This window comes from Mchenga conophoros, linkage group LG14 (assembly GCF_057382185.1).
Source record: "Mchenga conophoros isolate Kocher_MC1m ecotype Shallow Benthic linkage group LG14, M_conophoros_male_GT1.1, whole genome shotgun sequence".
In the NCBI taxonomy this organism is placed as follows: domain Eukaryota; kingdom Metazoa; phylum Chordata; class Actinopteri; order Cichliformes; family Cichlidae; genus Mchenga; species Mchenga conophoros.
In genome coordinates this window covers 31,260,684-31,324,473 of record NC_140539.1, presented here as the reverse complement: position 1 = coordinate 31,324,473, position 63,790 = coordinate 31,260,684, and the positions used below count along the sequence as shown (strand labels likewise).

The window sequence follows — 63,790 nt, the reverse complement described above, 5'->3', positions numbered from 1 at the left end:
TCCGAGACCGTGCTGCCTCAGGAGGATTCATCCAGACTCTTCTGCTGACTGGCTTTTCATCCCCTCATTGAGTAGAATCTACGAGCGTGAAGGTTCAAACCCCGAGTATTTGCGTCCTTTAACTTGAGCCTCTGCTAAAAATGATGCTTCCACCCCGCTGAACATGGCGCTTTTTAATGCCCGATCATTGACTAATAAATTGTTCGTTCTTAACGAGTTTATATCTTCTAAAAAACTGGACTTCTTATTTCTGACTGAGACCTGGCAGTGGGACTTGGACTATTCGTCCCTCATTGAACTGTGCCCAAACGGCTATTCCGTCATTAACCAGCCTCGGGGATCTGGTCGTGGAGGAGGTCTTGCTGTGGCATTTAATGGGCCATTTCTCCTGCCGCTCAGTGAAAGTTGGACACTTACTTTCATTTGAACTACAGCTGATTAAACTCGGAAGTAAGGATCCTTTTTATTGTGCTGTGGTGTATCGTCCACCTGGCCCAAATAGCTTGTTTTTATCAGAGGTCAGCGACTTCCTGTCCTCTACTATGAGGTTGTCCAGACTGCTTTTAGTTGGGGATTTTAGCATGCATGTTGATGATGACTCCGACCTCTTTGCCAGAGGTTTTATCAACATTATGGATACTTTTCATTTTACCCAGTATGTGTCAGGCCCCACACATAACAAAGGACACACACTGGACCTTGTTTTTACTTTGGGTTTGAATATTGATTCTATTTGTTCTGAGGACATTTTTTATCTCTGATCATCACTGTATTCTTTTTAACATGTCTTTTCACGAGCCTTTGTCTCCTGTCCACCGGACAATTATCTTGCGCATCATAAATTCCTCCACAGCGGAGAATTTCTCAGATGCTTTTAATTTAACTCTATCCCCACAAAACGGCGTTGATTTCTTAACAGATCTATTTAATCACCATTGTTTTTCGATCATAGATGAAATCTGTCCAGTTAAAATGAGACCAGTTTCTGTTTCCAAGTCCTTACCCTGGCTAAATGACAATATGTCACGATCCTGGGTCTTATGACCCAGTGTTTTGAGTTTTAGTTCATTTTGATGTTTTAGTTTATGTAAGCCCTTCAGGTTCCTAAGTTCATTTGTTATCATGCTTAAGTGTTTCTAGTTATTATTTCCCCCTCGTGCTTCCACCATGTTAAGTCTCCCCTGCTTTTCATGTATTTCATGTCTGTGGCTTATGTTGTCAAGTTCAGGTTGTCATGTCTATATCTCACTCTGTTTCCTGTTTTATTGTGAAGAGGTCTGGCGTTTCTGTGTTCATCGTGTTCAGTTTTACTCTCCCACTGTGACGTCATTATGTTCATGTGTGCCAGCTGTTTCCCCAGGTGTTGCCACTTCCCCTAATCACCTCCTGTGTATTTAAGTCCTCTGTTTTCAGTGTGTGATTGTCAGGTCGTCTGTTGTCCATGCCATGCCATGCTTCCAAGTTTCTTGTCTAGGTTTTTCTTATTGTTTGTTTAGATTCCCCAGTTTAGGTTTGTGTTAATTTTGCTTCAGTTTGCCTTGCCCTTTTGTTTGTACCTTTTCTACCAGCCATATTAAACGGCTCACCTTTTGTTAACATTCAAGTTTTGTTCCCTGTTCCTTGTAGTCTGCATTTTGGGTCCTTTTTTCAATTCATACAGTCTGCCCTCGCCAGACTGTGACACAATATCCGCTCCATAAAACGTGATTGTCATAAAGCTGAGCGCTTGTGGAAGAAAATTCATTTAAATGTTCATCTCCTGTACTTAAAGGATCTTTTAGCCTCTTTTAACAGTGCAATTAGAGATGCGAGGGCTGCTTATTTTTCTCATCTTGTCGCAAAGAGCAGAGGTAATCCTAAGGTGTTATTTCACACTATTTCTGATATTATTACTCCTGCTCCACCTGCTGCCATTATTACTTCTAATGAAGACTGTGAAACATTTCTTTCTTTCTTTCTAGAAAAAATTAGTAATGTAAGGAAAAAAATGTCCCCATCAGCATCTGCATTGTCAATTCCTACGCCACCTCGGCCTGTCATTTTAGAAAGCTTTTTATCCCCCTCACTATCAGAGCTGGTAAAAATAGTTAATGCAACGAAAGCATCCTCCTGTTCACTCTAAATTTTACCTGTAACGTTATTCAAAAATGTCTTCCACTCTATTGGTCCCTGTGTGCACACCATAGTTATCATCTCACTGGGGTCTGGTGAAGTCCCTGCTTATTTTAAAACTGCTGCTATACACCCCCTGTTAAAAAAAACCCACGCAGGACCCATTTCTCACTAGCAATTATAGTGATACAGTTAATTGCTAAGATATTAGAGAAGGTTGTGGCTAAGCAGCTTACAGCAGTTTTAGACAAACATAATATATTTGACAAATTTCAGTCTGGCTTTCATAGAGCTCATTCTACTGAGACATCCCTTCTTAGAGTTTCCAGTGACATTCTGATGCAAAATGATGCAGGAAAATGTTCTGTACTCCTAATGTTGGACCTCACGTCAGCCTTTGACACCGTTGACCATTACATTTTGCTTGAAAGACAAAAGTACTGGGTTGGAGTATCTGGGTCTGCCTTAGAGCGGTTCTCCTCATATCTCTATGAATAGGGATGGGTATTGATAAGATTTTCACGATTCCGATTCCATTTTCGATTCTGTTAAACGATTCAATTCTTTATCGATTCTCTTATCGATTCTTTTTAAAAAAGGAGAACACTAAGGTCGATTAGCTTAGAACTTTGTGTATATCTTTTCTTTGAACAAGATAGAAATTTAGGAGTAACATGGCCTTACAAACCCAACAGTGAGATCTTAAGAGATCCAGCCTACAGCTCTTCAATGGGTCACAGGGCCCCCGGGAAAAAAATTGTAAATGTAAAATAATAAAAATAAATATTCATCTGTAGCAATAACAAAGTATAACATAAATTATTCTGTAGCAATTACACAAGAATATCCAGTAATGTCCCTGCCTACAATTAAACACATTCACTTACCGAAAATCGGGGGCATCTGCTGTGGCAAATGGGTGCAAGCCTTTTACCACAAACTTAGTCACTGCTCAGTGACACTCGTCTATCCTGGCCTGAAAGGAGACGCTACCGGTAGACTGCAGCGAGAACTGCCAGCATCTGAGCCAGCCAGACTCTGTCTCGCTCATCGTAGTCACTTAAATGCAGCACACAGTAATGGTAGATTTTGTAATGAGGCAGATTGCGCTAACATAATATGCACTGTTAGTTGATTATTTACCTGCCGCATTAACAGGAGAGGACGTGCAAACGTTACCGCTGCTGCTGGGTTGAGATTCACAAGTCCGGAGCAGAATTAAAAACACGACATTCATTTAAGGTTATCACGCGTTTTGTGAGCAAATGCTTTTGCATATTCGTAGTGTTTCCTCCCTTAAATGAAATATCTACTTTGCAAGTATTGCAAGTTGCCCTGTTGTCATCCGTTCTCGTAAAGTATAATCAAACTTTTGAGCGTTTGAGCCGCCATGTTTCCTGCCAGGTAAATGACGCTCCGCAACGTGGTGACGTCATTAGGGGCAACTGGAATCGATAAGGGAATCGTTTGCAAAAATGGCAAACAATTCCAAGGAATTGAAACAGTGGGAACCGGTTCTCAACAAGAACCAGTTTTCGATACCCATCCCTATCTATGACTGATACTTTTCTGTGGCGGTCTCTAAGTTCAGATCATCTTCCACGTCCCTGTCCTATGGTGTGCCACAAGGTTCTGTGCTGGGGCCCTTTTGTTTTTAATATATCTACTTCCTCTCCAGCATACTTTAAGCCCCTTTGAGGACATTCGCTACCATTGTTACGCAGACGACATCCAGCTATATATTTCTTTTAAACCTGAAGATGTTTCTAAGATGCAGATTCTAAATGAGGGCTTAGAATCCATCAAAGGTTGAATGGCTGACAACTTCCTCCAACTTAATGAAGAAAAGACTGAAGTCCTTGTATGTGCTCCAGACAGACATGTACCTAACATAATGAATGCTCTTGGTCCTCTTTCAACATTTGTAAAATCATCTATCAGGAACCTAGGGGTAACCTTTGATTCTGCTCTTACCCTGGATGTTCACATCAAATCTCTGGTTCGGTCCTGCTTCTATCATTTAAGAAACATTTCTAAATTGAGCCCTTTAGTATCTCATACTGAACTGGAGATTGTTATTCATGCATTCATTTCACCACGATTGGACTACTGTAATTCACTGTTTACACGTATAACAAAAACTCCCTGGAGTGTCTGCAGATTGTCCAAAATGCTGCAGCAAGGCTTCTGACAAAAACATCTAAGTACTCTCATGTAACATCATTGCTTATACAGCTGCACTGGCTCCCTGTTGAATTCAGAGTCCATTTTAAGATACTGGTTCTGACATTTAAAGCTCTTCAAGGACAAGCACCAGCCTACATCATTGAACTTTTACAGCCCTATGTCCCTAGTAGGTCCCTGAGGTCTTGTGATCAGGGCCTACTTGTTATTCAGCATACAAGGCTGAAAACCAAGGGAGACAGAGCTTTTGCCACTGTGGCCGCCAGACTGTGGAACTCTCTTCCTCAGAACTTAAGATCTGCGGACTCAGTGATCACTTTTAAAAAACAACTAAAAACACATCTTTTTAGAATTGCATTTTGTTAACTTTTGTCTGTTTTTGTTTTATACCTTGTGAAGCACTTTGTGATTTTTTATGTAGAAATGTGCCATATAAATAAGATTTTACTTACTTACTTACATACAAAGAAAAACCCAACAATCAAATGAGCCCCTATGAGCAAGCATACCACTGACAGTGGGAAGAAAAAACTCCCTTTAAACAGGAAGAAACCTCTGGCAAAACTAGGGTCATCTTCAGTGATGTATCCTGGGGTCATCAGGTGTTTCGGGTCTCACAACATCATACACCCTCGCCCAGGCGACCCAGAGATGCCCAGAGATTAATAACAAGTACGATCTAATGCAGAGCGGTCTATTAACATATAGTGAGTGAGAAAGGTGAGTGAAAAGGAAAAACTCAATGCATCATGGGAATCCCCCAGCAGCCTATGCCTATTGCAGCATAACTAAGGGAGGGTTCAGGGTCACCTGGTCCAGCCCTAACTATATGATTTAGCAAAAAAGGAAAGTTTTAAGCCTAATCTTAAAAGTAGAAATACTGTCTATCTCTCAAATCCAAACTGGAAGCTGGTTCAATAGAAGAGGGGCCTGAAAACTGAAGGCTCTCCCTCCCATTCTACTTTTAAATACTCTAGGAACAACAAGTAAGCCTGCAGTGCGAGAGCGAAGTGATCTAATGGGGTGATATGGTACTAGCCCCTATACTCTTGCTGCAGCATTTTGGATTAATTGAAGGCTTTTCAGGTAGTTTTTAGGACTTCCTGGTAACAATGAATTACAGTAGTCCAGCCTAGAAGTAATAAATGCATGAACTAGTTTTTCAGCATCACTCTGAGACAGGATGTTTTAAATTTTTGGGCCATTCAATCCTTAAACAACCGTTGCAAGAGCTTGTTCTACATAGCCAGCAAAAAGTCGTACTCGTTTCCAGTGGGTGTTAGAGTCTGCCAGGGTTGCTCTTTGTCATCGATTCTGTTCAGAATTTTTATGGACAAAATTTCTAGGTATAACTGAGTGGATTAAGGATTCCACTTGAGTGGTGTCAGAATCTTACCTCTGCTTTCGCAGATGATGTGGTTCTGTTGGCTTCATCAGGTGATGGCCTCCAGCTTGCACTGAAATGGTTCGCAGCCAAATGTGAAACAGTGGAAATGAGAATCAGCACCTGCAAATCTGAGGCCATGGTCCTCAGCCGGAAAAGCTTGAAGTGCCCACTCTGGGTCAGAGACAAGTTCCTGTCCCAAGTGGAGGAGTTTAAGTGTCTCTGGGTCTCGTTCAGAAGTGCTGGGAGAAAGGAGCAGGAGATCAAAAAGCGGATTGGTGGTGCAGCTGCACTGATGCAGTGATGAAGATGATGTACTGGTCCGTTGTAGTGAAGAGAGAGTCGAGTGTAAAAATCGAAGCTCTCAATGTCCTAGTCGATCCACGCCTCTACCCTCACCTATGGTTGCAAGCTGTGGGTAGTGACAGAAAGAACGAGACCGTGGATACAAGCGGCAGAAATTAGCTTCCTTCGGAGGGTGGCTGGCTTCTCCCTTAGAAATAGGGTGAGGAGTTCAGTCATTTGGGAGGGGCTCAGAGTAGAGCTGCTACTCTTCCACATTGACAGGAACAAGTTGAGGTGGTTTGGCATTTCACAAGGATGCCTCCTGGGCACCTCCTGGGTGAGGTGTTCTGGGCATTTCCCACCGGGGGGAGGCCCTGGGGCAGACCCAGGACATACTGGAGAGATTATATCTCTCGGCTGGCCTGGGAACACCCTTGTGTTCCCCCTGACAAGCCGGATGAAGTGGTCGGGGAGAGGGAGGTCTGGACTTCTCTGCTTAGGCTCCTGCTCCCTCAAACCGGCCAAGGATAAGCAGAAGTGGATGGATGGATAGATAGTTCAAGCCAATATATATCTGAATTGCCCACTAATTGCAATCTAGTCAGATTTTTCAGTTCATCAGCTGCACATCTTATAACTATTTCCAGAATTAGATCAAAGTGTGCTAATGATGCTTTCAGTTATTGTGGTCCCATTCCTTGAAACAAGAGGCCCCTACATGGATTCAAAAACAGACTCAAAATCTTTTTATTCACACAGGCTTATACTTTGTAGGTGTTGTTGTTTTGTTTTGTTTCATTTCGCAGTTTTTCTAGCTTCAAGGCATCGTAAAACTACATGTTTTCTATGTTTTTGTCTTCTGTGAAAAGCACATAGAGTTAACATGTTATGAAATGTGTCAAAGTTTGAGAATGAGTATGGACAATTTTTGTTATCCCAGACAAGAATGATAAATATATGATGTTTGATTAGTTTCAGTTTGGAACTTAAGGCAACAAGAGACCTACCTTTCAAACCATTTTCAAAAGAACTACAATGGTGTGAAAAAGTCTTTATTTTTTTGTTTGTCACGCTTAAATGTTTCAGATCATCAAACAAATTTAAATATTAAACAAAAACAAAGGTAAACATAAAAAACATAAAATGAAGTTTCTAAATGAAGGTATTTATCAATAAGGCAAAAAAATAAAATCTTAACCACATGACCCTGTGTGAAAAAGTGATTACACCTACTAACTGGTTGGGAAACCCTTAGCAGCAACAACTGCAATCAAACATTTGCGATAACTGGTTATGAGTCTTTTACAGCACTGTAGAAGAATTTTGGCCTACTCATCTGCGCAGATTTCTAGAGGGTTAGAGAGGGTTTTCAAGCATAAAACATTGTCATGCCACACAATCTCAATAGAATTCAGGTCAGGATGTTTTCCCCCCTGATAATAAACGCCTTGGTTTAGAAACTGCATTTTGTGTTAACTTGTGTTTTCTTTGTCTAATATTTAAAGGTTTTGGTGAGATGAAGAATTTAAGTGTGACAAACCTTTAAAAATGAACGATCATCATATTACTCATATAAGGATTAATGCAGTTTAAGTGCGGAGAAGCGAAAAATTCAGTTTTAAAAAGATGCAAAAAAATTGATATCAGAAGAAGACTTGATAAAGTTATCACATTAAGACATGTCAGCAGTTAATGTTTCTCTGTTTCATTCTGTAAGTTAATTTGAGTATCAAAAACCTTTCTAAAAATATTATTAAACTAAACATTTGACATAAAAACACATTTTAAAATGATATATATTAATAAAGACCCAAATATTTCATTTGACAACTTACATATAATGCAATGAATGCAATTGCAATTAATAACTTATGAGCATCGTTATCAGTTGTTAGTATTCCTAAATAAAATTCTTAAATAAAATAAAATAATACAAAAAACATATTTGTTTTGTTGAAGCAGGAAAATATTAACAATTTATTTGCATTCAGTTTTTAATCCAGTGCTCACTTTTCCTTTTTTAAATCTCCGCATCAAAACATTTTTTATTTCTTTAGTCTTGAAACAGTATATGATTGGATTAACAGCAGCAGGTATGAGGCTGTACATCATTGTAATAATAATCCGAATAACAAGATTAAAATTGAATCCCACACCAGTAGCAATATAAACAAAGCATCTTGGCACATAGAAAAGGCTGGTAATAAAGAGCTGAGGGGCACAAGTGGACAGCACTTTGTGACGTCTCTCAGTTTGAGACATCCTCAGAACAGCTATGATGACAGAAAAATAGGATAAAATTATGAATGTTAAAGGAACCAGGAGAGTGAACATTGCATTAGCAAGTGCAACACTGTACACATAGTCCCGCTCATCACTACAACTCAGCCTTGTTATTGATATGAGATCACAGTAACACTGCATGATAATATTCTGGTCACAGTAAGGTAAAGTTAAGGTAAGAAGCACAATTCCCAGCAAACGTATAAATGTTAAAACCCAGCACATGGTGCAAGCAATAGCCACTGCTTTGTTTGTAAATAAAATGGGATATTTGAATGGAAACCATATGGCAACAAAACGATCCAAAGCCATCATCAGCAAGTTTAAAGACTGAATAGCTCCCAAAGAATGAACAAAATACATCTGTGTAAAACAAGCTCCAAAAGAAGTGATCATGTCATTCCACCAGTATCTGGCAATGATTTTTGGAAGAGTCACCACGCCAAAGCAGATGTCTGTCATTGCAAGGTTAGAAAAGATTACGTATATTGGTTTGTGCAGAGTCCGCTCAAAAATGATAACAGCTATAGTGAAACCATTTCCAATTACAATAGCAAGGAAAACAAGAAGAAGAAGAACAGACACTGGACCATAATATTCAGGAGGAAGTCCAGGAAATCCAATAATAATGAACTCTTTTATAGTGGTAATATTGGTGTATTTCATTGATTATCATTTATGCATACACAAAGAAATAATCATAAACCAAAGGTAAAATTAAACAAACCACATTTTAGTCCTATGACAAAAATGATACAAATGTTTGGATTAGATACTCTATTATAATAATGATTAATTCGCTCTATTCATATCATCAATACACCTCAGCTCTAAATATGCAAGAACATAACCCACTTTCCAAAACAGTGTTGATGGTTTTATATTGTAAATGTTTCCAACAGAGTCTGAACTAATGATGTGTGGGGTAAATAACACTCAGAGGAAACAGCTCCCATGTGCACTCAAACTTTTGAAGTGACTCGTTGCTTCTACTGTATAATGAAATGATTTGCACTGAAGATTGTCAGAGCTTCACTGTGCAAAACTAAAGAAAAAGTTTATTTAATCCAACAAATCACAGAAGAAATAACTTGATGTGTAGCTCTAAGTTTTATTAGAGACATGTTTGTCACATGTTGTCTTTGATCTGAATGAAGATTACTACTCTTGGGAAACACACGCACACACGATCATAGCATCATTGACATCACCCTTAAAGCCTGAATTATTCATTTCTTTTAGAACTGTAATTTTATTTCTGTTAAAAATTTGGGGAATTATTAGGTTCTTTTTTCTTTATGATTAAATGTTCTCACAAATCGTCTGTGAAGGTTCTCAGTCATCCAGGTCATCGTAGTCAAAGGAGCTTGCAAAGAAAAGCGTCTGGACTTCTTTAAGTTGCTTGAAGACGTTTCACCTCTCATCCGAGAAGCTTCTTCAGTTCTAAGGTCAAATGGTGGAGACTCCCAGATATAAACCTAGTGGGAGTAACCCCCCACAGAGGGACAAAAGGACCCCCTGATGATCCTCTAATCGCCTGAGCCAAGGTGTGAAACTGGGTGTGGGTCCCAATCAGCCAGAGTTTCGGGTGTGTTCATTGTGAAACCTGGCCCCACCTTATCATGCGAATTCCTGAGGTCAGATGGCCCAGGATGTGAGTGGGCGTTAAGGCCTTAACGCCCACTCACACCTTGGCTCAGGCGATTAGAGGATCGCCTGAGCCTGAGCTTTTCTTTGCAAGCTCCTTTGACTTCTCACAAATCATGTCTGCAGTCAAAAGCTGTGTGTTGTCTGGTTAACAGCCCTTTGTGTTCACTGCTTGCTTTGTAGTGATGGGTCGTTCGCGAACGAAATAGCTCTTAGAGCCGACTCTTTGACGTGAACGACGCGAGCTGGCTCCTCATCGCGAGCCGTACGTGGGGTTTTTTTTTTCTTTCTTTCTCTCACCCTCTCTCTCGCACTTTTTTCCCACTTCACTCTGCACGCGAGCCTTGTGCTTTACGCTGCAAAGGGGGGGGGGGGGGGGGGGGGACGGGCAGTTACACTCAGTAGCACAGGAACAGAGCCAGAGGGAGAGAGAGAGAAAGAGAGCCAGGGACAACAACATCACATTAGAAAGGTATAGTAATCATCCACAACTATTTTTGGTTGCAAATGATAAAAGATTCTGAAAGTTTATTCATGCGGGCCCATATGACAGAGAATATGCATGTTCTTTTTGTTTTCATATTATAATTTATATTTAATTGTGTTGTGGTTTGCATTGTTTTGTGTTGTTTTCACTTTAAATTTGTAAAAGGAAAAAGCTGAAAATTTAAATAGTTAAAAGTTGAAATGTGAATAGTTGATTTTTGTATTATATGATTTATTTATTACATTTTATGTGGAGTGAATAAATAAAAGTATATTTACGGTGGCGCCTAGAGACAAAGCACATACAAACTTCAAATCACATACGAACTCTGAAGCATGTACAAACTCCAAAACACGTAAAAAAAAAAACGTACAAACTCCAAAACAAGTAAAAACATGTAAAAACTCAGAAGCACATAAAAACTCAAAACACGTACAAAATACAACAGAAGTGCTTCAGGATGCTGGGCGCAGTGTTGAGCTTTTGTTATCTTGTGGCTACACAAGCCAGCAAGTACCAACAACCGGATTTGGTGTGTGGTAGTAACAGGTAAATGAACTTTTTTTTAAATTATTTGAATATATATGAGTGCCTGTGTAATACACAAACAATACACACATGCTTTCAATTGTGTCATTTAAGTGATCTAGTAGCTCTGCTTTGGAAGTTCAGTTCATGCTAGAAATGTGTTTTGGAGTTTGTACGTGTTTTGTCTCTAGGAGCCACCGCATGTATTTATATATAAACATATATAAATAAAACCACTTTTTTTTACGTTAGTAATTCCTTTTGTGCATAATTTCATATTATTGTTAATAATAAATTAATTAAAGCAAGAAAACAACCTGAAGAGCCTGTTCGGAGCCGAAAGAGCCAGCTCTTTTTAGTGAGCTGAACCGAAAGAGCCGGATCTCTAAAAAGAGCTGGAAATCCCATCACTATTGCTTTGGATTCAGTTTGACTTTTGCTTGTGGACTCTTTGCTGGACTTTGCATCAGACAAAATAAATGCTCACTTTGTGTTACTCAGTCTGTTTGCACTTGGATTGTAACTGTGCAAAGCGTGATTTCATGACACAGCAAGTAGAAATCCAGTAGATGTCTACCAAGAGCTGTTAGTTAAAAACTTTACACATCCCTTCATGGTATGGAGTGTGTTTGTTGTTGTTGATTTTTTGGTTTGCTTGTGTAGTGGCAATTCCTTTTGTTTGACAGACCAAACATCCCACAATTAAAAGTCCACAAGCCACTGCAGCACTGAGATAATATTTCGTACGCAGGCAAAAGAAGTCCACTGTCCAAACTTGAAAGTTGCGTTTTTATGGTTTATTTTATCCAGTTTGGCAAGCAATAACAAGATCCATTTTTTGTTACTTCCTGCTGCTTCTCCTGCTCTGGTAAAAAACCATAGGCCCACCCCAGTGCATGCTGGTCCTATACCAGTCTCTTTATTTATAGAAACAAAATGGCCCTACAGCTCTTACTGACTAATTTAACAAAGTAACATTAAACAAACAAAACATTGAAACAAATATTAACTTACAAATAAACTTGTAAATAAACCCCAAAATATAAGTAAACTAACAACAAACTTTAACTAATTTCAAAATAATAAAAATAAAGAACAGATAGCTCCAACAGCTTGTTTGCTTTAACACATTGCACAGAAACTACACTAGTAGAAGAAAAAGAGAAAAGGTGTCAGGCTTTAAAAAATAGATGAACAATATCCAAAAAGCCATAAGAAATACAAAAAAAAAAACCCAGCATGGGCCATGGACAGGATCTGAGAGGTCCATCTGATCCCTCAGCTTATTTTGCTACCTGTTAGCGTACCTGGGTCGTTGACCCAGTGTTTTGAGTTTTGCATTATCATTTACCTTTGATTTTGCCATTATTTATCATTTCTAGTCTTTTGGTTTCTATGTTAGAGTTCTCTGTCTTCTGGTGTCTGTCTCTGTGTTCCATGGTTGCTCTGTCTCCCCTGTGAGCTGTATCCCCTTGTCACGTCAACATCTATGTGTTAACCATCCTGTTTAACCCTGAAAGTCTGTCTCTCATGTCAGTGTTTCTAGTGTTGCTGTCCCTGTCTCGTTAGGTCTGATTTGTCCCAGCTGTGTTTCCCATCTGTCTCCCACTGCCTCCTCTGTGTATTTAAACCCCGTGTCTTCCTTTGCCTGTGTTGCTGTCTCCCTCATCCGATGCTGTGTGTTTCTGCTAGTTTAAGCTTTGTTATAATTTCCAGTATAGTTAGTTTTCTGTTCCTTTTGCAATCCAGCAATAAAAGATGAGTTTTGAGTTTACATTTGCCTCTGTGAGTCTGCATTTTGGGGTCCACCGTGCCTGTCCACACACAGTACATGATACTACTGTTCATCGAAGCCTCATGAGAAACTGTTACAAAGCTTCTTGTAGACAATGAGCTATGTATAAAGGTGTGAGGGCAGTCAAACCAAGAAAGCACAGGCAATGTACACCTGTTATACTCATGTGTTTTCCTGAAGTCTCATTTTTTATGAAATTATTTATTTTGGATTTAAAAAAAATGTATTATTAACCTTAGAACACTATTGCTAAAAATAGTAACACCATCACTAACGCCGGGTGATTTTTACCCAATACAATATATACCCAACAAAAAGTACTTGTCATTAAAATATATGACAACACATGACAAATTAGAGTGGTTTTCTTTTATTTTCAGCTGTGCCATATCTAACAAAATGGGGAAAAAAGTTTCATGGGGGACCCTAAAAAATGCTCCAAAATTTCTGGAAAATTAGTAGTTGGAAAACAAAACAAATCCTAAACAAAAATATAATGATGCTGGAAACTTGGTTTTGGTTCACCCATTCCTGGGATATTTGAGTCTTCCCTGGTAAAGGCACAGTCTCCTTGACACGCGAACAGCTGCAGGAGAGAGAAACAAAAAATAGCATTTTGTGAGTGGGTAAAAATGACCAGTTGACTAAAATTTTTTTTTTTACCATATGAATTCTTTTGGAAATCACCACTTGTTGATATTTATTCATAACCACTGCACTAAATAAGGATACCATGCAAATTCCAGGACCACTCTTACTTACCTATTCCTTACATGCAGTCAGTACACACAGGGTAGTAATGGCGTGGACACATCGGTCGACGGCAGACATGGCACCTGTATCGCGTCTTCCTGTCCAAGCCTGTGGGGCAGTGTTACGAGTTCAAATTGGGGATGGACACAAGAGAAAAACCACAATAACAACACTGGTCCGGCCGGGTTGAGTCAAACGATGATTTTAATGCACACACGCGTGGGAGATGGACACTGTATGCAGACAGCCTCAGATCTCAAAATGGTGGAGCATTACTCAAACTCTTATAGCCTCTGGTGCCTCCACCTTATCATAAAAAGCCTAAACATTCACACTCAAAAGCCTAAACACTCACATGCTTTTCTCTCACACGACGCCTAAGCTACGACCTTGGCTCCCTGTTTATCTGCTCCTGCTGAGATGGGGCAGAAAACTCCAGTATACTCTCTCTTCTAATCAGACAAACAAGGCGATGACTTTCTGCGAACAGTATTTCTTATAACTCAGCAGTATAATGCATCATAAAACAATATCATTCATTCACAATAAATCAGCAGTCTACTTTAATGCAAATCAGTTTAACTAATGCAATAGTTGTCAGCTTCTTCTAATTCAGGAGAATAATGCAAACTAAAACTACATAATAATTCACAATCTTTAATTAGGGGTATAACATGGCATAAAATAATATTATAATCTAACAGCAGTCAGCACACCTCACTAAGGGACCACTGCTTTCTGCTGCCACTGGTCCTGCCTCACCTTCAAGAGTGCCAGGGGTAGGGATGTCGAGCACGCTACAGATCAGGACTCTGAGTTGACGTGACAGATTTGAAGAGGGGAACCTCTGCTCTGCCCATGGTTTGATGAGTGCCAATGCCAAAGCCTCCTCTGCATTTGGTTTTCACCTGTCTTCATTGCATTCTCATTGTGAATGATCCATGAGTTTATCACACCAGCATTGATCATGCCATAGAACAAAGGGGCCATCTCTTGGTTTTTCTTCCATAACCATAGTGAGCGCACATCTGGTCAAAAGTATCGACACCTCCCTTTGTTTTGTTGTAAAATTCAATCACTTCGGGCTTACGAGTGGGTCTTATGCTTGGTTGTGTATGCATGGATGACAGGAGCAGTACAACCTTCTTTTTTGAAGCTTTGTCAGGGAGGAAGGACACCAAGGTTAGTTCTTTGGTAAAAAGAAATGCACTGGAGCCTGGCACGTGATTTTCTTTAACTTTCATCACTTGTGGGATCTCCCTTTTGTTTGCTTTTATTGTTCCCACTAAGGTCATGCCACAGTTCTGCAGCAGATCAATCGCCAGTGGCACAGAAGTGAACCAATTATCAGTGGTCACATTCCTGTTTGTATGGTGATATTGTTTGGTCAGCTCCTTGGTGAAATGCTGGCCAAGACTTTGTCCATCCTGTCGTTGTGTTACAAGTTTCCCCAGGTATGGTATTCCTGTCAGCAGGTACTTGCTTTGGGAATCATTGGCAAGGACAAGCTTGATACCATATTTGGCAGGTTTGTTGGGGATGCACATTCTAAATGGACACCTCCCTCTAAATCCAAGCAACTGTTCATCTACAGTTATGTTTTGACTGGGCACATATAAGTTTTTACAGTTGTCAATGAATATTTGCCATATATTTCTAATGGGAGCAAATTTATCCATGGCCTGTCTTTCTTGCCGTGTGTCAGGGTCATCAAATCGGAGACAGCTAAGGAGGAATGAAAAGCGGCCCTCAGACATAGCAGCACGGTACACAGGTGCAGCAGTAGCAGGGTTCCACATTTCTTTAGTAGACAAATGGTTGTCCATCTGGCAACCACTAAAGATACAAATCCCTAGCATTGCACGCACCTCTGCTGGGGTTGTTCTCTGGAAAGTACCTGTTATCTTCCGATACTTCACAACTTCAGCATCAATACGGATGTTCGTCCATGTCACAATTTCGTCGATGATTTGCTCCTCAAAAAATAATGTGAAACACTTCTCAGGGGTGTCAGCATTTGATGCTTCTGGTGTTGGTCCTGGTGTAAAAGCAGGCATCGTGCAGCTGTCCTGGTAGCTGCCAATGTCTGAGGCCGAGAACTCCCCTGGAAACCAGAAGTACTCCTGTAAGACTTGTTTTGGAGTCTCACAATATAGGCCATGTCATCATTCACATGGCGGTGTCCTCTCCCCCTGTGACCCACATCAGGCGTGGCAGGGACCGCATCAGGCGTGGCAAGAACCACATCAGGTGTGGCAGGGGAAGTAAGATGGGCAGTAACCCTAGAGGCAAAAGGTCCTGAGGTGGGAATTTGCCTGGTGGTCAGTCTACTTGAATCACGATGTCGCATTTTTTTTCTCCGATGACTTGAAGTGCTAGGCTCAAAGCCATCACTATCACTGTCATCATCACCCGGTTTTGGAATGTAGTCCACGTCACTTTCGCTGTCATACATCTCTTCTGCTTCCACATGATCAACATCTTCATCACTGCTTTCCCTGAATAGAATCTCTTCTATTTCTTTTTGGGTGAAGTACTTCAGTGGTTTCCTTTTTGGCATTTTTTTCCCTAGAGGACTGCTAGAACTTCACCAGCTAGCTATCTTGCTAGGTATTTGCTGAAAGAAATAATGTGCACAGTTATCTAGCTAGCTTTTAGATAAAAAAAAAGAAAAGAAAAAGAAATCTAATCAGCTAACAATTGCCAAGTTAAACAAACCTTACCTATGTGTTACTCACTAGCTGGGATGCCAGAAACACTAAACCTGCAACAGGGTGACAGCTGTAGTTGAAGAGGGACAGTAAATATGGTGAGCCTGAATGTTGTCACCCTTGAAATGCGGCAAGCTCGCCTGATTTTATACACTAACACTATCACCGGGTGAAATCCACCCAAAACCTACTTTATCCTCTATCACTATTGCCGGGTGAAATTCACCCAAACACATGCCTGTAGGAAAAAGCGGGATTTGGGGTAGGGAAACACCCACGCCTTCAAAGACAATGCTGAAACTACCCAGAGACCCACCACACTCAGACAAACGCAACATATTGAAAATTATGTAAATACATTTGCTCGGGTGAAAATCACCCGGCGATAGTGTTCTAGGGTTAAAAATGATAAACCCTGTCCAGCATGTTACTTAAAGAATATGGAATCATAACAGAGACGCTGTACACATATGTCTGTATTTAATTCTTTGTATGTCTACCTAAATACACAGTGACACATCATAAACATATACAGCAATAGTTTGATCAGTTTCAACAATATACTGAGTCTATGTCTATAACATCACATACTATTTTATAATCATTACATCTTTATAATGAAAGCAAAAATTTAATTAGATTTTGCACATCTTAAAAATTAGATGACAGGATACTAATGAAGGCTTGACTTGAAAAACAAAACAAAGACAAGTTAAAAAATGTGTCTTGCCTACATGCAAATGTGTAACTGTGGTTACGGGTTCAAGGCAACAGCTTCAACAAAAACCATCCTGATATGTCTAATTACTAATATGTACTAAAGTAGGAATATGTATGTATTTTCAATGATAGCAAAATTTGATTGATTTCATACAACCTATGTTTAATATTGTGGGTAAACAGCATACTTTTACACTTTTACAGATTTTGAGCATTACACCTTAAAAGAGAAGTAACATTTTTCAGTACAATTCGCCATAATTATGTACAAAATATATGTACATAAAATAACATTGTGAAAAGCGAGTAGTCTACTTTCATAAAAGTGTATGAGAAAGAGATATCCTGATTTTGGCTTATCGACTTATTTCTCAGAGTTACATATTAAAGGGCAAGCTTTATCTCTAATTCAATTTTAGTTTTCTTCAGCCTCTTCATCAGCATGTGTTTAATGTCGCGAGTCTTGAAACAGTATATGACTGGATTAACAGCAGCAGGAAAAAGACTGTACAGCAATATCAACCCAATGCGGACATCTAAACTGAAAGAAAATCCAAAAGCATTAGCCACATAAACAAAACATCTGGGTAGATAAAAAAGACATGCGATAAATATTTGTGAAGTACAAGTGGATAAGGTTCTTTTGCGCCCTGCAGAACTGGACATTTTCATAATAACCACAATAATAGAAATGTAGGAAAACAAAATGAATGCAAGAGGAAGCAAAAGACAAAACATAGCTAAACAGAGTGAAGTGACTACAACAATTCTAACATCGTCTCCACAAGCCTGGCTTACTATGGATATGTGGTCACAGTAGCACTGAACAATGATGTTTGATTTACAGAAAGGTAAAGTTAGGGCATGGAGTACAACAGCTATCATCAAAGGCAGAGGTATGAACCAAGCAAACCCACACAACACAGATATGACACTGTTTGTAATTAGAACAGGGTAACGAAGAGGAATACATATTGCAACAAATCGATCAAGAGCCATTACCAGCAAGATGAAAGATGTTACTGATCCCAAATAATGAACAAAGAACATTTGCGTAAAACAGCCATAAAATGAAATAACACTATTGTCAAACCAATATTTTGACATGATTTTTGGCAGTGTCACAGTGCCAAATGTCAAGTCATTCAGGGCCAGGTGACAAAAGACCAGATATGTTGGCTTTTGCAGGGACTTTTCATAGGCAACAAATGATAAAATGAAAATGTTCCCCAATGCAATTGCTAGGTAAACAAAAAAAAGAAAAGTTGATATGGGTCCATAATACTGTGGTGAAAGTCCAGGAAATCCAAGGATGAAGAAGCTTTTCATCCTTGTTACATTGGTGATCATAATTTCAGTAACAAATTTGATTAGAGCTTTGAAATATTGATATGAGAATATACTACTAACATGCACTATAACATTTATACATTAATCATTTTTCAGAAATCATTAAAAAAAACCTATTTAAAAGGTGGTCTTAGAAAAAAGCAATTAATTAGATGATCTCTGTTACATACTTTGAGTATGGCTTTTGCTTCTGATTGCAGCTCTATATTCAAAAGAGTGTCGGGGTGGTAGGCAGCATCCATCTTTTATGAGGTCTGACCTGTTGTATCCTCAATGGACACCCTTCAGCACATCCTTCTCTCTTCCTGCTAAGCTAGCTTGTAATAAATTATTCTTGGTCAAAAAGTGCTGTTCCCTGAAGATTTGGCAGTGCATTGGCTGCAAAATTCCATGCCAATAACTGAAGTCTGGAGAAACGAGTACTAAACAAGAGTGTACATAAGTAAAGTAAGTCAGTAAAATTTTATTTATATAGCACCTTTCAAGATAAAATCACAAAGTGCTTCACCAAAGCTAAAACATAAAAACAAAAATCAGCCAAAGGCAAGTTTAAAAAGATGAGTTTTTAGCTGTTTTTTAAAAGAGGTGAGTGAGTCCACAGATCTCAAACTCAATAGGAGAGAGTTCCAAAGTCTGGGGGCCATAGTTACAAAAGCTCTGTCACCTTTTGTTTTCAGCCTCGTGTGCTGGACAACAAGCAAGCCCTCATCACATGACCTCAGGGGCCTGCTGGGGATGTAAGGATGTAAAAGATCACTGACGTATTTTGGTGCTTGTCCATGCAGAGTCCTGAATGTCAAAATCATAATCTTAAAGTGGACTCTGAATTTTATGGGGAGCCAGTGCAGCTGGATCAGCAGGGGTGTGGCATGGGAGTACTTGATAGACTTGGTCAAAGCCTTGCGGCAGCATTCTGAACATCCTGCTGATGTTCCAAGGAGGTATTACATAAACAGGTGAACAAGGAATTACAAGAGTCCAAATGAGAGGAAACAAATGCATGAATGATCATTTTCAGTTCAAAGCATGAAACAATAGGACTCAGCTTCGCAATGCTTCTTAAATGGTAAAAACAGGAGCGGACCAGAGATTTAACATGAGCGTCCAATGTCAGAGCTGGGTCAAAAGTAACACCAAGATTCCTAATAGAAGATTTTGCAAATAAACCAAGAGAGCCTAAAGATAGAAAGACGATGATTATTAAAAAGGTTTTATAATAAATCAACATTGTTATAGGAATGTAAAAATAAATTAACAACATCAGAAAATCAAAAAATCACCTTCCATGGCTCTAAAACATTGGAAGCATCAGTGCCTATCAGTAGCTCCACCTCTGCATCAATGTCGTGAAGTTTAACAGGTTTAAGATGAGGCCACTGATCAATGTTGCCTTGCTGGGGAATATTGACTGTAGAAACTGGCATGGTCTTTTGAGTCAAAACATCTGGCAGCGGCATGAAATCATTTGCTTCCAAACCAGACAGAACTTGTGCACTAACAATCCTATCTTGACTCATTATTCTCAAAAGGATATTGGTCTTTTTACCTTTTAGATTCAGTCTTTTTGCCAGGGTTTCTGTACAGAATGTACCTGAACTTCAAGGATCCAGGATTTCTTTTGTTTGACAGACCAAACATCCCACAATTAAAAGTCCACAAGCCACTGCTGCACTGAGATAATATTTCGTACGCAGGCAAAAGAAGTCCACTGTCCAAACTTGAAAGTTGCGTTTTTATGATTTATTTTATCCAGTTTGGCAAGCAATAACAAGATCCATTTTTGTTACTTCCTGCTGCTTCTCCTGCTCTGGTAAAAAAAAAAATACATAGGCCCACCCCAGTGCATGCTGGTCCTATACCTGTCTCTTTATTTATAGAAACAAAATGGCCCTAGAGCTCTTAGTGTCCAGTCCAGCATGTTACTTAAAGAATATGGAATCATAACAGAGACGCTGTACACATATGTCTGTATTTAATTCTTTGTATGCCTACCTAAATACACAGTGACACATCATAAACATATACACCAATAGTTTGATCAGTTTCAACAATATGCTGAGTCTATGTCTGTAACATCACATACTATTTTATAATCATTACATCTTTATAATGAAAGAAAAAATTTAATTAGATTTTGCACATCTTAAAAATTAGATGACAGGATACTAATGAAGGCTTGACTTGAAAAACAAAACAAAGACAAGTTAAAAAATGTGTCTTGCCTACATGCAAATGTGTAACTGTGGTTACGGGTTCAAGGCAACAGCTTCAACAAAAACCATCCTGATATGTCTAATTACTAATATGTACTAAAGTAGGAATATGTATGTATTTTCAATGATAGCAAAATTTGATTGATTTCATACAACCTATGTTTAATATTGTGGGTAAACAGCATACTTTTACACTTTTACAGATTTTGAGCATTACACCTTACAAGAGAAGTAACATTTTTCAGTACAATTTGCCATAATATGTATGAAATATACACATAAATTAAAAAAAAAACAAGAGTGGAATCCATGTTTGGGAGGAAAAATACTGAAAAGGGGCTACATTGTGAAAATCATCACGTCTTTACTCTCATAAGTGTCTGAGAAAGAGATATCCTGCTTCTGACTTATCGATTCACTTTTCAGAGTTACATATTAAGGTGAAAGCTTTATCTCTAATTCAATTTTAGTTTTCTTCAGCCTCTTCATCAGCATGTGTTTAATGTCGCGAGTCTTGAAACAGTATATGACTGGATTAACAGCAGCAGGAAAAAGACTGTACAGCAATATCAACCCAATGCGGACATCTAAACTGAAAGAAAATCCAACAGCATAAGTCACATAAACAAAACATCTGGGTAGATAAAAAAGACATGTGATAAATATTTGTGAAGTACAAGTGGATAAGGTTCTTTTGCACCCTGCAGAACTGGACATTTTCATAATAACCACAATAATAGAAATGTAGGAAAACAAAATGAATGCAAGAGGAAGCAAAAGACAAAACATGGCTAAACAGAGTGAAGTGACTACAAAAATTCTAACATCGTCTCCACAAGCCTGGCTTATTATGGATATGTTGTCACAGTAGCACTGAACAATGATGTTTGATTTGCAGAAAGGTAAAGTTAGGGCACGGAGTACAACAGCTATCATCAAAGGCAGAGGTATGAACCAAGCAAACCCACACAACACAGATATGACACTGTTTGTAATTAGAACAGGGTAACGAAGAGGAATACATATTGCAACAAATCGATCAAGAGCCATTACCAGCAAGATGAAAGATGTTACTGATCCCAAATAATGAACAAAGAACATTTGCGTAAAACAGCCATAAAATGAAATAACACTATTGTCAAACCAATATTTTGACATGATTTTTGGCAGTGTCACAGTGCCAAATGTCAAGTCATTCAGGGCCAGGTGACAAAAGACCAGATATGTTGGCTTTTGCAGGGACTTTTCATAGGCAACAAATGATAAAATGAAAATGTTCCCCAATGCAATTGCTAGGTAAACAAAAAAAAGAAAAGTTGATATGGGTCCATAATACTGTGGTGAAAGTCCAGGAAATCCAAGGATGAAGAAGCTTTTCATCCTTGTTACATTGGTGATCATAATTTCAGTAACAAATTTGATTAGAGCTTTGAAATATTGATATGAGAATATACTACTAACATGCACTATAACATTTATACATTAATCATTTTCCAGAAATCATTAAAAAAAGCTATTTAAAAGGTGGTCTTAGAAAAAAGCAATTAATTAGATGATCTCTGTTACATACTTTGAGTATGGCTTTTGCTTCTGATTGCAGCTCTATATTCAAAAGAGTGTCTGGGTGGTAGGCAGCATCCATCTTTTATGAGGTCTGACCTGTTGTATCCTCAATGGACACCCTTTAGCACACCCTTCTCTCTTCCTGCTAAGCTAGCTTGTGATAAATTATTCTTGGTCAAAAAGGGCTGTTCCCTGAAGATTTGGCAGTGCATTGGCTGCAAAATTCCATGCCAATAACTGAAGTCTGGAGAAACGAGTACTAAACAAGAGTGTACATAAGTAAAGTAAGTCAGTAAAATTTTATTTATATAGCACCTTTCAAGATAAAATCACAAAGTGCTTCACCAAAGCTAAAACATAAAAACAAAAATCAGCCAAAGGCAAGTTTAAAAAGATGAGTTTTTAGCTGTTTTTTAAAAGAGGTGAGTGAGTCCACAGATCTCAAACTCAATAGGAGAGAGTTCCAAAGTCTGGGGGCCATAGTTACAAAAGCTCTGTCACCTTTTGTTTTCAGCCTCGTGTGCTGGACAACAAGCAAGCCCTCATCACATGACCTCAGGGGCCTGCTGGGGATGTAAGGATGTAAAAGATCACTGACGTATTTTGGTGCTTGTCCATGCAGAGTCCTGAATGTCAAAATCATAATCTTAAAGTGGACTCTGAATTTTATGGGGAGCCAGTGCAGCTGGATCAGCAGGGGTATGGCATGGGAGTACTTGATAGACTTGGTCAAAGCCTTGCGGCAGCATTCTGAACATCCTGCTGATGTTCCAAGGAGGTATTACATAAACAGGTGAACAAGGAATTACAATAGTCCAAATGAGAGGAAACAAATGCATGAATGATCATTTCCAGTTCAAAGCATGAAACAATAGGACTCAGCTTCACAATGTTTCTTAAATGGTAAAAACAGGAGCGGACCAGAGATTTAACATGAGCGTCCAATGTCAGAGCTGGGTCAAAAGTAACACCAAGATTCCTAATAGAAGATTTTGCAAATAAACCAAGAGAGCCTAAAGATAGAAAGACGATGATTATTAAAAAGGTTTTTTAATAAATCAACATTGTTATAGGAATGTAAAAATAAATTAAAAACATCAGAAAATTTAGCAGCAGTAGAGGAATTTAAGATGCAAGAGCTAACCACATGTCAAATAGGAGAGAGAGACAGATGGAAAGACAGGAAAAAACAATACAACAATGTCCAAAATAAAAATGTCCTCAGAACTAATAAAATCACTGGTTAATCCTTGTCAGGGTTTCTGGGTCGTTGACCCAGTATTTTCAGTTCATGTTCACTGTTTATCTACTGCCTGTTCCACTTCCTGTTTTATTGTGTTAGCCTTGGTCTGTGTGCATTATGTTCAGTCCTCTTCCCATTTATCATTAGTTCATTATGTTCCGCTGTGTACTCACTGGTCTCTCATTATCATCATTATCATCAGTCTGTGTATTTAAGCCCTCTGTTTCTACTCGTTCACTGTCGTGTCATTGATGTTGATGTTATGTTGTCCTTCCCGTGTGTTCCCTCAGTTCAGTCAGCCATTCAGTTGTCCAGCCAGTCAGTGTCCGTTCACCCTCTGTTCATCCACTCCTTAAAATAAACCTTCACCAGTCTTCACCTACCTGCGAGTCCTGCATTTGGGTTCCTTCTTCCTCACCTCCACACAACACCTGACAATCCTAAGGTAAAAACAAGGTCCAGTGTGTGTCCTTTGGTGTGTGTAGGGCCAGACACATTCTGTGTAAAATGAAAATAATCCATGACGCCAAGGAAACTTCTGGCAAAGAGGTCAGAGTCATCCTCAATGTGTATATTAAAATCCCTGACTATAACCAGTTTGGACAGCTTCAAAGTGGAGGATAAAAAGTCAATGAACTCCTTTAAAAATTGACCATTTATGCCAGGTGAGCACTACAGTGTCCTCTCTCGAGAGCGGGAGAGGGATAGGCCCTGACCGTCGACACTCCCGGCCCCTGGGCCAGGGACAGGGAGGTGTCAGAAGAGGTGGGTCCAGGTGCTGCCTACATGTCCAGCAGCAACCACGGAGCTTGTCTGGGGTCCACCCATGTGGCATGTGACAGTGACGCAGCAATCACGGCCGTGAATCTAAAAGAAGTCCTGGTTTTCATTGACGATCTCATTGTTTTTGCACCAACTCTTGAGGAACATGAAGCTCGCCTGATGAAAGTTCTCACCAGACTCAAAGATTTTGGCTTGAAGCTTTCACTTGAGAAATGCGTGTTCTTCCAGACATCTGTGAAGTATCTGGGCCATGTAGTGTCCCAGGCTGGTGTTGAAACTGATCCGGACAAGATTTCCACACTCACTTCTTGGCCAGTGCCAAAAAACTTGAAGGAATTAAGATCTTTCCTTGGTTTTGCTGGGTACTACAGACGTTTTGTCCAGGGATATTCAGCCATTGTCAAGCCGTTGCATGATCTCACTGCTGGTTATCCACCTTCCCAGAGGAAACTGAGACAAACTGTAAAGCCAGAGAATTACCTCAACCCCAAAGAGCCATTTGGAGGACGATGGACGCAAATGTGTCAACAAGCTTTTGAGTCCATTATTGACAAACTCACTTCTGCCCCAGTTCTGGCATTTGCTGATCCCAGAAAACCATACACACTCCACACTGATGCCAGTGCCACAGATCTTGGTGCGGTGCTGTATCAAGAGCAGGATGGAAAAAACAGAGTCGTAGCATATGCCAGCAGAGGTCTTTCCCGGAGTGAGTCAAAGTATCCCGCCCACAAATTGGAGTTTCTTGCTTTGAAATGGGCGGTGACTGAAAAATTCCACGACTATCTTTATGGTGCTCAGTTTACAGTTGTGACAGACAGCAACCCATTAACATACCTCTTATCATCAGCAAAACTTGACGCTACCGGTTACAGATGGCTTTCAGCGTTGTCCACTTTCACCTTCAAATTAATCTACAGAGCAGGAAAGCAGAACGCGGATGCTGATGGTTTGTCTCGCCGACCTCATGGTGAACTGTCTGATGATCCTCTGTCACAGAAAGAACGTGAGCGAATCTGGAGATTTGCATGGCAACATCTCAATGAACCAGATCATGTCTCTATTGACCAGCATACCATCAAAGCAGTTTGTGACCGTCATCTGGTGTACAGTTCAAGCACTGATCCTGATCTTGCTCTGGTGTTATCCATGTCTGTCAATGTCAACAGTCTGCCTGACAGTTTCACGGACGACATCCAGTTCACCTCCATGGTACTCCCCCAAATCTCAACAGCTGACCTTGCAGCCAAACAACGCCTTGACCCTGTCATCCGGCATGTCATAGCTCAGGTTGAGCGAGGAGAGTCCCCACCGCCATTCCTGAGGGAAGAACTTCCCGATTTACCTCTATTACTGCGAGAAGTAAATAAACTGGAGCTCCATAACACCCTTCTCGTCAGGAAGAGACAAGTGGGAAGTGACTTCACATACCAGCTAGTGCTACCTGAGTAATATCGACCAGTTGTACTACACCACCTACATGATCAAATGGGTCACATGGGAATTGACAGAACGCTGGACTTGGTCCGTTCCCGGTTTTATTGGCCTAAGATGACGAGTGATGTGGTCAATAAAATAAGACACTGCGAAAGATGCGTGAGACGCAAATCTCCATCTGAACGAGCCACACCTCTGGTCAATATCAAAACCTCTCATCCCATGGAACTGGTGTGTATGGATTTTCTCTCTGTGGAACCAGATCGTGGAGTCAAAGTCATAACTGACCATTTCACAAAATATGCCATTGCTGTGCCAACACCAAACCAGAAAGCCAGGACTGTTGCCAAATGTTTATGGGACAACTTTCTTGTGCATTATGGTATCCCAGAACGCTTGCACAGTGACCAAGGCCCTGACTTTGAATCCAGAATCATCCGAGAGCTTTGTGAAATGGCTGGGATCCACAAAATAAGAATGGTAAATGGCCTGTATTTGTATAGCGCTTTTCTAGTCCCTAAGGACCCCAAAGCGCTTTACACAACCTGTCATCCACCCATTCACACACACATTCACACACTGGTGATGGCAAGCTACAATGTAGCCACAGCCACCCTGGGGCGCACTGACAGAGGCGAGGCTGCCGGACACTGGCGCCACCGGGCCCTCTGACCACCACCAGTAGGCAACGGGTGAAGTGTCTTGCCCAAGGACACAACGACCAAGACTGTCCAAGCCGGGGCTCGAACCGGCAACCTTCCGATTACAAGGCAAACTCCCAACTCTTGAGCCACGATCGAAGAACCACTCCATACCATCCAAGAAGCAATCCTGTTGAACGGTTTAACCGAACATTACTGGATATGCTAGGAACACTCACAGCTCAACAGAAATCCCATTGGAAAGATTTTGTAAAACCCCTGGTGCATGCATACAATTGCACAAGAAATGATGTTACAGGTTTTTCACCATATGAGCTTATGTTTGGCCGCCAACCTCGCTTACCGGTCGACTTGGCCTTTGGACTACCCCTTGCCAAAGAAGGATCAACATCCCACACACAATATGTGGAAAAACTAAAGTCCCACCTAGAAGAAAGTTACAAGCTGGCCATCGAAAGCTCAGAAAAGGTGATGAAACGTAACACAAACAGATTTGATAAAAATGTCACTGCATCACAGCTGAATGTTGGAGACAGAGTTCTTGTGAGGAACGTGTGGCTAAGAGGCAAACACAAGCTTGCAGATAAATGGGAGTCATCTGTGTACATTGTAGTGAAGAAAGCCGGCACTCTTCCTGTGTATACAGTTCGACCCGAAGGCCAAGACAAGCCCCTGAGAACTTTACATCGAGACCTCCTACTGTCCTGTGGGTATTTACCACCTGAAAAGGAAAGGCTTACTAAGCAGAAGAGAAAAATGCCTGTCTTACCCATGTCTCCTGTATGTGCTGATGCTGATGACAATGACGAAGAGGAACTCGTCTCATACCTACCTATTCCTTTCTCTGCTGAACCAGTCACCTTCACAACAACCATTGACTTACCCAATACTGCGCAACCTGTTCCACTTATCAACCAGCCAGATGTCCCTGTAGTATTGGCTACAGAGGAAGAGAATGCTATTCTCTCAGAGGAACCTGTACCTATTGAAGAGGAACAAGTTATTGCTAACGGAACCTTGGAAGCTGGCTTTGAGCCAGTTGACCTTGCAGAAACTTCACACGATGAAGAAAGTCTGTCTTGTGATTCAGAAGCATCCAGAAATAACTTGTCACAACACTCACCTACTGAATCATAGCCTCTCAGTCCTGAGGCAGAACCACCCTTGAGGCATTCAACCCGCACCAGGAATCCTCCTGATCGGCTGCAATACATCAAGCCTGGTAAGCCTCTGTTAAAGAGCGTTCAGACCTTTCTCCATGGGTTAAGTTCTGTCTTCTCCTTCGCTCTTCAAGATGATGAAGAAGAGGAGACAATGCCTTCACACCTCAGCCAACCAGTCATTCGCTGCCAGCCTAGTCCATGTACGAGGACGTCCATGAGATTAGGGGGGGAGAGTGTAACCACAGTAACTTCTGACCCCACTTCCGCCAGTCCCTTTATTGTGGCGGGAATGAACCCTGTATAAGTTCCGGGTCAATCAGCTGCATGTCCCTGCTCCTCTGGCTGCTGTTGTCCCTGTGGTTGGCGTACTTGTCAGATATCGACAAATTTTACACTAGACCAGTTGACAGCGTGCAATAACCCGGCCGATTCATTCATCTTTACACTACCTCACAATCGACTCAACGGTGAGTTATTTGTTTGTTTTGTTTTGTCACAATTAATGAAAATGCGGAGCCGCGATCGCACATCCGAAATCGCCGGTAAGCTAATGCTAGGCTAGCAACAGTAAGTGCAATTACTAGTTTTATTTATTGAATATTGTTGTTTTTGTTTATTCCATTATGGCCGAATGTTGACTTAATGTATCTAGAGTTAACGAGTGATTAAAGTTTTGTAGTTTTGTCCGTTTTGGATGTTTTTTGTTACTTTTCTGATGAAATGCCAAAATGGCCTATGAGATTTTGCATGGAGTTAAATTCCATTGAGATTATTGAATCTGTTGTGCAACACCTGTGATTAAATGAGTTTTGTAAATATATGTGAGTAACTTTGGATAATATTTATTAGCTTTATTGCTGATATACTTTGATGGGACCCATGAGAATGTTTTTCTATAATAGTATTTTGAATGAAATTCATTATAAGAGATGATGGTTTGTTGATTGTTGTATGAAACGTGGCATTACTTGTCTTTGTTATTTATGGATTTATGTATTTATTTTGTCACAGCAGTAGAAAGAACTCTGCAACTGAGTTTTGAACAAACTGCAGCATGTCCAGGGCTTTAATAGGCAGACAAAACTGGACAGCTTTGCAGGAGTCCATGCTGGAGGTATAAGGCTGGAGTCTCAAGATGTTATTTAGATGAGAGTGGACAGTTGTAGAGAGAGATATTTAATATGAAATGCGAATTAATTCAGTGGTTATAATGGCTGTAGGATGTGATAGTGAGTGTTTGATTGTCTGTCTCTCTGTTATCCCTGTGATGGAGCGATGCCCTCTGCAGGGGTTGCTGCTATTTGCCTAGCGTCCCTGCAATGGTAAATTTGATGTGGTTAAAAAAATGTTAATAGAGCCCAAGTTCATGTTCTTATTCTGATTGAGGATTGATTTAAGACTTTCCCATAATGAAAGTGATACAAGTGCTAATAGAAGACAAACAATTCACAGCAGAAAAAGTCTGTGGAGGTGTCTGAAATTTATGGTGCTTTGGAATTAAAAACAAAGTCAGAATAACATTTACTAATCTATAATATGCCAATTTGCTTATCAGATAAAGAGAGACATGTATGATGCAAAGCTCTTTTCCTCAAATAACATATATGAACACTATATACTTTCCTTAAAGTTGCTTCAGGAATTTGTTTTGTTTTATTTTGTTTGTTTTTTCTGAAAGGGTTGAATTATGAATTCCTGACTGAGAGAGGTAATGCTGCACTAATGAATTAGACTAACTATTCACTTTAGCTAAAGTTATTAAGTTAGCTAAAGAGTTGGGATGCTGTAAGACATAAATAAAGCTAAACTACAAAGGTTTGGACACTGTTTTGCATGTTTCCCTACTGTAGGGGTCTCTGCAAGCATACAGGGCTCTAAGAGGGTACAAGATGACAACTTTGGAATTCTACTAGAAACAGTCGAGCATATTTGTTTGTCAAAGCTGAATCCAGGGCGTATTTAGCTAAAAGCTACAATAAGCATAAAAGTTACTGTATGGCTATCATTTGTTAACATGACGCTCGTTCTTATACATGTAATACATTTATTACCAACCTGAGAGTTTATCCGCTGGTCATTCGACATGACTTCTGAAGTCTTAATTCAGCTCAAGATGCTGTAGATTCCCATCAGTGACACTTTCGGTCCGCTAGTAAAACGTAGTTCTATTAATCTGCGCTCTGGTTCCGGTTCATACTCTTGAACCGGAACCGGATGCAAGTCACAGAGAACGGAATTTTGGAAATGAAATTGAATTGTAGAACTGAAACTGAATGGTGAGAAGTGAATCTGAAATTATTCGAGAACTAAATTTTTAAAGGATAAAATACAGTTTCAAAGCAAATGAATTCATTTTCAAACTATAAAATTGAAGTTCAATTTAGTGATGATAATTTTCAAACCAATAAATTGAATTTCAAATTAGGCTAATTCAAATTTAGTTTTTAAAAGCTTTTATTCAAGCTACAATTCAGATTCAGTCCGAATAATTCAAATTTAACTTATTCAAATTCAGTTTCTGATGGCACAGATTTCTGCCCATATAAATGACCGTCTTTCAGATGCTGTAGTTACCTCCACAGAGTCACCACCAGACTGGTGTTTGAAACTCCTTACGCAATTTCAAACACTTCAATTCAAGATTCCAAGAACACTGTGTTGATTTCTACTCTCAGAAGTCCTCACTTTATCTCAACTGTAGGTGTAAAAGGGATGGTGCTAAAGGGGGAATTTTAAATTTAATTGAAATTAAAATTTGAAATCATACACACATACATATATTAGCAAAATTTCTTATAAATGATGATTAAGCTGCATCATTATTTAAAACATAAAACATAAAAATATCGCAGTAAATAATAGAAATGATGCATTTTCCCCCTCTAATTTATTCAGTTGCATACCTGTTTAAAATGATTTAACAGACACTACAATTAATCCCTTCTATAATTACATTCCAATACAATTTCTCCTTAAAAAAATTATAAACAAAGTGAAGCATCCCAAAAACAGAAAAAGTAAAACATACACCTTAATATTATACAGCAAAGCTCTTGTTATTGTGGGGTTTTTAAATTAAAAAGCAAAACTAAAGAACTAAATGTTAAACAGCCAATTTGATTAACATAGAACTACTTTGTGCTCTGAGATTATTTTCTAGATTCAGTAGAAGCAATAAATAATTTAAGTCACATGCCAGGAAGTGTCGACTCTGTACCCTGCGAGAGATACCACTGAAAATCAACTATATAAAACTTTTCTATACACTAACCAAGCAAAAGACTCCTTAATGAAATACAAGAATCACTTTGGCTCCCCATTAGAATAGGATAATTTAAAGCATGTTAAGGTGATGTTTTTAACGAGTTACTAATAGCTGCAACCTGAGCTTTTTCTGGAACGATTCTTCTGCAGAATTGTTTCAACAAGCTTTCTCTCATGTCTTTTGCTCTTAAGCAGTATATGAGTGGATTGATCATTGGTGGGGCAAGGCTGTACAGCATGATGATCACCATTCGCACATCAGCACTAAATGTAATGCCAACATTTTGGGCTAAATATACAAAACATCTGGGTAAATAATAAAGGGAGATTATAATCAGCTGAGTACTACAAGTGGACAATGATTTCAGGCGGCCTTGCACATTTGCTATCTTATACACTGCTATAAGAATAGAGCAGTATGAGAAAATGATAAATGCCAGAGGCCCCAGTAGTGTAACCATTGCTGCTGTAAAGGCAAGAGTGGCATAAGGGGTCCTGTCAGTGCACGCCAGGACTGTTATACCAATATGGTCACAGAAACAGTGAGTGATTATATTTGAGGCACAGTAAGGAAGAGGATATGCTCTAATAACCATCATTAGAGGGAATGCCTTGGAAATAATCCAGGCAGTAATACTGAGAATTAAAATATTAGATTTTGTAAGAACAAGTGAATATCTGAAAGGATAGCAAATAGCCAAATATCTATCTAAAGCCATCTGAAAGAGAATAAACGAATTGACTGAACCAAGATAGTGAACAAAGTACATTTGGATAAAACAGGCAGTAAATGAAATGCTTCCTGATCGAAACCAATATCTGCTTATGATCTTAGGTAAAGTGGTTGTGCTAAAGAGAATATCACATACAGTCAGATTTAAAATGATATAATACATTGGCTTATGGAGGCTGCGGTTGGTTGCAAATAAAAAAATAACTTTAGCATTTGCTATCAGAGTTATCAAATATACAAAAAACAATACAGCTGAGACAAGACCATAGTATTCTTGATGAAGGCCAGCGAATCCAGTAAGGATGAACTCAGTCACACTGCTATGATTTCTCTCAGGCATGACAGAGCAGAAATTTCCTGAGAACACTGGAAAACCCACAATGTTAAGATAAATGGTAACATTTAAATTTATAATACCTTGAAATCATTGTGCTTTAAAGTAATTTTTGGTACTTTGTGCATATTGTTAAGAATATTTTAGTAAGTTTTAGTTCTCATTTGTTTTTCCTTTAGGTCTGGGAATTTATGTTACAACTAAACATGTTCCTGACTGCATAACATACATGACATAATCTTTTTTATGGGATGAATAACACATAACATAACATAATAATGACTCAGACTTCCTTTCGCTCACTTTACACTTACCTTTCTCATACACCGTGGCAGCATAATCTGCTGAGTTGCCCGCTGGTTCTCTTTTTAAAAAACTTCTCGCAGTATGTTTTTGTGATGAAGGTGTGCTATAGGCCATTGTTATATTCTCTGTGGATCAGTCAGTGCTCAATATACAGTCAATCAGACCCAGATTAATGATTTTTTTTTTCTAGGAAACAAAAAAGATCTTCAACAATAAGTCAGAAGATTAGGAAAAAGAATAGTTGTGTATTTGCTGAAGATTGTATGACTCGATCATATTATATAAAGTGCAGTTTTTGTTTGAGCTGGATTTAAGTTAAAGCACCTTCTTTGTTTTTTAAAGATCCTTGCTGAGGACCAGTGAGGCCCCAGTTTGTCAAACTAGAGATTCATGAAATTGTCCTGCATTTTGGAAAATTAAAAGTTAAAATCTTATTTTATGACATCTTAAAGTTTGTGGGTTTTTTATTGATTCTTTTGCCCATGGAACAGTCTTTATTTTTCAGAAAGAGATGGGTTTTCTGACTATTATTGTAGGGTCTTTACCTTACAGTATAGGGTGCCATGGGGGGTCAGTTGTGATTTAGTATTATATAATTCAAATGGAATTGAATTGAACTTAAAATCAACTGTACAACGGCTGATTATGCTCAACTCGCTACTTGAGCAAAATGGGTAAGGATAAGTAACAAAGTGCAATGGTCATATTACTTGTTGTGATTTATAATAGGAAAAAAAAAAGACACAGACAGTCTAAGGAGGAAAACTTTACCCTACCGCTTATTAGCTCTGAAGCTAATGGATTATAAATCCCACAGGAGTAAACAACTGCACCTTAATGAAACCCCAATGTGCACCTAAATTGATACTGTGGTAGAAGTGCTGAAACCCCTTTGTGTTTAATGATGCTCTCTAATCACACATCTTAGATTGCTTCACAACATAAGGCCCAAGGTCATAAGCACATAACATGCACAAAATTGTAAGCCCGCGTAAGGGGCGCGAAACACACAATAATGTGTCTTCTTGTGTTCTTTCATTTAATACGATTAAAATTTATTGTAATTGCTTAGAAGATGAGTAGGCCCCGCAACAAAAATGATGAGGTTTTTTGCCCTAACACTGTTTCAAATTTTTTTAAATAAAGCTGAAAAACAGCAACACCTCTCAGTAAAAATGGTCTTTAAGAAACCTGCTGTTTAATATTTTGTGCTTTAATATTTTTTTTGACTTGAAAAAGGGTAAGAAAGCCAATTTTTTCTTTTTTGTGTGTGTGTGTGTGTGTGTGTGTGTGTGTGTGTGTGTGTGTGTGTGTGTGTGTGTGGTCTCGGTTCATTTGTTTTTGGCACTTTACAGCATTCATATTTCAACTTTTCTGTTGAACTTAACTAAAAGGTGAGCTAATGTTTATAGTTCTTAGATACTTTCAAATGCTAAACTTAAAAATAACCACGGCTGTTCAGGTGAAAACAACATTGCATAAGAGTGTTTTGAGAATAGAATACGGTGAGGAGCAAAGACAAATATAGAAGACACACACTTTAATTACACACATGAGACCACTGTTGCCATAAGATGGTAATTAGCTCCCTTGTGTAGCTCATTTGTGTTGTTGCTTCTGAGTATCTGTAGACTGAGGCAACATGTTTCTTTGCCCCAAAGACAAAACTTTTTTGATTGTTAACCAGCAGCTGAACACAACAACAGTTAATTGTATATTACACCTATAGCATTCACATAACCTAAAAAATGAGAAACCTAAAGAAAGTTTTCTTACTAAAAGTATCATATCAGTGATATATAATATCATTAGAGTGGACTAGATAACAGTGATCGACTTTTGAAAGTGATGTGCTGTTGTGATTTGCTGCTATATAAATAAAATGTGCCATTTATGATGGCAAGGTATTACATGTTACTGTAATCACATTATATTTTTCAGTAATGCAGTAATTTTAGATGTTACTGTACTACATTAAACAAATACATTAGAGTTACAATCATGTCATTATGTATTGCTGCAAAGGTTCTTTGGTTCTTTGGCTGCTAACACAACTTTGGCTGCACAGACGGCATGCTAACATAAAGCTAGCCAAAAACCAACAGTGAAGTTAAAGTTGAGTGCATGCTGACCACAGCCCAGCAGTCAGATTCTGAACTTCAACAGGTAGAACCGGTAATGATAAGTAGTCAGGCCTGCAAAATTGTAGCCTCAATTTGTACCTGTTTTTGTTTCTACAGTCTATCCCTTTAAGGTCTCTTTGGGATAGTTTTCAGCTTTGTTTTGCCTTGTATTGCCTTTTATGCTCATGTATAAAAAAGAAAGAGCCAGTGTGTTTTTGACTGACCACTGGAGAAGCTCAAAGAAAAGTGACTATTGCTTTGAGCACGTGAAAAATCCGCTGCTGTTTATAAGTGGATATGATATTTAATTCTCAAATTCTTTTACTTTGTCTGATAAAGTAAATGGCCTGATTGCGAATATCCTTGGGCCATCTGTTGTAAATCCTTTTGTGTACTGCCTTAGGACAAAAGAAATAAAAAATAAAATCTATATGATATTCAAAAAATTAACTCTTAACTGGTAACTTTTTTTTCTTCTTATCAGAATTGTAAAGCACTGAGTCCCAAACAGTTGAGAATCAACAAATCATTAAATGCATTAATCATTTTAAACAGTCGACATCTGCAGAGTATGTACAGTGAATATACTGAGCAAAGGACATTGGTGGAGTTACTAGGCAGGAGGAAAAGATGACAGCCTCAAAGCAGGTTCATGGATGAAGTGAACAAGGACAGGCATATGGTTAGTGTGACAGAGGAGAAGGACCTAAAATGCAGGACTCGCGGAAGCGAAAGTGAATTAAGAAAAACCGGCTTTATTGCAGTGGTGACTGAACAGAAAACTAACTATACCGGAAAATAACTAAACTGGCATGCAGGTAAACAGAACACACAGGGAGGTAAGAGGGAGAACAGACGTTAACAATGTGACACCGAGTAGGGGAAGACACAGGCTGTGTCCCAATTCAGGGTCTGCACGCTTGAAGTACGCATTTTAAGTGCGGTTACGTCACCTCCACGCGACGATAGCTGTCCCAATTTGAAGTGTATTTCAAATGCATACTCCAAATGCGCCGTCGATTTCCCCAAATAGCGTGGTCCGGTGCACGCTTCGTGGTCCCATATATCCCACAATGCATAGCGCGGCGGTGGGTGTGGATAATTTTGCCGCAAAATACGGCAGAAGGGAGCGGCCGAAGAGGGTTTTTTTTTTCTTTTCAAAACTTTATTGAAATTATAAAGCGAACAGTCAGTCATTCCAGTTCAGTTTGTACAGTAGACATACAAGGCAAATAAGAGTAACAATATACAGTACAATGAAATAAGAAGGATAAATAAATAAAGGATACAAAAGAAAAAAAGAAAAAAAGGGGGGAAATGTGACAGACTTCATAACAACTTTGTACTTGAAAGTTGTGACAGCTCATTTGTTAAACATTTCTGAATGAATTTCAATCAATGATAAACCTTTTTTTATTGGAAGTTAATTTAAGAGAGTTTAAGTAATATTCAACTTCAATCAAAAACAAATTAAATGATGGGGTTGAGTTTTGAAATTGACATTTATGTATGTGGAATTTTCCTAATAAGATGGAGCGGCCAAAGAGTGAACTGACAAAAGTACTGAATATGACGTCACTTATTTATGTGCGAATGTTTAATAATTAAAGTCAGTCATATATCCACAAACACAACAAGCTGAAAGTCAGTGATTTTATATATATATATATATATATATATATATATATATATATATATATATATATATATATATATATATATATATATATATATATATATATATATATATATATATATATATATATATATATATATATATATATATATATATATATATATATATATATATATATATGTATATATATATATATGTATATATGTGTTAAAAAAAAAAAAAAAACACCCAGCACGCCCCTGCGGGCGGTTTATCCTTCAAGCTCGGGTCCTCTACCAGAGGCCTGGGAGCTTGAGGGTCCTGCGCAGTATCTTAGCTGTTCCCAGGACTGCGCTCTTCTGGACAGAGATCTCCGATGTTGTTCCCGGGATCTGCTGGAGCCACTCGCCTAGCTTGGGAGTCACCGCACCTAGTGCTCCGATTACCACGGGGACCACCGTTACCTTCACCCTCCACATCCTCTCAAGCTCTTCCCTGAGCCCTTGGTATTTCTCCAGCTTCTCGTGTTCCTTCTTCCTGATATTGCTGTCATTTGGAACCGCTACATCGATCACTACGGCCGTCTTCTTCTGTTTGTCTACCACCACTATGTCCGGTTGGTTAGCCACCACCATTTTGTCCGTCTGTATCTGGAAGTCCCACAGGATCTTAGCTCGGTCATTCTCCACCACCCTTGGGGGCATCTCCCATTTTGACCTCGGGACTTCCAGGTTATACTCGGCACAGATGTTCCTGTACACTATGCCGGCCACTTGGTTATGGCGTTCCATGTATGCCTTGCCTGCTAGCATCTTGCACCCTGCTGTTATGTGCTGGATTGTCTCTGGGGCATCTTTACACAGCCTACACCTGGGGTCTTGCCTGGTGTGATAGACCCCAGCCTCTATGGATCTTGTGCTCAGAGCTTGTTCCTGTGCTGCCATGATTAGTGCCTCTGTGCTGTCTTTCAGTCCAGCTTTGTCCAGCCACTGGTAGGATTTCTGGATATCAGCCACCTCCTCTATCTGCCGGTGGTACATACCGTGCAGGGGCCTGTCCTTCCATGATGGTTCCTCGTCTCCCTCCTCTTTCTTGGGTTTCTGCTGCCTGAAGTATTCACTGAGCACTCGGTCAGTTGGGGCCATCTTCCCAATGTATTCTTGGATGTTCGTTGTCTCATCCTGGACTGTGGTGCTGACACTCACCAGTCCCCGGCCCCCTTCCTTCCGCTTAGCGTACAGCCTCAGGGTGCTGGACTTGGGGTGAAACCCTCCATGCATGGTAAGGAGCTTTCTTGTCTTTATGTCAGTGGCTTCTATCTCCTCCTTTGGCCAGCCTATTACCCCAGCAGGGTACCTGATCACGGGCAGGGCATACGTGTTGATGGCCCGGATCTTGTTCTTACCATTCAGCTGACTCCTCAGGACTTTCCTGACCCTCTGCAGGTACTTGGTGGTTGCAGCTTTTCTAGCGGCCTCTTCATGGTTCCCATTCGCCTGTGGGATCCCCAGGTACTTGTAACTGTCCTCTATGTCTGCAATGTTGCCTTCTGGTAGTTCAATCCCCTCAGTTCTGACTACCTTCCCTCTCTTTGTTACCATCCGACTACACTTCTCCAGTCCGAACGACATTCCAATGTCATTGCTGTATAGCCTGGTAGTGTGGATCAGTGAATCGATGTCTCGTTCACTCTTGGCATACAGCTTGATGTCATCCATGTACAGGAGGTGGCTGACAACTGCTCCGTTCCGTAGTCGGTATCCGTAGCCAGTCTTGTTAATGATCTCACTGAGGGGGTTCAGGCCTATGCAGAACAGCAGTGGGGACAGAGCATCTCCTATGGGCTATGGGCTTGGAGTTGGCCTCTAGTGTTGTACGCCACATCCCCATTGAGTTCCTGATGAAGGCTCTTAGGGTCCCATTGATCTTGTACAATTCTAGGCATTCCAGTATCCAGCTGTGGGGCACTGAGTCATAGGCCTTCTTGTAATCAATCCAGGCAGTGCACAGGTTGGTCAGTCTGGTCTTGCAGTCTCGGCTGATTGTTCTGTCTACCAGTAGCTGGTGTTTTGCACCTCTGGCATTCTTGCCAATTCCTTTCTGTGTCCCGCTCATGTATTGACCCATGTGCCTGTTCATCTTAGCCGATATGATGCCTGAAAGGAGCTTCCATGTAGTACTGAGGCAGGTTATTGGTCGGTAGTTGGAGGGGACCGGTCCCTTCTTGGGGTCCTTGGGGATCAGGACCGTCCGGCCTTCAGTTAGCCATTCCGGGTGTCTCTCGTTAACTAGCAGCTGGTTCATTTGTGCTGCCAAACGCTCGTGGAGTGCAGTCAGCTTCTTCAGCCAGTAGGCGTGAACCATGTCGGGCCCTGGTGCTGTCCAACTCTTCATACTGGAGACCCTTTCTTGGATATCTGCCACTGTGATGGTTACTGGACCCTGTTCAGAGAGGTCGCTGTGGTCTGCCCTCAGATCCTCTAGCCACTGAGCATTGCCGTTATGGGTTGCATCCTTCTCCCATATGCTCTTCCAGTATTGCTCCGTCTCCAGCCTTGGTGGTGCTGTTCTCTTATTGTTCCCTTGCCACTGAGAGTACACCTTTGCTGGTTCTGTGGAGAACAGCTGGTTTATTCTCCTGCCTTCTATCTCTCTGGTGTACCTCCTCAAGCGGCTGGCCAAGGCTGTGAGTCTTTGCTTGGCAGTTTCCAAGGCCTCAGGTATGGACAGCTTGCTGTATTTCTTAGGCACCTTATTTGTCGCACCTTTCTGCAACTCCGTTAGTTGGCTAACCTCCCTCCGTGCTACTTTGATCTTGCCCTCTAGCCTCCTTCTCCATGGAGGGTACTGCCCCTTGTCGCTGTTCAACTTGTAGCCAAGCATCTCACTGATCACTGCTGCCGTATTGTAGATCAGCTTGTTAGTGTCGGTAATCGTGGTTGTAGGTATTGTCCGTAGTGCTGCATTAACATCATCTAGCAGACCTTCTGAGGGAACTTCACGTAATCTTGGTAACCGGCTACGGGGGATCCAGGTTTCAAGCTTGGCCATGATCCTATTTTTCAGGTCAGTTCCTCTCGCACTCAACGATCCTTCTCCTATCGCACTTGGGGCTATGTACCCAATCTCGGGTGGGGGTGATGATATCGCCCCCCCTGACCTGGCGTCCTGACTCCTCCTTGCCGTAGCATTTGTGTTGTACCTCGTCAATCTCTAGCTGTGAGAGCAGTGATTGGGAGTTATTGCCCTTTCCCACTATGAGCTACTCGGCTTTACTTGACGCGGCTCGACTAAAAACTGAGTAGGTGCTAGTGGAAAGGGGCTATTAGTGCAGTGTAGAGATGTCTTAGTATCATTTCCAGTTATAATGAACACAGTCCTCCGTATGTAAGGAACACTAAGTCAGAAAAAAGCTGAATCCCTTTTTCAGCACATTTGATTCATCATCAACCCCTCTCCCATGTTTGTCCCCACTGTTGCACCTACAGCTACTGCCATCATAACATGGCGCCCCTGGGGAGCGCCCCAGCTCTACTCCCACCTCAGCTCCTCTTTGCACTTCCACTACATTCCCAGTGTGCTGCCCCTCCCCCTCAACCATGACTTTCAATAGAGATTGAAAATGTGACGTCACTCAGGGGTAAAACCGCAAAGAATTCTGGGAACTCGTGGCAAGAGGTACTAGCGCACGCAGGCTTTCAGTTGAAATCAGTTATACAGCGATAAAAAGAAACACAAAAAATGGCAAGAAGCTGTTGCATTATTAACTGAAATAGCCGGTCGCATGACAGCCACAGGAAGCCGACGGGTAAAGAGATCGGTTGTTATCGGATTACGTCGTTGAAGAGAAATTGTTCGAGCCATGTTTCCGAAGTAACAAAGAGGCGACTTGATTGCAGCCATTCAAAGATCAAATATAACGTCCCAGAACACTCCAGCTCACAGGTTAGTCTGCTCCAAGCATTCCCACAAAGGTCAGTCTGCTGTTGTAGTTAATGCGTCATTTTTCTTAACATAATTAGTGATATAGGTTACAAGCAAGTCTGGCGCTGAACAGAAATTGTCGCGCTATGCTCCTTTGTTTATTGTGCATAAATAGTGAATTGTCCTGACACAATATTGTGTTTCGCTTCTGTTATTACCATGGTACATTGACAAAAACATATACTTTTATTCACAGGATAAAACAGTTGTTTTGTATCACTAATTGCCCAGTGCAATTACAGCATACAATATTATTGTCACTGCTACATTTCTGTAATGCGTACCAGAAATTATTTCCACTACTAATTAATTACCATTGAGCTCAAAGGTCCTATTAATAAACGGTTAACGAATGTGTATTTATGAAGACGATTTGTGAGACTGGTAAACTTATGATATGTAAGGGTCTGACCCTTTCACTGGTTTGATTTTTTTCCTCGTATCTTTGACTTTTCATCAAGTCTGTCTTTGTACGGACCGGCATTGTTCTCCTTCGTTTTGTACATACCTTTTTGGGGGGCAAAGAAAAAGCAAGAATTTATTGGAACCGAAGAATGAATGTTTTGCGGTGCTGCAAATGCTTGCATTTGATGCGGTACTTGGATTGTTTTGCCACGAGTTCACGGCATGCAATGCGCGAAAGTCACGTGGTCTGTCAATCTCTATACACAGTTGCTCCCAGTTCCAACATGCAACCCGCAATAAACGAGGTAAAGTGTAAACTCAGGAGGATCAAAACAAGGATAGCAACAGATCCAGATGGCATCAGCTCTGAGGGGAATGGACATCAAGATCGTGAACGCAAATAAGTACCTGAATGTTCATCTGACCAATAAACTTGACTGGATTAACAACACAAATGCCATTTACAATGAAAAAAACTGAGCAGGCTGTATGTGCTATGGAGTCTTGGGCCATTTTTTAGTGCATGGTGAGCTTCAGAGTTGGCAAAAGTACAGACAATCTGTACTTAAGTAAAAGTACAGATACTATTGTTAAAAAATCCTAAAAAGTCGAAGTACTGATTCAACTTCTTTATTTAATTAAAAAAAAGTACAGGCACTGAAATCTACTCAAAGTAAGAAAGTAAAAAAGTATCTCTTTGGAGGATGTCTATGCTGTCCTCGCCCTGAGTCTCTTGGTTTCACCAGCTAGACAGCGAGATAACGATGCTCCAATAACCAGACTTATTTTCCTTTTTGCGCTGATTTATTGAAGAATGGCCTCTGACCATTGTCTTCTCTTTGACCATCGTAAAACTGAAAGTACAAAATACTGTATTAGCTAACTAACATTGTAAACTAGCTTGTTACACTCTTACTGCAAGCTAACAAGATAAAACTTTCAAATGTACAAATTATCGTACCATTTTTACACAAAACAAAAGATAATAATTATTTTATCGACACTCATACTTACAGACATATCTTGTCTAAGTCAACAACATTTTAAGGTCCGTATCAGCTTAGAACAATAACATTATGGTATCACTTTCCGCCATCTTTTATTTCTTCTTCACGTTCTCATTTTTTTCCTTTCCCAAAGTAACCGAACCCATATTACAAAGCAGCCACTAGAGGGAGCTCTAGGGCAGTTTATAACTATAATATCCAATTTAAGTTATAAAAGGCAGAACAATGTCTCTATTTTTATGCAATGAATCTGAAGAAAATGAAGGAAAATAAAACATATTTCCTGTTCCCTACATTGTAGAGAGTGGCTTTTCAGTAGTATACAGGCTGTTCTCTGTGGTTTTTGCTCCTCTTCAGTAGCACTAGTAAGATGCTCAAGTACCGTTGTGCCAAAAAAAACAAACCAAAACACAACAACGAAAAAATGGCCCACACGTTAACCCCTAACTTTGGTTTGAAAGGGTGGTATTTAGAATACAGTTACTTTGTTGAAATAAAGGGATTACACGGCGGTCTTTTCCTGTTTCATATGTTAGGCTATGCCGTCTCTATTTTTAATTTCAAACAAAACACACATTAAGAGGCTCAAATGCCTGTTTCTCAATCTCGCTTCTCATAATGACATGAAGAAACATTTTTTAAATGATTTAATATGAAGGCAATAGAGTGTTACAGGCATTGCCCTAAAGAATGTACCCTCAAGGGCAGTGTAGTCCGTGCTGCAGGGAGAATGGACTGCCATACCCGTTATGTGTCTGTGAGAGCAAGGGAGGTTGAAAAGGGAGAGTGGAAAAGTACGACTTGTCACCGACCAGAAACGGGAGCTGGAAGCATGTAAATATAATAATAACCACTGCAGCCAAAAAGAGTGCCTGACGAACCCAGTTGAAAGGAAAGCTATTAAGACTCGACTGTACACTGTGTTCCTGTTTTGCTCTGAAACAATAAATTCCGCTGGAGCAGCCTTTAAATGCCTCTCTCTGTCTCTCGCTAGCAAAGTTGACCCAGACAACAAAGTAAAGCTAGTTTTTGGCTACGAGCCTGACACGGAACCCAACGTACTAGCCAAAGGTCCCTTTACTACGGTTCGGAGCTGCGGGCCTGTTTTATATACGCGCGGAATAGTTTTCTATATGAGATGACTGCAAAAAGTGCAGCCTTGCGTAATGTCCACCCTACTGTTACTCATTTTATATTAAGGTTTTAAAATCTAGTTGCTATTGGTATGGCGAGTAGCCTTCAGTAATAGTACTAAATCACACAGCAATAGGACATTCATTGGTTGTAAAAAAGCATGATAATATATTAAGTAATCCAAAGTATTCAGAATACGTTACTCTCATTGAGTAACAGAACGGAATACATTACAAAATACATTTTGGGTAATGTATTCTGTAATCTATAGTGGAATAGATTTTAAAAGTAACCTTCCCAACACTGTTTACAGCAGGGATCAGCTGTTAGCCCTCAGGGCCTCCGCTGAGCAAGCCAACATTCCCTGCGAGGTGAGGAGGAAGAGACGCGGTACTCGGGCTGGGATCGGGTGTCGCAGTAAAGTTAGGAGGTACTGGCCAGCAATTCCATCTATTATTATGGGGAATGTGAGATCTCTCCCCAACAAAGTAGACGAGCTGGCGGCTCTTACCCGAATTCAGAGGAGCTACAGGGAGTGCAGCCTGATGTGCTTCACAGAGTCGTGGTTAACTGCGCTAACTCCGGACTCACACGTAACCATTAGGGGTGCAACAATATATTCATATCGATATTGAACCGTTCGATACAGTGCTTTCGGTTCGGTACGCATATGTATTGAACAATACAAAATGTTTAATTTATTTTATCAACTTTTCTTCTGACGATGCTGACTGTGTTGAGAGCTCAGTATTCGACTACTCCGCCTAGGCTGCACTGTCGAGTGCAGATCCACTGAGCGCAGCGCAAGCTAGCGAGACAGAAGTTGAGCTCGTTGCAACATGGCAACTTCCTCAACGCTACCCAAAATTGAACCTCCCCCACACTCATTCAGATCTGGCGTTTGGAACTATTTTGGTTTTCTTGTGAAGCATGACCCTGATGGTAAGTGTGTCATGGACAAAAGTAAAACCGTATGTCGGATGTGCCACGCAATGCTCAATTGGTGGGAACTAGTGCGTTAGCGCAGTTAGCTCGTTAACGTGTTGACGCCGTCCAGCCCCACGCACGGGGCGATCCGCAGTAACTCGTTAAAGGAGATTTGCGGCGTTAAGGCGTTAATGATATTTTAACGAGATTAACGCTGATAGCACTAGTGGGAACACAACGAATATGACTACACATTTACGCCGACATCATCCTAGTGCAAACACAAGTGGAAGCAGACAAAAACAACAAGCACGCATGATACAAACTTTACCCCAGTCATTTAGACAGCCGTTAGCGCAGCCATTGACATGTCGAAGAGGTTAACACGTGAGGAGCGGATCGAAATTGTGTTGATATCTGGTGAACGCAGTAACTGGATCATTGCAGCAGATTCCAATGCAAGACACCCTACGAGACCACTCATCTCCCATGCAAACTGCTTGCTAAGTTTCGTGAAACTGGTTCAGTGTTGTGGATGCAAGAAAACTGTCACTAATGAAGAAACATCAGTGGCTGTCCTAGCTTCATTCAGCAAGAGCCCTCAGCGTAGCACTCGCCGCATGTCACTGGAGAGTGGCATTAGTTGAACATCCCTTCGGCAGATATTAGCTACTCATAAATTGCACCCTTACAAACTCCAGCTACTCCAGCATCTCAACGAGGATGACCCAGATCGGCGCACAGAATTTGCAGAATGGGCACAACAAAAATTGGAACAGGACCCTCAATTAATGCAGAAGATTTTGTTCAGTGATGAGGCAAACTTTTATGTGAATGGTGAAGTTAACAATCAAAACCATCGCTATTGGTCTGACACTAACCCACATTGGATGGAGCCCTCCAAGACTGTTGGAACAACAAAAGTGATGGTTTGGTGTGGTATATGGGGTACAACGATAGTGGGTCCATTCTTCATCAATGGTAACCTCAAGGCCACTGGATATTTGAAATTGCTACATGATGATGTGTTTCCTCTTTATGCACTGAAGCTGGCACGTTCCCTGAGTTTTTCCAGCAGGATGGTGCACCACCACATTATTGGTGCCAGGTCCGAGCATTCCTAGATGAACAGTTTCCTGGAAAGTGGATTGGTCATCGTGGGCCAGTTGAATGGCCCCCAAGGTCTCCCGATCTGACCCCCTTAGACTTTTATCTTTGGGGTCATCTGAAGGCAATTGTCTATGGTGTGAAGATACGAGATGTGCAGCACCTGAAACTATGGATACTGGATGCCTGTGCTAGCATTTCTTCTGCGGTGTTGCTATCAGTGTGTGAAGAGTGGGAGAAGAGGGTTACATTGACAATCCAACACAAAGGGCAGCACACTGAACACATTTTATAAATGGTCAGAAACTTGTAAATAACTCATGAAAGAATAAAGTTATGTTGAAACCAAGCACACCATTGTTTTTCTTGTGACATTACCAATAAGTTTGATGTGTCACATGACCCTCTTCCTATTGAAAAAACAAAAGTTGTATCTAAGATGGCTGACTTCTAAATGGCCCACCCTGTACATGACCCTCTTCCTATTGAAAAAACAAAAGTTGTATCTAAGATGGCTGACTTCTAAATGGCCCACCCTGTATTCTATATCATCTTTTTGCAATATCTGATGCAATATAGACTAATTTGACTGGAAGAGGGAGCTCTCCAATCAAAACTTACTGTTCTTCCAAAGCCTTAAGATGAGAAGTTTAAATGTTGCCCAGTAAAAGCAAAGGTGTTTGACTGAGCTCAGAGGTGTCTGTGAAGTCTGATAAAGAAGATTTACCACGTATTTTATCCAGATTTGCTTTCCTTTTTTCCCTTCTTCTTCTTAAACCTCCAAACAGAATATGTCTTTACAGAATGCTTCAATCAATGTAACACACTTTATTATAGGTGGTTTTGACACACTCAGTAGACCTATTGCTGTTGGTGTGGTTATATTAATAGTCTATCTTCTTGCTGTTCTTGCCAATATGATAAATATCATGTTTATTATTTCTGACAAGAGATTACATAAACCAATGTATCTTCTGATTTGCAACCTTGCTGTTGTTGATATAATGTACACCTCCAGTTGCAGTCCAACAATGATTGGGGTTCTACTCGCAGGTGTTAATACTATATCCTATGTGGAGTGTTTAATTCAAATGTGTGTTCGCGCTTTGGGAACATCAATGGAGTCATTTGTTTTAGCAGTTATGGCATTGGATAGATTCATTGCAATAATTTATCCTTTCCAGTATCAAAGTTATTTAACAAACACACGTGTTCTTGTTCTTACATTTATCGTGTGGTTCGTTGCCTGGTGTTTTGTGTTTTATATGCCTGCAACTGTTGTCCTCCTCCCACACTGCAGCTCCAGGCTCAGGTACACTTTCTGTGACTTTGCTGCTGTATTAAGAACAACCTGTGTTAACCCAGAAAAATATTTCAATGAAGTTGCCATTGTCTCATTTTTTATTTTCTTTTTCACTTTCATTTTCATTTGTCTTTCATATTGTGGAATATTACTTTTTGTAAAATTATCTTCAAATAATGAAAAAAAGAAAATGGGGAGCACTCTTGTGAGTCACTTAATTTGTGTATTTGTTCATTACTGTCCTGCATTTGTTCGCATTATCTTCACCAGGTTTGGTGTGGAATTGACTCTTGAGGAACGCCAAGGTTTAGTAATTGGTGCAGTCCTCGGTCCATGTCTTGTAAATCCTTTTGTGTACTCTCTTAGAACAAAAGAAATTAAACAAAAGTTCTATAAGATTTTCAAAAAGTTTCATACATCTGACTAAAGTCTTGTGAACAGAGTGTGACTTTTTTTTTTTTTTTTTTTTGTTAAGATGAATACAGTAGTAGTCTTAATTGATGTTGGTGTAAATTTTCTGAACATTTTATCACAAAATGTTTGAAACACCAACCATTTACTTTGATTCTGGCACAGAAGTGAGAATTACTCTACTTTGTGGGTTTTACACAAGATATTTGCACCTTAACTTTTCAATAAAAAAATACAAAATTTAGAAACAAAGGTTTTGATTTTTTTTTTTTTAAATTTACTGAAACTGTTTTTGTGTTTGTGAGCAACAGTATGTTTTTTCCTGCTATGCTGTAAATAATCATATTTTATTCAACAAAAATTAATCAGCTTTAGCAATTATTTATTTGAACTGCCTCAATAATTCTTTTGCTTGTTTCCAGACCTTCAGTTGTGTCTGATCATGTGTTTTTGGAAACCAGCAATGAGTTTTTATTGCATTTCAAAAATGATCAAAATGAATGAATGTCTCCAAAAACAGCCTAACATAGTTGACATGGCTGCTACATTTTGACAGACATTTCAGTTTGGTCTGTTAAATGATTATACATCAGAGAGACGTAAAATAAACAAACAAATAAAGCTACTTTGTGAGGACACATCTGGAAAAAGTGACACGAGTAACTTGGCAAGATCCTTGCTCGTACTGATAACATCACCCTCTCTGCCAAATAGCTTAGCACTGCTAGCAGCAACGCTTACATCTGCATTGACAAAATAAGAGACACGTTTTTGGTAATATATTCAGCTTAATATGCATTAAATTGCTTCTTCAAAAAAAATCATTCCTCTAACAAATGGTCATTTGGCTCTTTTAAAACTACTCTTTGAAGAATTGTTTACATAAAATAAAGTTGTAAATTGAAATATAATTAGCTAAGGTAGCTGGGTCAAGTGATGGCTTTTTGATTAATGTTTTAATTACTGCTACCTTGAAGCCTGTGGCACATAGACCATTAATAGAGATGGCCCTATTATTTGGAATGGAACAATATTTAATGGTAGGTCTTTGAATCTAATCGAATCGTATAGACACATTGATGGTTTAAGGAAGTGTTTACTGAACAAGCATCAATCAGAGATTAAGACTATATAAATATCAATAGTAATGGAAGTTGCTGGACGTAATGATACATCTGTGAGACAGTTATTAGAATTTTTTTAAAATTTAGTGAAGAAACTAACAAAATCATTACTAGCTACGGTTAAAAGAATATTTGGTTAACACAGCTTACTCTTTTCAGTTTGGGTGCAGTGCTGAAGAGAAACCAAGTGCAGTTCTTATTTTCTTTAATATGATGAATAATAAGCATGCCTTAGCTTTACAAATGGCTTTGTTATAGATCTGCTATCTGCTACAGCTATGCATTTCATAGTTATACGAGGGAGTCAAGTACTTCTGATTTAAGACTTTGTTTTTCACAGTATCCAGAGCAGGGGTCTCAAACTCACGGCCCGCGGGCCATTTGCGGCCCATGTCACCTCTACTTGCGGCCGCATAATGACGTGAAGAAATATTTTTAAAAATTATTCACAAAAATGATTTAATATAAAGGCAATAGGCAGAGTGTTACAGGCATAGCCCTAAAAAATGCAGCCTCTGGCAGTGTAGTCCATGCTACATGGAGACTGGACTGCCATATCCGTTATGTGTCTGTGAGCGAGGGAGGGAGAAAATGAGTCGAAAAGTAAGAGATGTCACCAACCAGAAACGGGAGATGGAAGCATGCATATATATATATATATATATATATATATATATATATATATATATATATATATATATATATATATATATATATATATATATATATATATATATATATATATATATATATATATATATATATATATATGCTTAATACAAATTAAGTGACTCTTGTGAGTCACTTAATTTGTGTAATCGTTTATTACTGTCCTGCATTTGTTCGCAATATCTTCACCAGGTTTGGCGTGGTACTAACTCTTGAGGAACGCCACGGTTTATTAATTGGCGCAGTCCTCGGTCCATGTCTTGTAAATCCTTTTGTGTACTGTCTTAGAACAAAAGAAATTAAACAAAAGTTCTATAAGATTTTCAAAAAGTTTCACACATCTGACTAAAGTCTTGTGAACAGAGTGTGACTTTTTTTTTTTTTTTTTAAGATGAATACAGTGATAGCCCATTCTGAACATTTTGTCACAAAATGAAACACAAACCATTCACCTCGATTCTGGCACACCTTGATTGGCACAGAAGTGCAAATTATTCTACTTTGTGGGTTTTACCCAAGATATTTTCCTTACCTTAACTATTCAATTCAATTCATAAAAAATTTAGAATGAAAGGTTTTGATTGTCTTTTTTCCATTTTGTGAAACTGTGTCTGTGAGCAACAGTATGTTTTTTCCTCCTATGCTGTAAATATTTTAATCAACAAAAACTTTAGTAATGATTTATTTGAACTGCTTCAATAATTCTTTTGTTTGTTTCCAGACCTTCAGTAATGTCTGATCAGGTGTTTGGAATACAAGGATAGTATTCAATACCTGAAAGCAGCAACACATTTTTATTACATTTCAAAAATGATGAAAATGAAAGAATTGCTCCAACATCGACCTAACATAGTTGAGATAGCTATAAATAACAATAAAAATTGCTCACTGTAGGCACACCTGGAAAAAATGACATAAGTAACTTGATACCTTGTAAGAGAAGATGCATGTATGTCTTGGTATCACCTCCCTCTCATGCCAGATATCTGAGCACTGCTAGCAGAAACTCTTACGGCTACATGTGCAAAATAAGACACATGTTTTTGTTGATAAATTCAGCCTAATATGCATCAAATTGCCTGGCACAGACTTTAGTAATTCATGTTTCTATACAGCCTCCTCCCATAATTTTGCAATCTGAAAAGGAAACTTCTACACATAGATATGCAATAAGGTCAGACACAAAGACACCTTTGTGACAGATTTTTAAAGCCTCATACACAGCCTCTCTTATACACATGACTGACTTTTGAAAATGCATGATTGAAATTGTGAAATGTTTTTGTTTTTTTTGTTTTTTTAACAAATTTGTTAATTACTTGAAATCTGTTTACAGAAGTAGCTGTTGTTGAGGAATCATTGAGGATCTGGACTTGGGCACTGCTAACAATCACACTATATAAATTCCATACCCGAAACTTACTTAACTGTGCCTAATCCCACTTCTTTAAGACGTGGTTTACTTGTTATGTAGTTATTACTCATCTCCAGCTGAACCCCTTAGGTCACAACTTGCACGATCACATGTGGCAACTTTTTTGATTAATGGGGTTTACTCTCATGGCAATTTTTAGTTTTATTTAAAATACCTCTAAATGAACTTAAAATAATCATAGAAAGGATTTCCACATTGATAAATGCCTTTGTTTTAGCATTAAGTTTTTTTCTTAGACTAACGTAATTTTGTATGGGTTGGATGGAGTGAATTAAATTAAACTGCACTCAACTGCAATAAATAAGTTGATATGTCATCAATTATTTAAGTTTGTCCAACTCAATTACCGTTTTTATCCTGTTACAGTCTTTATCCATAAGTTGTTATATATTAAAGATGTAATTGATTTCTTATTGAATTGAATTGAATTGAATTTTATTTTTATAGCATCATATGACCCCCTATGAGCAAGCACTTTGGTGACAGTGAGGAGGAAAAACTCCCTTTTAACAGAAAGACACCTCTAGCAGAACTAGACTCAGGGAGGGGCAGCCATCTGCTGCGACTGGTTTGGGTGAGAGAAGGAAAACAGGATAAAGACATGCTGTGGACCAACGACAGAGATTAATGACAGGTACGATTCAATGCAGAGAGGTCTATTAACACATAGTGAGTGAGAAAGGTGACTGGAAAGGAAAAACTCAATGCATCCTGGGAATCCCCCCAGCTGTCTACATCAATTGCAGCATAACTAAGGGAGGATTCAGGGTCAGCCCTAACTATATGCTTTAGTAAAAAGGAACGTTTTAAGCCTAAACTTTACTGTCTCTCTCCCAAATCCAAACTGGGAGCCTGAAGGCTCTCCCTCCCATTCTACTTTTAAATACTCTAGGAACAACAAGTAAGCATGCAATGTGAGAGCGAAGGTTATTAAGATAAGATGGGGCCTGATTATTTAAGATCTTGTATGTGAGGAGCAGGATTTTGAATTCAATTCTGGATTTAACAGGACGCCAATACAGGAGAAATATTCTATCTCTTTCTACTCCCTGTCAGTACTCTTGCTGCAGCATTTTGGATTAACTGAAGGCTTTTCATGGAGTTTTTAGGACAGCCTGATAATAATGAATTACAGTAGTCCAGCCTGGAAGTAATAAATGCATGCCTTATTGGGTTTAAGGGACAACAATTCCTCCCACGGTTGGACATTTGGATGAAGAGGGTAGGAGGGGAAGAGAGCAGAAGTACAATGCCGTGCTTGAAAGTAACGAAATAGATGGGTAGCCATCTACCCATCTCTGTTTTCAGACCTGAACAAAGTTCTGAAATGTTTCCCTCCCCACAAAAATAATATCACTACCTGATCTAACTTTTTGAAAAAAGTACAAAATACAGGAATACTCCATCCATCCATCTTCATCCGCTTTATCCGGGACCGGGTCGCGGGGGCAGCAGCCTAAGCAAAGAGGCCCAGACCTCCCTCTCCCCAGCCACCTCCTCCAGCTTATCCGGGGGAATACCAAGGTGTTCCCAGGCCAGCCGAGAGATATAATCTCTCCAGCGTGTCCTGGGTCTGCCCCGGGGCCTCCTCCCGGTGGGACATGCCTGGAACACCTCACCCAGGAGGCGCCCAGGGGGCATCCTTGTCAGATGCCCGAACCACCTCAGCTGGCTCCTTTCGATGTGGAGCAGCAGCTGCTCTACTCTGAGCCCCTCCCGGATGGCCGAACTTCTCACCCTATCTCTAAGGGAGAGGCCAGCCACCCTTCGGAGGAAGCTCATTTCTGCCGCTTGTATCCGCGATCTCGTTCTTTCGGTCACTACCCACAGCTTGTGGCCATAGGTGAGGGTAGGGACGTAGATCGACCGGTAAATTGAGAGCTTCGCTTTTACACTCAGCTCCCTCTTCACCACGACGGACCGGTGCAGCGTCCGCATTACTGCAGCTGTAGCCCCAATCCGTCTGTCGATCTCCGGCTCCCTTCTCCCATCACTCGAGAACAAGACCCCAAGATACTTGAACTCCTCCACTTGGGGCAGGAACTCATCCCCGACCCGGAGTGGGCACTCCACCCTTTTCCGGCTGAGAACCATGGCCTCAGATTTGAGGCCATGGTTCTCAGCTACAGGAATACTCTGAAACAAAAACGCTTTTAAATTAACATAGGGTTTAGAGATCAGGCACCTGTCCGGGACAGAAACAGGTTAACTGGTTAGCAAGGTTGGACATGGACAAATAAGATTTTAAAGTTGTCGAAATTGTGTAGGGATGACTGGTACCAGTGGAGGATTACGTAAAGTGTGTCATGGAAACGTTGAATAATGTGTCTTGGCATTTGGTGTCTTTTGTTATACGTATAAATGTGTGAATATATAGTGAAGTTTAAATTGTCCTTTGGATGCATGGGCAGAAGTGCATATTGTTTTGAAGGTGTGACATAGAATGGTGTGATAAGGGTGAGAAGAGCTACTAAAAGACCTGAGTGAATTGTGCTAAAATGGTGCTGAAAGTATTGTGTGAATTGTGCTGCAGAGCTGAGCTAAAAGAATTTTGATGTGAGTTGAAAAACGGTGTTAATTTTGCTGAAGATTTGTGCCAAAGGAATTCTGCTAACCACGCTGAGGACTTTAATGTGAAGGATTTCTTTTTGTGAATGCTTGCAAGTGTAAAGACCTGAGTATATACTTGTGTGAAACTTTTCAGTTTTCTGTGTGTGGCTGAGGGTGCATTCTTTTTATATTAAAAGTGAGTAGAATTACAGAGGGTACAGTATACAGAGTGTGAACATAGAACAAGAGTTCGATTAGGCTGTAGAAACTGATCAAATTCAGTGAAGTGAAGAGGGTGTGTATGAAAACCGCTGTGTGTGTGTGTGTGTGAGACTGAGGGACCCACTGCTGCACATCATCTCTGAGGCTTTGCACCCCTGATGATCCACCAGGACAAACTCAGCAGTGTGGAAGGAAGAGGAGGAGGAACAGCCAGCAGCAGCTGACAGATGGAGAGAATAGACAGACTTTCCCCTGTTTGTGAAGGACTGCTAGGAAAGTTTAAAAGAACTAATTGTATGTCCTGAATCAGTCTTATTAGGTAATGTTCAAATAATTTTATCATTCCAGTGTTTTCAGTGTGGGAGAAAGTACTCAGGGCCTTCAAGTTAAACACTATGAAAGGCAGTAACAAGTTTAATATTCAGAAACCTAAAGTATATATCGGCAGCAGAATGGATCTAAAAATAAATGTTTGTTTCAGTTCTATGAAGCTTTGAGTATTTTGGATTTGCAGTACTGCTGTGTTTGTTGCATCATATTGCTGTAATTGTTTATATGCTTTATATATTCTGAGATATAGTGTTACATCATATTCTATAAGGATGTTATGTGTTTGTATACTTTCTGCCCAGTTTGACCCATTTAGCAGAAGTTAGCCTGTTTAAGGCTCTGATATCTATTCTGTATGACTTAAAGCAGTTATGAGATGGTATGATTTTCTCACCCAATAAAGGAATATTTAATATATCAGTCTACTTTTCATTGTATCAGCAACAGTTATCACAGCCAGGGTTTTAATAGTTTTGCAATTATCATTAGTTTTTATTTTTATTTAGATTTGACTTCAGATTTTCAATTTTATATCAGTTTTAATTAGTTTTTACCAATTGTTTGCTAGTTTAGTTTAGTTTTTATTTTTTTTGAAAATCCTTAGTTTCAGTTTAGTTTTGATTAGTTTCAGTTATAGGTTTAGTTGTGTTTGCAATAATTAAGTGTAACAAAATCCCAGTTTCATCATATCAGTCATTCTCTTCTGCTTATCCTTGGGTATGTTGCTATTCCAGCTACCATACCCTGCACCCTGGACAGGTCGCCTGTCTGTCGCAGGGCTAACACGCAGAGACAGACAACTCACATTCCCAGCTATGGGTTCTTTAAATAAATAAATAAATAAAGGCAGATGAACAACCATTGATACCAGGCAACTTTAAAATGTATATCTTGGCCCCAATGAGACTATTAATTCTTGCAGCACCGGTGTTCGTAATTTTGGTTCAAGTGAATTGATAAACTTTTTGAAAGCAATTGACTCACACAGTTGTGTAGATATCCCAGTCCTGTTGTCTCGGGATGCATCACGCTGCCTTGCCTGGGGTTAGCGTCTGTTTCTGGGGATGAGGGTTGAGTGTGCTCCCTTACCTTCTCAAGGTAAGCTAGGTTAGCCTTCTTGTGTGAGCTTTTCAAGTGCACTTTAAGGTTTGTGGGATTTTTTTCCCTTTAGAAATGTCCCTCATAATTTGTCTCTTTCCACTACAAGACACTTGCTTTATCCAAAACACAGTCATATTCAAAGTAATCCCAAATTGGACTCTGGCGCTTTCTCCCGACTTTTCCTGACATGATTCTGCGCGTGGACGGAGCAGCAACACAGACGACTCGACTAACGTACTTGCCACCTGCTGGCATAATTAGACAGCAAGAAAAAAATCTGGAAACTAAACTTCATTTTCACCCTTGACTATTGTATGACACGCACACATGAATGAAAACTAAACACATTTTTGCTATAAATTCATTTAATTTTAGTTAGTTTTGTGAACATTCATTACAGTTTTAGTTAGTTTTCCTTTTTTTGTTTTTATTTTTATTTCCGCTAACGAAAATTTTTTTTTACTTCTAGTTTTCGTTATTTCGTTAGTTTTCGTCAAGGATAATAACCTTGATCACAGCTCATACATTTTGTTTTTACACATATGTAAGCACTAGGGGTGCAACGATACACAAAATTCACAGTTCGGTTCGATACTTTGGAGTCACGGTTCGATATTTTTTCGATACAAAAAAATGTTCATGCCTTTTTAATTTGTCATTTATTAAAATTATAAATATATATTTTAACTCAAAAATATGTTTTTTTTAAATGTAATGTTGCTAAAACAACAAAATTAAAAAAAAAAATCTATCTGATTGAGAAATCACTCATCTTTGGAAAAGACAGTTTATTACAGAGAAATGGCTCTTTCCAAAATAAAAGCTATACTATACGCTTCTTCTGGGTTATATTCTGAGCAGCATATTAAACATATCAGGTCCCCATAAGGAGAATCATGTGCTAACGGCTGTCTAAATGACTCGGGTAAAGTTTGTAGCATGCGTGCTTGTTGTTTTTGTCTGCTTCCACTTGTCTTTGCACTAGGATGATGTCGGTGTAAATGTGCAGTGATATTCGTTGTGTTCACACTAGTGCTGTCAGCGTTAATCTCATTAAAATGACATTAACGCCATAACATAGCAAATCTCCTTTAACGAGTTACTGTGGATCGCCCCGTGCGTGGGGCTGGACAGCGTCAACACATTAACAAACTAACTGCGCTAACGCACTATTTCCCACCAATTGAGCATTGCGTGGCACATCCGACATACGGTTTTACTTTTGTCCATGACGCGCTTACCATCAGGGTCATGCGTCACATGAAAACCAAGATAGTTCCAAACGCCAGATCTGAATGAGGGTGGGGGAGGTTCAATTTCGAGCTTAGCTTCTGTCTTGCTAACTTGCGCTGCGCTCAGTGGATCTGCACTCGACAGTGCAGCCTAGGCGGAGTAGTCAAACGCAGATTCACTGAGCAGTCAACACAGACAGCATCGTCAGAAGAAGAGTTGATAAAATAAATAAAATTTTTTGTATTGTTCGATACATATGCGTACCGAACCGAAAGCACTGTATCGAACGGTTCAATACTGATACGAGTATTGTTGCACCCCTAGTAAGCACTGAGCCAAATTTAGTAATGCCAAAATTTGTCTCTTATATATGATACATCTATACATACACTGTCAAAGATACTTGACTTTGAGTGAAGATTTAAGGTGATAGGAAATATAAATAACTGCAATCTAATTGAATAATAATTGAATCTTTGACACGGAGTTCAAGCTCACTGCTGTAATAACCAATAATGACTAATATAATAACTTTAACCCTCTGGGGTCGCCGGATGCGCTGGCGCATCAAAATCACATGACCAATTTAAGACGACACAGCTACAAAATGCAGCGATTCGGAGTCTCTATTTCAACTTGGGTCGAAAGTGCCGACTTCAAACTACATAGCAGTTTTTGAATTGTGTCGATGGGCCACGTAAAACCAGAGTTATGATAAAAAATACACGCAATGTTTTTTTCTGAACAAAACAGTGGTGTTTACAGCGGGAAGAACGGTAAAAACAGCGTTTTCTACAGACAGCGCTAGCAAACACTCTCCCTCTGCTAGTGAAAAAAGAAAAAGAAAAAACACCCCTTCCCTATTGGTGTTAGACTTTACCATGTCAGCCAATCAAAAAAATGATAAGGCAACATGTGGCACTTGGTTGTTTAGGGAGAAGGAGAAGTTTTTCGGAGTGACACCTGCGACGGAAAGCGGTCAAGCGAAAGAAAGAGAGCGAGCGAGTTTTCATATGTGAGACATTAGTGACGTTTAGCGTGTTTGGAGGCTATAGTTAGTTTGTTGTGTAATTATTGTTTCGTATTGTGTGTCAGTTATACTGCTGAATTTCACATTTTCTCCAAAAAAAAGCCGTCAAAGACAGATTCCAGTGTAAACGCTGTTCCCACATGAAAAACTGGACTGATGCACCTCCTGCTGTCAGACCTGCAGGATTTAGGCCTTTGGTGTTCTCCTCTGTCTTATACTGAACACAAACTACATTTTTTGGACTGGCACAAATAATTTGTGTGCCTTCTTATTTGATGCAGCACACCTGATTGTTCTGTAAATAGATTTAAATGGTTATATCACAACGCCTGAGGCCTTGGCTGCATTTTTAGGTAAATAGTACCATATAACTTTGTTGTTTGCAAAACTTTGTATATTTCTAAAAATTATGCACATTTCTATTTGCATTTCAAATTATGAAAATGATTCGTTAAACATGTTTGTGGGTTTTACAGTAAGAAATAACTTTTTTCTACTTTGATTTTAAATTTTTTGTCTTAATTTAGATCAACTGTGGCAATATAGTATACCAAAATGAAAAAATAACTCAAATTTCAGACATTTGAGGTTGTGCTGAAAAAAATGGTACCAAACAAGGCAAGAAAAACATATTTTAAAGGTGAAATATAGAGGTAAAATCAAAAGTAGTCAAAAACGGCCAATTATACCCTGGATCCCAGAGGGTTAATATTGGCCATATTATATTTATATTACCAAAGTGAGATGACTTAAGTCTCATGAACAATATTAGCTAATTGTTATTTACTAGCTAATCTTAAAATGACTGTTCGGTACAGAAATGAAGCCCAACAATCATGTTTTTACAGTCCTGTGGTCTCAGCCTTAGATACTTATCAAATCACACAAAGCTCATGTAGAAACAAACAAACAAATTAACAAAATATTGTGGCATGCAGAGGAATCTTAACAAAGAAGCTCACAGAGAGAGATTGAGCTTGTTATTCAACCCCAAGCTGGTAGGGGGAGCTCTTTATTAAAACACTTGCCGGTGCTACAATGTGCCTCAAGGTTCAACAACAGCACAACAGAAGTCACTCATGGTACAGCACTCTCTCTACAAAACAACAACTGTCAGTGACTCTGCACCACAGCGTAAACACAACATTCAAGATAACAGTTAAAAGTAACGTTCTTGTTTTATTGTTTATGGTTACATCTAAACAGCAGCACATGTCCCAAGGCATGATGGGAGAGAACTAGCTGCTCCCCCAACACGCCACACAGCCCCCACCTGAGTGGTTAGCTGTCCCCAGCAACCGGCATGTCCATAGCAAAGTCTCTGAGGTGTTGGGGAAGGCGACGGCTTCGTTGAGGACGTTCCGTGGGTCCCCCAGCCGCCTCTCAGGCCAGGTTGGGGGCCTGCAGTTGAAGCTGGGACCCTGACTCCTCCCTGGAAGGACTCAAGAGCTGATAGGGTGCCAGGCGATCACGATGGAGTACGACCACCCTGTTCCGTTTGACCAACCGCACCCTGTAGACCACGTCGGACAGCCTTTCGAGAACGGTGCAGGGTCCAACCCACTGGGTCATCAGTTTGGGAGAGAGCCCTTTCTTCCTCTCTGGGCTGTAGACCCACAAATGCTGACCTGGCGAGAATCCTTCCCCCTTGCAGCGGGTATCATAAGCTCGCTTCTGCCGGGAGCCTGCATCTCGGAGAGCCTGCCTGGTCAACTGGTGCACCTCCCGTAGCCGGGCGAGGAGTTTGTGGAGGTAGTCCAACCCGGGGTCCCCGCACACTTCCGGCCCGGGGGGAGATCCAAACACCAAGTCCACTGGGGTACGAAGCTCATGACCAAACATCAAGGCCGCTGGAGTGCACTTAGTGGATTACTGGACTGCAGAACAGTAGGCCATTAGGACCAAGGGAAGGTGTTGATCCCAGTCACGCTGCTGGCGGGAGGTCAGGATAGCAAGCTGGGTGGCCAGGGTGTGGTTGAAGCGTTCCACCAACTCATCGCTTTGGGGGTGCAGTGGCATCGCCCGGGTCTTCCTGATACACAGCCGCTGACAGACCTCCATGAACACCGCAGCCTCAAAATTCCGGCCCTGGTCGCTGTGCAGTTCCTCTGGTACCCCGAACCGGCAGAACATCTCGTTGACCAGAAGCTCAGCAGTGGTAACAGCACTCTGGTCAGGGACTGCATAGGCCTTAGGCCACTTAGTGAAGTAGTCCATGGCAACCAGGACGTAGCGGTTCCCCTGGTCAGTGGTGGGGAAGGGTCCCAGGATGTCCACACCAACCCGCTCCATGGGAGCCCCCACCTGATACTGCTGCAAGGGGGCATGAGAGCGTTGGGAAGGCCCTTTCTGAGCCGTGCAGGCATCACACCGATGGACATGGAGCTCTACGTCCTGGCGACACCCGGGCCAGTAGAACCGAGACCGAAGTCGCCGCAGAGTCTTGGTAACTCCAAAGTGTCCTGCCCCCACCGCACCATGGACTAGCTGGAGGACCCTGGAACGCAACTGTTGAGGTACCACGAGCTGGAAAACCTCACGGTGACCCCCGGGAGCCTGCCAGCGGCGATAGAGGAGGCCGTTTCGGTTTGTGAGTTTGGCCCATTGGGAGTAGAGAGCCTTGGTCTCGATGTCCAGTGCAGATACTTCTGACCATTATGGTCTCTAACCGGCTTCAATCCAACATTGAACCTGGGAAAGGGCAGGGTCTTGGTTCTGGTCGCGTTGCAGCTGCTGGGGATCCATGGCCTCCAGATCCTCGGTATCCCCTGCGGCGGACTGGACCTGAAGTCTGCTACAATGCCCACCCGGAACAGAGTCATTCTCAGGGCCGCCCTGTGGTGACGCGATGACTGAAGACATGCCCTCCCGGTCCTCCAAGCGTTGGCAGTACCTGCACTGTTTTTCCTCACAAGGGCGTCGGGAGAGGGCATCTGCATTGGTGTGGAGACGTCCCGCCCGGTGACGAACCTCAAAGTGGTAATCTTGCAATGTCTCCAACCACCGGGCTAGCTGTCCCTCCGGTTCTTTAAAGCTGAGCAGCCAAGTGAGGGACGCATGGTCTGTGCGCAGGAGGAACTTCTTCCCGTAGAGGTAGGGTCCGAAATGGCGGAGACCCAGGATGATGGCCAGCAGCTCTCAACGGGTGACAAAATAGTTCCTCTCTGGTCTGCTGAGGGAATGGCTGTAGTAGGAGATGACCCGCTCCCCCTCAGGGCCTTCCTGCGACAGTACAGCCCCCACACCCGTGTTGCTGGCATCGGTGTCTACGACAAAAGGAAGCTGAAGGTCTGGGTAGGCTAGCACCGGTTCCTCAACCAGTGAAGATCGGAGCCGATCAAATGTCACGGCACAGTCCTCACTCCAGTGGAACTCCCGGCCCTTCTGTGTGAGCCAGTGCAGGGGCTTGCAATGGTAGCAAAGTCCTTGACAAAACACTGGTAGTATGATGCCAGGCCAAGGAAGCTCCGCAACTCAGCAGTGTTGCCCGGAATGGGCCAGTCCTTCACAGCAGCCACATTCGCCGGGTCAGTGGAAACCCCTGCTCCGCTGACAACGTGACCCAAGAAGGTCGTCTCCTTTCGGAAGAGGTAGCACTTTTTGGGGTGGAGATGAAGGCCAGCCTGGCGGATAGCATGGAAAACAGCAGTCAGGTTAGCCAAGGCTTTCTTGAAGTCTGTCGCGTGAACGAGGTGGTCATCCAGGTAGACCACATAGCGGTCGCCGGGAATGTCAGCCAGAACCCTCTCCATTAGGCGCTCGAATGTGGCTGGGGCATTGCAGAGGCCGAAGGGCATCACCTTAAACTGCCACAGTCCCTGGCCAATGGAGAAAGCAGTCTTTGGGCGGGCCTCTGGTGTCAGCTCCACCTGCCAGTAGCCACTGTGCAAATCGAGGGAACTGAACCAGCAGGACCCAGCAATGTCGTCGAGGGCATCAGCAATGGGTAGGAGTCCTTGTGTGTGATGCTGTTGAGTAGACAATAGACGATAGTCCGCCAGGTACCATCCTTTTTCCGAACCAGTACAGCCGGGGCTTCCCATGGGCTGTTTGAGGGTTCGATGATGCCATTTCCCTGATCTTCTGCTCTGCTGCAGCACGCTTGGCAAGGGTGGAGGCGGATGGGTGGAGAGGCCCCTTCCACTGCCAGCGGCGACAGGTCCTCAGGCTTCCTGACGCTGGCTGAAAAAGTGGAGGCAGGCAGCGGGACTTCCTTGGTGGCGTGGAGCTTCAGAGCCTCCGTGCCCAGGTAAAGGATTGCTCGGGACATGTCCACTGTGGCCTCCCATTTGGCTAGCAGGTCCAGACCAATGATGCATTGGTCCTGGATGCTGGCTAGCCAGAACTGGTGGTCCACAGTGCAGTTAGCACCAGTCACCGGGAGGGATCTTTCCCCCTTAACTTTGGCACGCTCCCCTGTGACTGTGGTGATGTGGAGCTGAGTAGGCTGCCAACCCTGCGGTCTTGGGCCGTCAGTACCAGGAAGGACTCCGGCCTGTACCAAGGAAAGCGTGGATCCAGTGTCTACCAGGGCTCTACAGGTGGTGCCGGCAAGGTCACAGTCCAGATACAGTCCCCGTGTCTGGCCCAGCCGGCCAACCCGCAAGTGTGATTCGGAGGACAGAGTGGTAGGGGTGGCAGTTCCTCCATTGTGCCACCCCGCCTTAGTTTAACGGCAGCTGGGGTGCCAGGCTTCATGGGCTTGGTGCTGGACAGTAGCGTGCGATGTGGCCTGGTTCTCCGCACCGATGGCAGTTGCCCCTGGATTGGCCTCCTGCTTGTCTATTCCCTCGCCGAGATCGCCAGGGTGGTGTGATGGTGGTTTGGAGGGCCTCCTCCTCCTGGTTGCTCCTTTCGTAGTCCGTTTAGCGCACTCGGTGACTTGTGCCAGGGCTGCATGCACCTGGGCTGAGCACATGCTCCACTTTTTCGGCCTCAGTTAGAGCGGCTGCCAGGGTTTCTGGTGCATGCAGACGGATGTGCTCTTGTAGTCGTTTTGGCTGGAGACCCCGGACGAAAGCCTGGAGAGCAAGCTCTTCTTGTGCTGCAGCATCAAAAGCAGGGTACCCTCTTCGTGCATAAAGACGTAGGTCGGCAGCATAGGCACCCAGACTCTCCTGTTGTCTCTGTGGGCGGCTAGCAAGTTTATCTCGGGCATCATCTGCATGTGTACGGAGGCCAAACCTGCTCTGCATCACTCTGGGAACAGCAGGTCAACTTAAACGCTCTTCTGGCTGAAGCTCTGTGAGGATCTGCAGGGCCCTGCCTTCCAAGGCGAGGGCGACTTGGACAGCTGTCTCTTCTGTTGACCATCCGTTTAGCTGAGCAGCCAGCTGTACCTGGATAAGGTAGGTCTCTGGAGGTGCCTCCCCATTATAGCGTGGCAGCTTCATGCTCCCCTGGACAGGAGCCCCTGATGGCAGCGGCGGCTGCTTGGTCCAGGAGGCAGTTGGCGTTGTCCCCCTCGGCTGCCAGTAATGACGGTGTGCTGCTCCCAGGCATCACAATGAGTGGAGGCTGGCTGGCTGCTCGTGGTCTTGGAGCCTGCAGCATGCCTTGGCGGCTCCGACAGCTTCCAAGTGGGTGGGGGTGTGAGGCTCCATCTGGTAAGCCCAACAGATCTTCCCCTGGTTGGCTTGCTGCTGCCCAGGGCTCTACCTGCTTCTCGCGGTGTGCTCCATTCACCACTTCCAGGCGAGTGATAAGCTCCTCTTAACAAAGAAGCTCACAGAGAGAGATTGAGCTTGTTATTCAACCCCAAGCTGGTAGGGGGAGCTCTTTATTAAAACACTTGCTCGTGCTACAATGTGCCTCAATGTTCAACAACAGCACAACAGAAGTCACTCATGGTACAGCACTCTCTCTACAAAACAACAACTGTCAGTGACTCTGCACCACAGCGTAAACACAACATTCAAGATAACAGTTAAAAGTAACGTAACCATAAACAATAAAACAAGAACATCTAAACAGCAGCACATGTCCCAAGGCATGATGGGAGAGAACTAGCTGCTATGTTCTCCTTCATTTCTGTCAAACAAAGCTGTATGAAATGTTTCCAGCTGTAAGTATCATGGTTGCTAGGCAACCTGGGCAGTGCGACGGAGGCTAGACCGTCCCATTTCGCAAGCCTACAAGCCTCGCACTTCCGGCCTTAGCGGTCTTTGAGAATCAGAATCAGAATCAGAATACTTTATTGGTCCCTAGGGGAAATTATTTTTCGTTACAGTGCTCCATTATAAACAAATATTAACAGAGACAGACAATACACTAACTAAGAATAGCACAATATATACAGGCATATATATACATAAAAGTCACTTATTAATAAAAAGCTGAAAAAGAACATGTGCAAGAAGGGTGTAGCTGTTGCAGTAAACAGTGTGTTAAGTGGATGAGTTGTACAGAGAGATGGCCACAGGCAGGAATGATTTCCTGTGTCGTTCAGTGGTGCTTTTCGGTAATCTCAGTCTTTCACTGAACGTGCTTCTGTGACTGACCAGCATGGAGTGGGTGGGAGGTGTTATTGTTATCTAACATTGTCTTTATCTTGGACAGCATCCGCCTCTCCAACACCACCTTGAGGGAGTCCAGCTCCATACCCACAACATTACTGGCCTTACAAATCAGTTTATCGAGTTTGTTGGCATCTGCAACCCTCAGCCTGCTCCCCCAGCATGCAACAGCATGAGGATCGCACTGGCCACAACAGACTCATAGAAAATCCTGGGCATTTTCTGGCAGATGTTGAAGGACCTCAGTCGCCTCAAAAAATAGAGACGACTCTGGCCCTTTCTGTAAAGTGCTGTGGTGTTTTTAGCCCAGTCCAGTTTATTGTCAATGTGTACTCCAAGATATTTATAGTCCTCCACAATGTCAACACTGACCCCCTGGATTGGAACAGGGGTCAAGTGTCTCCTGGTCTTCCTGAAGTCCACTATCAATTCCTTGGTCTTTGCCATGGTGTTGAAAGCACTGGAAAAGTCAAAAAACATGACCCTCACAGTGCTCGCTGGCTGGTCCAGATGGGTGTAGACACGATTTAGCAGGTAGATGATGGCGTCCTCTGTTCCGAGACGAGGCTGATATGCAAATTGAAGGGGATCCAGATGTGGGCTGACAATGGGTTGCAGCTGCTCCAGGATGAGCCTTTCCAGGGTCTTCATGATGTGGGAGGTCAGTGCCACGGGCCTGTAACCCTGGGGGCCACTGAAACGTGGCGTCAATATAAACAGAAAATAAGCACTAAGAATATATATTTTACCTTAACAGTACATTTCCATATTTTTATATCTATTAGATAAAATCTGATACTTGCGAGATTTTATTCAAGCATTACTTTCCAGAAAGGGATGTGCACAGGCTAAATCCTGAGCAGAGCTGAAGCATTAGAAGCCAAAATGAGCATAACATAATCAGTCATACAGTACGTCACACATAGTCACAGATAGTTTCAATATAAACAACTCTGCAGTGTGCTCTGCCTAGTTTCACTTCCTCTCTACATCCTGTTGTTTCGCAGCGGTGCACAAAGCGTCGCTTGCAGTTTCCTGTCTTAAACAGTACTCTGTGACCTTTAGCACACATTGTAACTCAAAGTGGCGTTTTACTACACCGGCCTATATAAAACAATATAAACAGAAAATAAGCACCAAGAATATATATTTATTCCATGACATAGTTCTTATTTTCTTTAATATGATGAATAATAAGATTCCTTAGTTTTACAGATAGCTTTGTTATAGAGCAACAAACTCTTTATGAGCTAAATAAAATTTTTAAGTAGTAAGACGACATTTGATCTCAAGTTTTAGGGTTATCTGCTATAAGCTATGCATTTCACATTTATACGAGGGAGTCAAGTACTTCTGATTTAAGACTTTTTTTTTTCACAGTATCCAGAACTATACAAAGTGAGGATGTAACACTATTAAAGAGATTATTGACTTCTGTGCGGGCTTAGGTAGCTGCTCTTTAACAAATTGTAAAATCTAAAATTGTTTCATAAAGTTGCTTTCACTCTAATATGCAAGCAACTTTATGACACAATCACACATCAAATGCTTGAGGGTCCTGCTTGAGGGTCTTTGCTATTCCTATAACTGTGCTCTTCTGGATAGAAATCTTGGATGTTGTTCCA

General features: G+C 41.0%; 5 protein-coding genes across 5 annotated transcripts in view; 1 reads left to right on the top strand and 4 right to left on the bottom strand.

Annotated features, from left to right (window-relative positions):
• Nucleotides 1-7,942: 7,942 nt before the first annotated feature.
• LOC146560093 (olfactory receptor 1500-like) lies at nucleotides 7,943-8,914 on the bottom strand. Its single transcript, XM_085245018.1, has one exon. It carries the CDS (start codon nucleotides 8,912-8,914, stop codon nucleotides 7,943-7,945), a length of 972 nt encoding a protein of 323 aa, XP_085101144.1.
• Nucleotides 8,915-17,273: 8,359 nt separating this feature from the next.
• Nucleotides 17,274-18,330, bottom strand: LOC146560092 (olfactory receptor 52E8-like). Its single transcript, XM_085244399.1, has one exon. It carries the CDS (start codon nucleotides 18,237-18,239, stop codon nucleotides 17,274-17,276), a length of 966 nt encoding a protein of 321 aa, XP_085100525.1. The 5' UTR covers nucleotides 18,240-18,330.
• Nucleotides 18,331-20,462: 2,132 nt separating this feature from the next.
• Nucleotides 20,463-22,093, bottom strand: LOC146560091 (olfactory receptor 52E8-like). The gene has a single exon (XM_085245017.1). It carries the CDS (start codon nucleotides 21,851-21,853, stop codon nucleotides 20,888-20,890), a length of 966 nt encoding a protein of 321 aa, XP_085101143.1. The 5' UTR covers nucleotides 21,854-22,093; the 3' UTR covers nucleotides 20,463-20,887.
• Nucleotides 22,094-28,927: 6,834 nt separating this feature from the next.
• On the bottom strand, nucleotides 28,928-32,505 carry LOC146560090 (olfactory receptor 2AT4-like). Its single transcript, XM_085244398.1, has 3 exons — nucleotides 32,491-32,505; nucleotides 30,721-31,631; nucleotides 28,928-28,982 (listed from the first exon to the last, which is right to left on the bottom strand). The coding sequence occupies exons 1-3, from the start codon at nucleotides 32,503-32,505 to the stop codon at nucleotides 28,928-28,930; spliced, it is 981 nt and encodes a 326-aa protein (XP_085100524.1).
• A 28,561-nt stretch (nucleotides 32,506-61,066) lies between these two features.
• LOC146560089 (olfactory receptor 4C12-like) overlaps nucleotides 61,067-63,790 on the top strand; it is a 4,951-nt gene continuing 2,227 nt past the window's right edge. The window contains exon 1 of the mRNA XM_085244397.1: nucleotides 61,067-61,229. Coding sequence (XP_085100523.1) covers nucleotides 61,067-61,229 — 163 coding nt within the window. The remainder of the gene's footprint in view (nucleotides 61,230-63,790) is intronic.

Excerpts from the sequence above, each read along its gene's own strand:
- LOC146560092 (XM_085244399.1), bottom strand. The coding sequence starts at position 18,239 with ATGATCACCAATGTAACAAGGATGAAAAGCTTCTTCATCCTTGGATTT.
- LOC146560093 (XM_085245018.1), bottom strand. The coding sequence starts at position 8,914 with ATGAAATACACCAATATTACCACTATAAAAGAGTTCATTATTATTGGA.
- LOC146560091 (XM_085245017.1), bottom strand. The coding sequence starts at position 21,853 with ATGATCACCAATGTAACAAGGATGAAAAGCTTCTTCATCCTTGGATTT.
- LOC146560090 (XM_085244398.1), bottom strand. Across the intron at positions 28,983-30,720 it reads AGAGAAAGCTTGTTGAAACA|CCTTTCAGAAAAAACAAACA; the intron begins ATTCTGCAGAAG and ends TCATAATTCAAC.